The sequence below is a fragment of the Ranitomeya variabilis genome, chromosome 5 (assembly GCF_051348905.1).
Source record: "Ranitomeya variabilis isolate aRanVar5 chromosome 5, aRanVar5.hap1, whole genome shotgun sequence".
NCBI classification, from domain to species: Eukaryota; Metazoa; Chordata; class Amphibia; order Anura; family Dendrobatidae; genus Ranitomeya; species Ranitomeya variabilis.
The window spans coordinates 455,894,645-455,966,733 of record NC_135236.1 but is presented as its reverse complement, the minus strand read 5'-3'; the positions used below and the strand labels follow the sequence as shown (position 1 = coordinate 455,966,733).

At 43.0% G+C, this 72,089-nt stretch overlaps 1 long non-coding RNA gene across 1 annotated transcript; it reads left to right on the top strand.

Moving 5' to 3' along the window:
• Positions 1–25,240: 25,240 nt before the first annotated feature.
• LOC143773733 (uncharacterized) lies at positions 25,241–61,075 on the top strand. The gene is made up of 3 exons (XR_013215338.1): positions 25,241–25,290; positions 25,607–25,656; positions 59,669–61,075. It is a non-coding gene; the product is annotated as an uncharacterized LOC143773733 (long non-coding RNA).
• Positions 61,076–72,089: the final 11,014 nt, after the last annotated feature.

Sequence of the window (72,089 nt, the reverse complement as noted above, 5' to 3'; positions counted from 1 at the left end):
GGGTTAAAAATAAATAATTACAAAGTTCCTCTTAAACTTTGTACAGAGGCAGATCAAGGTTTTCTAGCAGCTAGGGCAAGAATTCAATCCTACCCCTCTGTGTCTCTCCACTCAAGCCATTTGAGTAATCATAATGTGACTGCTCATATGCGATTTGCATACCTACAGTCATGTGCAGTTTAGCTGCTTTTCCTAATTCTCTCAATGTTCAGTGAAATACTACAGCCCCTGCATCACTGAGATATGCAAGAAGAAAAGCTTGTTGTCACATGACCGTAAGTATGAAGATCACATGAGTGCTATGACTGAGCCCTTACACTCACACAGGATATGTACAAACCAGGGGAATTATAAATCTGCACACCTCCGGGTTCTATTTAGAGTAGGCAATCCTTAACCTGATCCTTATTTGTCTCTGCATGACAGCGGAGGTTGGCACCATAAAATTACGCCATTGTGCCCTCACTCAGCGTTTTCTGACTCTGAGTGTCCTTAACTGCACCCTAAACTACACACAGTGTCAGGACTCTGAACATTTTTTACCTTTTGTGCATTACTGCCCTTTTCCAACATGGCGTCTTTGGTCTCATGTGCACTTGTCTTCCTGCTATAAAACTCCACCCCAGCCTTCAGTCTGTGCTAGATTATTCTGCTTTGCATCCAGCTCCTGATTACTCCCTGGCCTTGCACCTGCACCTGCTCCTGTGAACCTGTGTTGGAGATCCTGCCACTCTGCTCTGAGTTCCTGCTGCATACACCAGTGTTCAGTAATCCTCCTTCATCTGCTGCTCGTGTTACTTTCATCTGCATTTGCTGGACATGTAAGCTGTTTCTGCTCTGCAAAACCTGAGACTATTAACCAGGCCTCCCTGGTTGAGCTAAGATATGATTTGAACTGCCTAATAGCATATCTATCTATGTCTGGACTAAGTCAAGGATCCATTCGTGTCAAGTTTCCTCAAGAATAACTGTGCTTCATAGACTTTCGGTTTGTTTGCATCTACCTCTGAAGTTTCTTATTGACTGCTAAGCTGCGTTTATTATTTGCACCAAGTGTTGTGGACTTGAGTTTCTCTCTGCACCTGCTTGAATCACCGTGTGATAATATAAACTTTACCACTTATAAAACTGTGTCCTGTTGTCTTGTTCCACACAAAGAGTCTCCTGAATTATCCCCTATAATTATTACAGGATAATCTAGCCATAAAAAAAGGAGACTGCTGGAACAATGACTGAAGAGAGCATATTAGAGCAGGTGTTTTCCATAATTAGATCACTGCAGAAAGATGTTAAAGGTCTGCAAAAGAAGTTTGGAAGCTTTGAACACAATCAACAAGTGTTTGGACAAACTTTGCAGGACTTAAGCAATCGCATGGCAGCCCAGGAAAACAAACTTGCTGGCATAGAGTCCCAGTATGGACGGGCTTTTCAGGACATAAGCACGCAAATAGCTGCACAAGTGACTTTACCCTCTGGGCAACCGCCACCAGCTAGCCCACCTAAGTTGCCCCCATTCAGATTTAATGGTGATCGCGACAAATTTCGTGGCTTTGTGAATCAATGTATGCTATATTTTGATGTGAATGCTGACCGTTTTCCTACTGATAGATCCAAATTATTGTGTGTAATAATGCTACTGACCTCACTAGCGCTCGCCTGGGCGAATCCGATGATTGAGTCTCGTGACCCACGGTTAAATGACTTGGATGATTTCTTGGCTGCTATGGCATTAATGTTTGATGACCCTAATCGCCGTGCAACCGATGAATCTGCTTTGTTGTCTTTACGCCAGGCTAAACGTTCTGTTATTGAGTATGCCACTGAATTCAGGAGATTGGCGGTAGATACCAATTGGGACAGTTATGCACAATTGCCTATTTTTAAAAGGGGTCTGTCTAGTATTATAAAAGATGAACTAGCTCGCTCAGAGTCACCACAAGAACTAGATACATTTATACAGCATTGTGTGCGCATAGACATTCGCCTTACTGAGCGTATGCAGGAGAAATTTGCTGCATATAAGCGTATTTCTAACTTCTCCCTTCCTTCCAAAGAGCCTGCAGGTAAAACATCTCGGGAAGTGGAGGAGGTGCCCATGCAAATTGATTCCGTTCAGAGACTCGAGATCAATGAGCGCCAGGAGCATTGCCTTCGTGAAAGTCTATGTTTCTACTGCGGCCAGTCTGACTACTTCTTGATTAATTGTCCTAAGTGTCCTAGACGGCCTAACAAGGTGCTAGCAGCAATAGGGGAGTATGACAACTGTGATGATGAATCTGACATCTCTGAATGTAGCCTGCCTTTAAACGCTGTATTCCATTCACTTTCTATGACTTCACCCCCAAGGAGCTGAAGGAAAAGAACTCTCTCTGTTCTCTCCCTATTAAGATCCTGTGTTCAGGAAAGTGGATTTCCAGTTCAGCTATGATTGACTCAGGTGCAGGTGGCAATTTCATGGATATCACATTTGCCAAGGAACATGGTATTAAAATTCAGCAAAGAGCCTCTCCAATTACCATGGAAACAGTGGATGGGTCACCTTTAATCTCTGGGCCTGTGGATCAGGAGACCGTACCCCTTGAAATTTTGTTGGAGCCTAATCATCTGGAGCAACTCTCTTTCCTGCTAATTTCTTCTCCTCATTTTCTTGTGATTTTAGGCATTCCTTGGTTGCGTTCTCAGAACCCAATTATCAAGTGGGAGAAAAAGGAGATTATCTTTCCAACAAGGAGCAGCTCAGTGTTAACAGAAGCTGTCCCTGAGTCCATGGCTATGGAACCACATGTACAGGTATCTTCTTTACCTCCAGCATATAAAGAGTTCTCTGACCTCTGTGACAAGAAGAATGCAGATCAACTTCCTCCACACAGGCATTATGACTGTTCCATTGAGTTGCTTCCTGGGGCAGATATTCCTTTTGATCACGTATACCCTTTGGCGGCACCTGAGCTTCAAGCCTTAAAGGAGTATATTGATGAAAATCTGGCCAAAGGCTTCATACGTCCTTCTTCCTCACCAGCAGGGGCACCCATTTTTTTTGTAAAGAAGAAGGATGGGACCCTGAGACCCTGTGTTGACTATCGGGAACTCAATAAGGTAACCGTATGAAACCGTTACCCTTTGCCTCTGATTCCTGAATTACTGAAAAACGTCCGCCATGCTAAGGTGTTCTCTAAGCTGGATCTCCATGGGGCTTATAATTTGGTGCGTATTCGTCCAGGGGATGAGTGGAAGACAGCATTCAGATGCCGGTATGGACACTTTGAATCTCTTGTGATGCCCTTCGGGCTTTGTAACGCCCCTGCAGCATTTCAACACCTTGTTAATGACATCTTCAGAGATTTGTTGGACCAGTTTGTGGTGATCTATTTGGACGATATACTAATCTTTTCTGACTCTCTACAGGAGCATGAAGAACATGTCAAAACTGTTTTAAGATGTCTGAAAGAGAACCAACTGTATATCAAGCCGGAGAATGCGAGTTCCGTCGTTCTGAGATACAGTTCTTGGGTTATATCATCTCTCCCCAGGGGCTGAACATGGAATCTGGTAAGATTCAGGCTATCCTTAACTGGCCGGTACCCAAGAACGTTAAGGAGGTCCAACGTTTTATTGGTTTTGCAAATTTCTACAGACGCTTCATTCGAAATTTTTCTGATATTGTCCGTCCCATTACTTCCTTGACAAAGAAGGAAAAGCCCTTTAAATGGTCATCAGAGGCTCAAGAAGCTTTTGATCGGCTGAAGATCTTTTTCACATCAGCACCGCTGTTGATACACCCAGATCCAACACTTCCTTTCATTGTGGAGGTGGACGCTTCTGATAATGCTTTGGGGGCTATTCTCTCCCAAAGAACTGGAGAGAAGGGTCTGCTACATCCTTGTGCTTTCTTTTCCCGTAGACTAACCTCAGCAGAGAAGAATTACGACGTGGGAGACAAGGAATTGCTGGCTATTATTGCGGCTTTCAAAGAATGGAGGCATCATCTGCAAGGAGCTGCACAACAGATCATAGTGCTAACTGACCATCGCAATCTAGAGTCCCTTAGATCCGCTAGATGTCTTTCTCCTCATCAGGCTCGTTGGAACTTATTCTTAAATCAATTTAACTTTGTTATCTCGTACCGTCCAGGTTCTCGTAATGGGAAGGCTGATGCTTTATCCTGAATCCATGCTGCGGATTCCGTACCTGGAGCCCCGTCCAAGACCATTCTATCTGATGCCAATTTCATCGGAGTTATCCACGATCAAGACTTGTGGAAGGAGTGCAGGGAGGCCTATGAAGGTGGTGTATTTCTGGACAACCAACCTGTGGATATTAATCTTATCTTTAAGGGTGGCATGTGGTTCAGAGATCGACATATCTACGTCCCGGAGGTCGTCCGTCTGCAGATCCTCAAGTTGGTACATGACTCCAAGTTGGCTGGTCACAGGGGGGTACAGAAGACACAAGAGTTCCTGAGCCGATTCTTCTGGTGGCCAACTTGTCTGAAGGATACCAAGGACTGTTCTCTCTTGCGAGGTATGTGCCCGTTACAAGACTCCTCATGTGGCACCTATGGGTCTTCTACAACCATTACCTGTTCCATCCCGCCCTTGGGGGTCTATATTAATGGACTTTATTGTGGAGCTGCCTACATCAGGGGGCATGAATACAATCATGGTGGTAGTTGATCGCCTGACTAAGGCTGCTCATTTTGTTCCGTGCACCGGCCTCCCCTCTGCTAAAGATACAGTGAAATTGGTTATACAGAATGTCTTTCGGTTGCATGGGGTGCCGGATGAGATCATCTCTGACCGTGGAGTACAGTTCACTTCAAGATTCTGGAAGGGGTTTTGCTCTGCACTCAATATTAATGTCTGTCTCTCTTCTGCTTACCATCCCCAGACAAATGGTCAGACTGAGCGTACCAACCAGACGCTGGAACAATATCTAAGATGCTATGTCAGCCATCTCCAGAATTATTGGTTGGAGTTGTTGCCGTTAGCTGAATTTTCATATAATAATTCTCAGAGCGCCTCCACTAAATTTACACCTTTCTTTGCCAATCTGGGTTATCGTCCGTGTATTTTACCTAGGTCTCCAATTAATTCTCCAGTTCCAGCAGTGGAGGAAATGTGGACTGCGATGAGACAAAATCTGGAGGTTCTGAAGGAATCCCTGACCACGGCTCAAGAACGTTATAAAAGATCGGCTGATAGATTCCGTAAACCTGCACCCATGTTCAAGGTAGGAGATTCCGTTTGGTTAGCAACTAAGAATCTGAAGTTAAATGTTCCTTCACAAAAGCTTGGACAGAAATTCATTGGCCTTTTCAAGATCAACGGTATTGTGAGCTCTGTGGCCTGCCGGCTGAAGCTACCTAGGACAATGAAGGTACACCCAGTTTTTCATGTAGCTTTACTAAATCCTGTATCTCCTAATACCTTCCAGGGACGTGTTGTGCCACCTCCGCAGCCTGTGGTGATTGATGGGCAAGAACAATTTGTGGTGGAGGAAATTATTGATTCCAGGATTCGCAGGAATCGGCTCCAATATCTGATAAGATGGCAGGGATATCCCCCTGAGGAAGACTTTTGGGAACCTGTGGAAAACATCAATGCCCAACAGAAGATTTCTCGTTTTCATCAGAGATTCCCTGAGAAACCAGGTCCAGGATCATCCTGAGGCCGCTTCTAAGGAGGGAGTAATGTCAGGACTCTGAACATTTTTTTACCTTTTGTGCATTACTGCCCTTTTCCAACATGGCGTCTTTGGTCTCATGTGCACTTGTCTTCCTGCTATAAAACTCCACCCCAGCCTTCAGTGTGTGCTAGATTATTCTGCTTTGCATCCAGCTCCTGATTACTCCCTGGCCTTGCACCTGCACCTGCTCCTGTGAACCTGTGTTGGAGATCCTGCCACTCTGCTCTGAGTTCCTGCTGCATACACCAGTGTTCAGTAATCCTCCTTCATCTGCTGCTCTTGTTACTTCCATCTGCATTTGCTGGACATGTAAGCTGTTTCTGCTCTGCAAAACCTGAGACTATTAACCAGGCCTCCCTGGTTGAGCTAAGATATGATTTGAACTGCCTAATAGCATATCTATCTGTGTCTGGACTAAGGGTACCATCTCACATAACGATTTACCAACGATCACGACCAGAGATACGACCTGGCTGTGATCGTTGGTAAGTGGTTGTGTGGTCGCTGGGGAGCTGTCACACAGTCAGTTCTCCAGCGACCAACGATGCCGAAGTCCCCGGGTAACCAGGGTAAACATCGGGTTACTAAGCGCAGGGCCGCGCTTAGTAACCCGATGTTTACCGTGGTTACCAGCGTAAAAGTAAAAAAAAACAAACAGTACATACTTACATTCCGGTGTCTGTCCCCCGGCGTTCTGCTTCTCTGCACTGTGTCTGCGCCAGCCAGAAAGCGAGCACAGCGGTGACGTCACAGCTGTGCTCGCTTTCCGGCTGGCCGGCGCTCACAGTGCAGAGACGCAGAACGCCGGGGGACAGACACCGGAATGTAAGTATGTACTGTTTGGTTTTTTTTACTTTTACGCTGGTAACCACGGTAAACATCGGGTTACTAAGCACGGCTCTGCGCTTAGTAACCCGATGTTTACCCTGGTTACAAGCGAAAGCATCGCTGGATCGCTGTCACACACAACGATCCAGCTATGACAGCGGGAGATCCAGCGACGAAAGAAAGTTCCAAACGATCTGCTATGACGTACGATTCTCAGCAGGGTCCCTGATCGCTGCTGCGTGTCAGACACAGCGATATCGTATGGATATCGCTGGAACGTCACGGATCGTACCGTCGTAGCGACAAAAGTGCCACTGTGAGACGGTACCCTAAGTCAAGGATCCATTCGTGTCAAGTTTCCTGAAGAATAACTGTGCTTCATAGACTTTCGGTTTGTTTGCATCTACCTCTGAAGTTTCCTATTGACTGCTAAGCTGCGTTTATTATTTGCACCAAGTGTTGTGGACTTGAGTTTCTCTCTGCACCTGCTTGAATCACCGTGTGATAATATAAACTTTACCACTTATAAAACTGTGTCCTGTTGTCTTGTTCCACGCAAAGAGTCTCCTGAATTATCCCCTATAATTATTACACACTCTACTCTAAAGCATCAACAACAGAAAGTAGTGCACACAAACAGAGGGTGAGAAGCAGGACTTGTTCACACAGCCACACAGGAAGAAAATAATAAGAACCAAACAACAAACTGAATATGTGGTAAACAAAAGGAAAGCATACTGGGGAGTAAGACACACAAACAAACTGTAGGAAAAACAACACAGATTAGTCAGTAAGATAATCCCAAACTGAGAAGCTGAATTTCAAAACACCATCAAACTTGGCAAATAGCCAGCAAAGTCTGCCAGGTCACAGTGAGTATAAATAGTACCTCCCAAGAGGTGTCAAGACAAATCATATGAGAAAGTGAAATTACCTGCGTAGAAGCAACACAACAAAGTGAAGACAAGAGTATTTTCAGCAGTTGGACTGAGAACAACTCAAGCTGTGGCCCAACAGAAAGAGAAACAAACCACCAGCCAGAGGTAACCATATCACGCCTTGGAGCCAAGCCATGACATCATGTGATTATCACTGGAACAAGTAAGCAGAGTTTAATCCTGACAATCAGTATGGAACGCCGTCAGGACCGTGGGGTACTCAGTACTGGGTCCGTTACTTAAAGGGATGTGTCACGGTGGCAACGACCCAGTCCGTGGCCCTGGGCTCCCATGTTAAAGGTAAGGTCATTAAAGGGGTTTTTGAATTAAAGAAAGTTTGTGACGCCACCTATGGTACTCAGTCAGAGGTGACCAACGCTGCTTAAAGGGGTCCTCTGGGGTGATGTTATGGCAGCCAGATGGTATAACTTCCCACAGGTGAAGTAGTTCCCCAGGGCTCCTGGTTAATAGATGGAAGATGGTGAGTGGTGCAGTAAAGAATGAAGGCCGCAGTTGTGCAGTCTTTTTACCTCGTTTACTGATGGTAGCAGGTTACCCACAGTCCAGGGCACCAGATCACAGGTACAGGCAGGGTCCGGCTGGCTTGGAAGCGACTTCAGAGTCCAGCTTTACCAGGTGGAGTTAAAAGCCTTCCTTCTAGCGCTGTGTTATAGTCCATTACTGCCTATGGCTTTTTAGCAAGGTTCTCTGTTGTGAATTCCGTTCTCGGGCTCCCTCCTGTGGTCGTGAATGGTACTTTGGTGAGTTCTGTTCTTGGACACCCTCTGGTGGCTTTAAGTGGAACTGCTGATCTTTGAGATTGGCTTTCTCAGCTGCCTCGTTTATTGTTGCTGCTGGCTTCCCTATTTAACTCTGCCCAGGTCGTTAATTCATGCCAGCTGTCAATGTTTCAGTACTGGTCCAGATCTCTCTTGGATTTCTCTGATGACCTGTCTACTCCAGCAGAAGCTAAGTCCTTGCTAGTCATTTGCTGTTTATTGGTTTTGAATATATTTTTCAGTACATGCTATGTTTCAGTCCAGCCTGCTATTATGATATTTCCTTGCTAGCTGGAAGCTCTGGGGGCGCAGAGCTGCACCTCCACACCGTGAGTTGGTGTGGAGGTCTTTTTGCACACTCTGCATGGTTTTTGTAGTTTTTTATACTGACCGCATAGTTCTTTTTCCTATCCTCTGTCTTTCTAGAGAAGATTCGGCCTCCTTTGCTAAAATCTGTTTCATTCCTGTGTTTGTCACTTCCCTCTTAACTCACAGTTAATATTTGTGGGGGGCTACCTTACTTTGGGGAATTTCTCTGAGGCAAGGTAGGCTACTATTTCTATCTTTAGGGGTAGTTAGCTCTTAGGCTGTGAAGAGGCGTCTAGGGAGAGTTAGGTACGCTCCACGGCTATTTCTAGTGTGTGTGATAGGATTAGGGATTGCGGTCAGTAGAGTTACCACGTCCTCAGAGCTTGTCCCAGGTTTTTTCATTTTAACCATCAGGTCATTTCGGGTGCTCCTAACCACCAGGTCCATAACAGTACAGCTGGCCCACAAAGTGTTAATGCATCTCAAAGGAGGGAAAAGAGAAGTTCTGAGTCAATTTTTTTTTCTTTGCTGCTTGTTTTGTCTTTCTTTTCCCCTTAACCTCTGGGTGGTTCAGGACTCAGGTATAGATATGGATATTCAGGGTTTGTCCTCTTGTGTGGATCAACTCGCTGTTAGGGTACAGAGTATTCAAGATTATGTAGTTCAGAATCCGATGTTAGAGCCTAGAATTCCAATTCCTGATTTGTTTTCTGGGGATAGATCAAAATTTTTGAATTTCAAAAACAATTGCAGACTGTTTCTTGCTCTGAAACCTCGCTCTTCTGATGACCCCATTCAGCAAGTAAAGATTGTTATTTCTTTGTTGCGTGGTGACCCGCAACACTGGGCATTCTCCCTTGAGCCAGGAAATCCTGCATTGCTTAATGTAGATGCATTTTTTTTAGCGCTTGGATTGCTTTATGATAAACCTAATTCTGTGGATCAGGCAGAAAAGATCTTGCTGACTCTATGTCAGGGTCAGGATGAAGCAGAAGTATATTGCCAGAAGTTCAGAAAGTGGTCTGTGCTTACACAATGGAATGAGTGTGCCCTGGCAGCAATTTTCAGAAAGGGTCTTTCTGAAGCCCTTAAAGATGTTATGGTGGGGTTACCCACGCCTGCTGGTCTGAATGAATCAATGTCTTTGGCCATTCAGATTGATCGGCGTTTGCGCGAGCTCAAAGTTGTGCACAATTTGGCGGTGTCCTCTGAGCAAATGCCTGAGCCTATGCAATGTGATAGGACTTTGACCAGAGCTGAACGGCAAGAACACAGACGTCAGAATGGGCTCTGTTTTTACTGTGGTGACTCTTCTCATGCTATCTCTGATTGTCCTAAGCGCACTAAGAGGTTCGCTAGGTCTGTCACCATTAGTACTGTGCAGCCTAAATTTCTCTTATCTGTTACTCTGATTTGCTCATTGTCGTTCTACTCCGTTATGGCATTTGTGGATTCGGGCGCTGCTCTGAATTTGATGGACTTGGAGTTTGCCAGGCGCTGTGGTTTTTTCTTGGAGCCTTTGCAGATTCCTATTCCCTTAAGGGGAATTGATGCTACGCCATTGGCCAAGAATAAACCTCAGTACTGGACTCAGCTGACCATGTGCATGGCTCCCACACATCAGGAAAATATTCGCTTTTTGGTGTTGCATAATTTGCATGATGTTGTCGTGTTGGGTTTGCCATGGTTACAGGTTCATAATCCAGTACTGGATTGGAAATCAATGTCGGTGTCTAGTTGGGGTTGTCAAGTGTTACATACTGATGTTCCTTTGATGTCAATTTCTTCTTCCACTCCTACTGAAATTCCTGAGTTTTTGTCGGATTACCAGGATGTATTTGATGAGCCCAAGTCCAGTGCCCTACCTCCTCATAGGGACTGTGATTGCGCTATTAATTTGATTCCTGGTAGTAAGTTCCCTAAGGGCCGACTGTTTAATTTATCTGTGCCAGAACATGCCGCTATGCGGAGTTATGTAAAGGAGTCCTTGGAGAAAGGACATATTCGCCCGTCTTCATCACCGTTGGGAGCAGGGTTCTTTTTTGTGGCCAAGAAGGATGGCTCTCTGAGACCCTGTATAGATTACCGCCTTCTCAATAAAATCACGTTCAAATTTCAGTACCCTTTGCCTCTGTTGTCTGATTTGTTTGCTCGGATTAAGGGGGCTAGTTGGTTTACCAAGATTGACCTTCGAGGGGCGTATAATCTTGTGCGTATTAAACAGGGCGATGAATGGAAAACAGCATTTAATACGCCCGAGGGCCATTTTGAGTACCTGGTGATGCCATTCGGGCTTTCTAATGCCCCATCTGTGTTTCAGTCCTTTATGCACGACATCTTCCGGAAGTATCTGGATAGGTTCATGATTGTATATTTGGATGATATTTTGGTCTTTTCGGATGATTGGGAGTCTCATGTAAGGCAGGTCAGGATGGTGTTCCAGGTCCTTCGTGCTAATGCATTGTTTGTGAAGGGGTCTAAATGCCTCTTTGGAGTTCAGAAGGTTTCCTTTTTGGGCTTCATTTTTTTTCCCTTCTACTATCGAGATGGACCCTGTTAAAGTTCAGGCCATTTATGATTGGACTCAACCTACATCTGTGAAGAGTCTTCAGAAGTTCCTGGGCTTTGCTAATTTTTACCGTCGCTTCATCGCTAATTTTTCTAGTGTGGTTAAGCCTTTGACTGATTTGACGAAGAAAGGCGCTGATGTGGTGAACTGGTTCCCTGCGGCCATTGAGGCTTTTCAGGAGCTTAAACGTCATTTTACTTCGGCCCCTGTGTTGCGTCAGCCAGATGTGTTGCTCCCTTTTCAGGTCGAGGTTGATGCTTCTGAGATTGGGGCAGGGGCTGTTTTGTCTCAGAGAAGTTCTGATGGCTCTTTGATGAAGCCGTGTGCTTTCTTTTCTAGAAAGTTTTCGCCTGCTGAGCGTAATTATGATGTCGGCAATCGGGAGTTGTTGGCTATGAAGTGGGCATTCGAGGAGTGGCGACATTGGCTTGAGGGAGCCAAACATCGCGTGGTGGTCTTGACTGATCACAAGAATCTGACTTACTCGAGTCCGCCAAGAGGTTGAATCCTAGACAGGCTCGATAGTCACTGTTTTTCTCACCGTTTCGATTTTGTGGTCTCATACCTTCCGGGATCTAAGAATGTGAAGGCTGATGTCCTTTCTAGGAGTTTTTTGCCTGATTCTCCGGGAGTCTCTGAGCCGGCTGGTATTCTCAAAGAGGGGGTGATTTTGTCTGCCATCTCCCCTGATTTGCGGCGGGTGCTGCAGGAGTTTCAGGCTGATAGACCTGACCGCTGTTGTTGTGAACTGTGTTTCTGGGCTCCCTCTGGTGGTCACTAACGGTATTGTGTTAGGTATGTCTTGTTGCAGGCCTGAGCTCCAGCTGTGTCGTTAAGCAGTGGGTGTTTCCTATTTGAGTCTCCTCTGGACTCAGTCTCTTGCCTGGCATCGTTGTATCCAGACCTATTTGGTCTCCTCCGGATTCCTTTCAGTCTGCCTCATGCAAGAAAAGCTAAGTCTGTTTTGTACAATTTGGATCGTTTGCATTATTCAGTGTTTTTGTCCAGCTTGCTTTACATTTGATTTTTGACTCGCTGGAAGCTCTAGGGGGCTGATATTCTCCCTCCACACCGTCAGTCGATGTGGGGGTTCTTGAATGTTCAGCGTGGATGTTTTGTAGGGTTTTCTGCTAACCGCATAGTCCACTATCTATTTTCTGCTATCTAGACTATTGGGCCTCACTTTGCTGAATCTAGTTCATCTCTACGTTTGTGTTTTCCTCTTGCCTCACCGTTATTATTTGTTGGGGGCTTTCTATTTCTTTGGGGTTCAATTTCTCTGGAGGCAAGCGAGGTCTTATTTTTTCCCTCTAGGGGTAGTCAGTTCTCCGGCTGGCTCGAGACGTTTAGAACCAATGTAGGCACGTTCACCGGCTACTTTTAGTTGTTTGTGTCAGGATCAGGTATGCGGTTAGCCCAGTTTCCACCTCCCTAGAGCAGTATTTATATTTTTGCTATCTTGCCGGAATATCAGAGATCCTCTGCCATTGGGATCATAACAGAATGCCAAGCCTAAAGAAAATGTTTAATGCATCGCAGAAGCGGGATTAAAAAGAAGTTCTGAGTTTTTTTTTTTTGTTTTGTTTTGTTGTTTTTTTTTTTTGCTGCAGTTTGCCTAGCTTCTTCCATCCCCTTTTTCTCTGAGTGGCTGAAACTCTGCTGCAGATATGAATGTCCAGACTCTGACTTCTAGTGTGGATCAGCTTGCTGCTAGGGTGCAAAGTATTCAGGATTTTGTTATCCATAGCCCTATGTCTGAACCAAAAATACCTATTCCTGAGCCGTTTTTTGGAGATAGATCTAAATTCCTGAACTTTAGGAATAATTGTAAATTGTTTCTGTCTCTGAAACCTCGTTCCTCTGGTGATTCCGCTCAGCAAGTTAAGATTGTTATTTCCTTGTTGCGCGGCGACCCTCAGGATTGGGCCTTCTCTCTGGCGCCAGGAGATCCTGCATTGGTGAATGTTGATGCGTTTTTTCTGGCACTTGGTTTGTTTTATGAGGAGCCTAATCTTGAAAATCAGGCTGAAAAAATGTTGCTGGTTATCTCTCAGGGTCAGGACGAAGCTGAGGTATATTGCCAAAAATTTCGGAAATGGTCCGTGCTTACTCAATGGAATGAGTGTGCACTGGCCGCAAATTTCAGAAATGGTCTTTCTGAAGCCATTAAAGATGTGATGGTGGGGTTTCCTATCTCTACAGGTCTAAATGATTCAATGGCTCTAGCCATTCAAATTGATCGACGTTTGCAGGAGCGCAAATCTGATAATCCTTTGGCGGTGCTGTCTGAACGGTCACCTGATTCTATGCAATGTGACAGAATTCTGACCAGAGCCGAGCGACAAAATCATAGACTTCAAAGTGGGTTGTGTTTCTACTGTGGTGATTCAACTCATGTTATCTCAGCATGCTCTAAACGTTTAAAGAAAAAAGTTAATCCTGTCGCCATTGGTACTTTTCAGCCTAAGTTTATTTTGTCTGTGACTTTAATTTGTTCATTATCTTCTTACTCAGTTATGGCTTTTGTGGATTCTGGTGCTGCTTTAAGTCTGATGGATTTGTCGTTTGCCAAGCGCTGCGGTTTTGTCCTGGAGCCTTTGGAAAATCCTATTCCTCTTAGGGGAATTGATTCTACGCCATTGGCAGAAAATAAACCTCAGTATTGGACACAGGTGACCATGTGCATGACTCCTGTACATCAGGAGGTGATTCGTTTTTTGGTACTGCATAAAATGCATGATGTTGTCGTTTTGGGTCTGCCATGGTTACAGGCCCATAATCCAGTTTTAGATTGGAAAGCTATGACTGTGTCTAGTTGGGGGTGTCAGGGGATTCATGGCGAGTCTCCATTGGTGTCTATTGCTTCTTCTACTCCTTCTGAGATCCCTGAGTTTTTGTCAGACTTTCAGGATGTATTTAATGAGGCCAGGTCCAGTGCCCTTCCTCCTCATAGGGACTGTGATTGTGCTATAGATTTGATTCCTGGTAGTAAGTTTCCTAAGGGACGACTCTTTAATTTATCTGTGCCAGAGCATGCCGCGATGCGGAGTTATATAAAGGAGTCTTTGGAGAAGGGACATATTCGCCCATCCTCGTCCCCTCTTGGTGCAGGATTCTTTTTTGTGGGCAAGAAAGACGGGTCTCTGAGACCTTGTATTGATTATCGTCTTCTGAATAAGATCACTGTTAAATTTCAGTATCCTTTGCCATTGTTGTCTGATTTGTTTGCTCGGATTAAGGGATCCAGTTGGTTCACCAAGATAGATCTTCGTGGTGCGTATAACCTTGTGCGCATAAAGCAGGGAGATGAATGGAAAACGGCATTTAATACGCCTGAGGGTCATTTTGAGTACCTGGTGATGCCTTTCGGATTATCTAATGCTCCTTCTGTGTTTCAGTCCTTCATGCATGACATCTTCCGGAAATATCTGGATAAATTTATGATTATTTATCTGGATGATATTTTGGTTTTTTCTGATGATTGGGAGTCCCATGTGAACCAGGTCAGGATGGTGTTTCAGGTTTTGCGGGAGAATGCTCTATTTGTGAAGGGCTCAAAATGTATCTTTGGGGTACAGAAGGTTTCTTTTTTGGGTTTTATTTTTTCCCCTTCTACTATGGAGATGGACCCAGTTAAGGTCCGTGCCATTCATGACTGGACTCAGCCCACGTCTGTTAAGAGCCTGCAGAAGTTCTTGGGCTTTGCTAATTTTTACCGTCGTTTTATCGCTAATTTCTCCAGCGTGGTTAAACCTTTGACGGATATGACCAAGAAGGGTTCTGATGTTGCGAATTGGTCTCCTGCGGCCGTGGAGGCCTTTCGGGAGCTGAAGCATCGGTTTACTTCAGCGCCAGTCTTGTACCAGCCGGATATCTCTCTTCCCTTCCAGGTTGAAGTTGATGCTTCTGAAATTGGTGCAGGGGCTGTTTTGTCGCAAAAAAGTTCTGATGGCTCCGTGATGAAGCCATGCGCCTTCTTTTCAAGGAAATTTTCGCCTGCTGAGCGGAACTACGATGTTGGTAATCGGGAGTTGTTGGCCATGAAGTGGGCATTTGAGGAGTGGCGACATTGGCTCGAGGGAGCTAGACATCGTGTGGTGGTCTTGACTGATCATAAAAATCTGATTTACCTCGAGTCTGCCAAGCGCCTGAATCCTAGACAGGCCCGTTGGTCGTTGTTTTTCTCCCGTTTTGACTTTGTGGTCTCGTACCTGCCTGGTTCGAAGAACGTGAAGGCTGATGCACTTTCTAGGAGTTTTGTGCCTGATTCTCCGGGAGTCTCTGAGCCGGCTGGTATTCTCAGAGAGGGAGTAATTTTGTCTGCCATTTCCCCAGATTTGCGACGAGGGCTGCAAAAATTTCAGGCTGATAGGCCTGATCGTTGTCCACCAGAGAGATTGTTTGTCCCTGATGGATGGACTAACAGAGTTATTTCTGAGGTTCATTCTTCGGTGTTGGCGGGACATCCTGGGATTTTCGGTACCAGAGATTTGGTGGCGAGGTCCTTTTGGTGGCCTTCCTTGTCAAGGGATGTGCGTTCTTTTGTGCAGTCCTGTGGGATTTGTGCTCGGGCTAAGCCTTGCTGTTCTCGTGCCAGCGGGTTGCTTTTGCCCTTGCCTATCCCGAAGAGGCCTTGGACGCACATTTCCATGGATTTCATTTCGGATCTTCCGGTGTCTCGGAAGATGTCTGTCATCTGGGTGGTGTGCGATCGTTTTTCTAAAATGGTCCATTTGGTGCCCTTGCCTAAGTTGCCTTCCTCCTCTGATTTGGTTCCTTTGTTCTTTCAGAATGTGGTTCGTTTGCATGGCATCCCTGAGAATATTGTATCTGACAGAGGATCCCAGTTTGTGTCCAGATTCTGGCGATCCTTTTGTGCTAAGATGGGTATTGATTTGTCTTTTTCGTCGGCTTTTCATCCTCAGACTAATGGCCAGACCGAGCGAACTAATCAGACGTTAGAGACTTATTTGAGATGTTTTGTTTCTGCTGATCAGGACGACTGGGTTACCTTTTTGCCACTGGCCGAGTTTGCCCTTAATAATCGGGCTAGTTCTGCCACCTTGGTTTCACCCTTTTTCTGCAACTCTGGTTTTCATCCTCCTTTCTCCTCGGGTCAGGTTGAACCTTCTGACTGTCCTGGGGTTGATTCTGTGGTGGATAGGTTGCAGCGGATTTGGAACCATGTGGTGGACAATTTGAAATTGTCACAAGACAAGGCCCAGCGGTTTGCCAACCGCCGCCGCCGTGTGGGTCCCCGACTTCGTGTTGGGGATTTGGTTTGGTTGTCTTCTCGGCATGTTCCTTTGAAAGTCTCCTCTCCTAAGTTCAAGCCTCGCTTTATCGGTCCTTATAAGATTTTGGAAATCCTTAACCCAGTGTCTTTTCGCTTGGACCTTCCAGCGTCTTTTGCTATTCATAATGTGTTCCATAGGTCCTTGTTGCGGCGGTACGTGGTGCCTATGGTTCCTGCTGTTGAGCCTCCTGCCCCGGTTTTGGTTGAGGGCGAGTTGGAGTACATGGTGGAGAAGATTCTGGATTCTCGTATCTCTAGACGGAAACTCCAGTATTTAGTTAAGTGGAAAGGCTATGGTCAGGAGGATAATTCCTAGGTTGTCGTCTCTGATGTTCATGCGGCTGATTTGGTTCATGCCTTTCACGCTGCTCATCCTGATCGCCCTGGGGGTCTTGGTGAGGGTTCGGTGACCCCTCCTCAAGGGGGGGGTACTGTTGTGAACTGTGTTTCTGGGCTCCCTCTGGTGGTCACTAACGGTATTGTGTTAGGTATGTCTTGTTGCAGGCCTGAGCTCCAGCTGTGTCGTTAAGCAGCGGGTGTTTCCTATTTGAGTCTCCTCTGGACTCAGTCTCTTGCCTGGCATCGTTGTATCCAGACCTATTTGGTCTCCTCCGGATTCCTTTCAGTCTGCCTCATGCAAGAAAAGCTAAGTCTGTTTTGTACAATTTGGATCGTTTGCATTATTCAGTGTTTTTGTCCAGCTTGCTTTACATTTGATTTTTGACTCGCTGGAAGCTCTAGGGGGCTGATATTCTCCCTCCACACCGTCAGTCGATGTGGGGGTTCTTGAATGTTCAGCGTGGATGTTTTGTAGGGTTTTCTGCTAACCGCATAGTCCACTATCTATTTTCTGCTATCTAGACTATTGGGCCTCACTTTGCTGAATCTAGTTCATCTCTACGTTTGTGTTTTCCTCTTGCCTCACCGTTATTATTTGTTGGGGGCTTTCTATTTCTTTGGGGTTCAATTTCTCTGGAGGCAAGCGAGGTCTTATTTTTTCCCTTTAGGGGTAGTCAGTTCTCCGGCTGGCTCGAGACGTCTAGAACCAATGTAGGCACGTTCACCGGCTACTTTTAGTTGTTTGTGTCAGGATCAGGTATGCGGTTAGCCCAGTTTCCACCTCCCTAGAGCAGTATTTATATTTTTGCTATCTTGCCGGAATATCAGAGATCCTCTGCCATTGGGATCATAACACGCTGTCCTGTGGAGAAACTGTTTGTCCCTGATAGATGGACTAGTAAGGTTATTTCTGAGGTTCATTGTTCAGTATTGGCTGGTCATCCAGGGATTTTTGGTACCAGAGATTTGGTTGCTAGGTCCTTTTGGTGGCCTTCCTTGTCACGGGATGTGCGTTCTTTTGTGCAGTCCTGTGGGACTTGTGCTCGGGCCAAACCTTGCTGTTCTCGTGCCAGTGGGTTGCTTTTGCCTTTGCCTGTCCCGAAGAGGCCCTGGACGCATATTTCCATGGATTTCATTTCTGATCTTCCTGTCTCTCAAAGGATGTCTGTCATCTGGGTGATTTGTGATCAGTTTTCTAAGATGGTCCATTTGGTACCCTTGCCTAAATTGCCTTCCTCCTCTGATTTGGTTCCATTATTTTTTCAGCATGTGGTTCGTTTGCATGGCATTCCGGAGAACATTGTGTCGGACAGAGGTTCCCAGTTTGTTTCTAGGTTTTGGCGGTCCTTTTGTGCTAAGATGGGCATTGATTTGTCTTTTTCTTCATCGTTCCATCCTCAGACAAATGGCCAAACCGAACGAACTAATCAGACCTTGGAGACCTATCTGAGATGCTTTGTCTCTGCTGATCAGGATGATTGGGTGACCTTCTTGCCATTGGCCGAGTTCGCCCTTAATAATCGGGCTAGTTCTGCTACCTTGGTTTCACCTTTTTTTTTTTAATTCTGGTTTTCATCCTCGTCTTTCTTTGGGGCAGGTTGAGCCTTCTGACTGTCCTGGTGTGGATTCTGTAGTGGACAGGTTGCAGCAAATTTGGACTCACGTGGTGGACAATTTGACGTTGTCTCAGGAGAAGGCGCAACGTTTTGCTAACCGCCATCGCTGTGTTGGTCCCCGACTTCGTTTTGGGGATTTGGTTTGGTTGTCTTCTCGTTTTGTTCCTATGAAGGTTTCTTCTCCTAAGTTCAAGCCTCGTTTCATTGGTCCTTATAAGATTTCTGAAATTATCAATCCTGTGTCGTTTCGTTTGGCCCTTCCAGCTTCTTTTGCCATCCATAATGTGTTCCATAGGTCGTTGTTGCGGAGATATGTGGCGCCTATGGTTCCTTCCGTTGATCCTCCTGCTCCGGTGTTGGTTGAGGGGGAGTTGGAGTATGTGGTGGAGATGATTTTAGATTCTCGTATTTCGAGACGGAAGCTTCAGTACCTGGTTAAATGGAAGGGCTATGGTCAGGAGGATAATTCCTGGGTTGTTGCCTTCGATGTCCATGCTGCCGATTTGGTTCGTGCCTTTCATTTGGCTCATCCTGATCGGCCTGGGGGCTCTGGTGAGGGTTCGGTGACCCCTCCTCAAGGGGGGGTACTGTTGTGAATTCCGTTCTCGGGCTCCCTCCTGTGGTCGTGAATGGTACTTTGGTGAGTTCTGTTCTTGGACACCCTCTGGTGGCTTTAAGTGGAACTGCTGATCTTTGAGATTGGCTTTCTCAGCTGCCTCGTTTATTGTTGCTGCTGGCTTCCCTATTTAACTCTGCCCAGGTCGTTAATTCATGCCAGCTGTCAATGTTTCAGTACTGGTTCAGATCTCTCTTGGATTTCTCTGATGACCTGTCTACTCCAGCAGAAGCTAAGTCCTTGCTAGTCATTTGCTGTTTATTGGTTTTGAATATATTTTTCAGTACATGCTATGTTTCAGTCCAGCCAGCTATTATGATATTTCCTTGCTAGCTGGAAGCTCTGGGGGCGCAGAGCTGCACCTCCACACCATGAGTCGGTGGGGAGGTCTTTTTGCACACTCTGCGTGGTTTTTGTAGTTTTTTATACTGACCGCATAGTTCCCTTTCCTATCCTCTGTCTTTCTAGAGAAGATTTGTCCTCCTTTGCTAAAATCTGTTTCATTCCTGTGTTTGTCACTTCCCTCTTAACTCACAGTTAATATTTGTGGGGGGCTACCTTACTTTGGGGAATTTCTCTGAGGCAAGGTAGGCTACTATTTCTATCTTTAGGGGTAGTTAGCTCTTAGGCTGTGAAGAGGCATCTAGGGAGAGTTAGGTATGCTCCACGGCTATTTCTAGTGTCTGTGATAGGATTAGGGATTGCGGTCAGTAGAGTTACCACGTCCTCAGAGCTTGTCCCAGGTTTTTTCATTTTAACCATCAGGTCATTTCGGGTGCTCCTAACCACCAGGTCCATAACAGTTCTCTCAGTTCTCTCTGTCCTTTACCTTTAGTGAAATGGGACACAAACCCGTATGACAGGTGACTCAAGCCTTTTTACAGAGTCTCTATCATGACCTGGGCTCTATGTGTCACTGTGTCTACTGGGCATTAGGGTGAATAGGTTGCATGTAGTCTAGCTGTCTTACCGGTTTCTGCTGTGCCTCCTAGAGTATGACACAACCTTGGTCTCCAGTTACCGGTATCTGTGCTCTATCTGGGAGGTAGCCCACTTGCAAATATCTCCCTTGTTGTCACTCTCCTGTGCTTCACTCTCCGGCACGTTAGCTAAAGGCTGTTCTTCCTTCTGTGTCTCGCTATCCAGGGGCTACAGCACTTTGGGCTATACGGCCCCTCAACCATTCTTCTGCCTCAGACTGCTCCAGTATGCTGTCCAGAACCAACTGTCTAAATCTAACTACCTAGCAACTAACTCCTCCTCCCGACCAGACAGAGCAGCTCCCCTTAATTCGGGTGTAGAGCTCCCCCGGAGCTCTGGCCCGGAGTCATAACGGTGTTGTATGTGCTGACTACCTGTCAAAAAGAATCCTCCATTGCTTCCAAGAGTGACATCACTCTCCCCGTGAGGAAAGAGTACCACTCTGACAACCAAGACCCTGGGGCGTCACAAGTACATTACACATGGTTAGGATTAAGCATTCTACTCTACTTAATGTTATATTTAAAGGTCATTTAATGCTCCCATCATAAATAACACATAGTAACCTTTAACTCGATAGCAACACTTTATTAACAACACCAATATCACACAATGTTACAAGTTACGCATTGTTAGATGTGTACATTTTCAAAATCATTAACAGCCCTGAAATACATTGCTAGAATCCCCATCAGTACAGAAAAACACCACCAGAACCACTGGCAGGATAGAAACACATGACTAGAAACATCACCAGTACTGAAACAAAGCATTACAACTAGTGTTGAGCGATACCGTCCGATACTTGAAAGTATCGGTATCGGAAAGTATCGGCCGATACCGGCAAAGTATCGGATCCAATCCGATACCGATACCCGATACCAATACAAGTCAATGGGACTCAAGTATCGGACGGTATCCCTGATGGTTCCCAGGGTCTGAAGGAGAGGAAACTCTCCTTCAGGCCCTGGGATCCATATAAATGTGTAAAAGAAAGAATTAAAATAAAAAATATCGCTATACTCACCCTCCGACGCAGCCTGGACCTCAGCGAGGGAAGCGGCAGCGTTGTTTGTTTAAAATTCGCGCTTTTACTTGGTTACGTGAAGTCCCGGCTTGTGATTGGTCAGGGCGGCCATGTTGCCGGGACGCGGACCAATCACAGCAAGCCGTGACGAAATTACGTCACGGCTTGCTGTGATTGGTCCGCGTCCCGGCAACATGGCCGCCATTAACCAATCACAAGCCGTGACGTCACGGGAGGCTGGACACGCGCGCTTTTTAAAATGGGCGCGTGTCCAGCCTCCCGTGACGTCCCGGCTTGTGATTGGTTGCGCCGCGGTCAACCAATCACAAGCCGGGAGGCTGGACACGCGCGCATTTTAAAATTTTAAAATGGGCGCGTGTCCAGCCTCCCGGCTTGTGATTGGTTGATCGCGGCGCAACCAATCACAAGCCGGGACGTCACGGGAGGCTGGACACGCGCCCATTTTAAAATGCGCGCGTGTCCAGCCTCCCGTGACGTCACGGCTTGTGATTGGTTGCGTCTCCCATGTGACTGCGACGCAACCAATCACAACGCCGGAACGTAATTTTAAAATCCTGAAGGACCTGAAATTACGTCACGGCTTGCTGTGATTGGTTGCGTGCCGGTCACATGGGCGGCACGCAACCAATCACAAGCCGGGACTCACGTAAAGGAAAGAAAAGCGCGAATTTTAAACAAAGAACGCTGCCGCTTCCCTCGGTAAGGTGCAGGCTGCGTCGGAGAGGTGAGTATAGCAATATTTTTTATTTTAATTCTCTCTTTTACACATTTTTACATTAATGTTGTTTCGATACCGATACCCGATATCACAAAAATATCGGATCTCGGTATCGGAATTCCGATACAGCAAGTATCGGCCGATACCCGATACTTGCAGTATCGGAATGCTCAACACTAATTACAACCCTCATCAGTGTCGAAATACATCACCAGACCCACCATCAGTACAAAAATAAATTATCAGAATCACCAGCAGAACATAAATACATTATCAGAATCACCATCAGCAGATGAATACATCACTAGGACCACATTAGTACATAAATAAATCACAAGAACCACTAACAGTACTTGAATACATTACCTGAACCACCATCAGTACATGAATTCAGCACCCGAACCACCATCAGTACATGGTACATCAATTGTAATGTCAGGTCAACCCTATACACATGTACATCACATGAATCTACAACTCTCAGTATATCCTTAATAATGGCAAGGTGATGCTTGGAGTTGTTCTTATCAGTCATCACCAGACTGCACACTATTCAGAAACAACATTATTGATGAGATGAAGGCAGGATCACACATACACATTTACATGCAGGTACCTTATAGGTACAATCTTCTCTGATTACATTTGTAAAATATTCTACTTTGTCAATGCGAGAACAAATTGCTCATATTAGTTAGTCTAATTATTTTCTTCTTTCTGTCACAGAAGACAAGATTGTTTGAAACATTCTTCTCCAAAAAGCAGATTACAACACTTCCCCTTCTAATACCCTGAATGATGTAGCTGTAATCTTTGCGAAAACCTTAAAGTAAACATTTAATTTCCTGCTGCACCGTCACAGATAAAAGTTCATTGCATTTTTAACTAAATGCATTGCAAGGGTTGTGCTAGCATGTTGTGTATTGTAATGATTTTTATTGTTTGACGTTACCCTTTTCTTGTATGCATATTATGTATCAATATTGTTTTTATATACCTTATCTGTTTGTCCTGTTTCATATATATTTTAGATGTGTTTTTAGACACATCGTTTGCTTTTCTCGTTTTGTATACGAACTACTTGCGTCTCTTGTTTATATTTTCATGCAAGATGTGTGCGTCTATGCTTTGCTGGACTATGAATAGCTAGGGCTACCATCTAGTGGAAGGGGCGGGAGATTAAATTTTATCTTCTATGTACAACATACCGTAAGTGCTTGTCTGTACACTTATTCTCACTCTGGGAAATGTCTGGCGAATCTTTCAGACTAAATACTGTACGTCATTAGTAAACTTAACTGAGTATTATCTCTACAAATTTATAAATGTATACACAGAAAAAATATTATAGAGCGTTTAATACATCTGCAATATATTACTATTGACAAATAACATTATAAATGTTACACTCATACGACATATGCTGTTCAAATAAAATGGATTAATCCCCTAAAAACTCTTCATCTAAATGGTGAAATATTCTATAAATATTCAGCTCGAATTAAAATCAATTCTCAAACTTTAAACCTGAGTTCTACAGTACAATCTCAGAAAAGACAGCTCAGAAAGTTAAAGCCTCATACTGTAGTACTACTGCCACATCATGTCAAATTTCTCTTCCACCTACTTTATACGCTGAAGCCAAGTTCCAGCTTGTCAGCATCTGTAAAATGTGATTATGGGTCCGTCTGGCTCCCCTGGCTTAGAGACAGACACACTGTAGTACAGAAGAGAGAGCCAGACTACACAAGCGCCACCTATCTGTGAAGTCAGGTACTTACAACAAAATGATTTTCCAAAGCCAATATTTGTACAGACCGTCTAATATTATTGACTAACACCGCTGTGAAAAGATCTTCAAAACATTTGCCTAAAGTACACTGGACGCTCAATATGATCTGTCTTTGATTTCATTATTTTTTAACTCTCTTTTATGTCAAAAACATAAATGCATTGGCTTAAGATATTAATTACACAATGTCTAAAATTCACAAGGCGCCATCATCCACAAGAGGATGTCTGTTAATAAACTGTAAAGTACTTATGATGACAATATTTAAACAAATAAAGGAGTCATTACATCACAAAATGGGCAGCAGTTTTCCTACCGAGCAGTAATTAATCCAGAAACACCTATAAAAGTAGAAAAATGGAACAGAATCAAAAATAGATTTGTCAACTTGGCTGCCATGATTGAGATGGAAATGCAAATTTTATTTTAGTTATGTATATAAATCAGGGCTGTACCAAGCAGAAGCATAGCTAGACTTTCCTTAGCGTAGAGCTAAGTTTGCACCCCTTACCTTTCACCCTAACTTTAAACCTTAATAGGGTAAATGTGTGAAACTGTTAAGGGACCAAAATACTAAATTCTTGAGATCATGGAGCTAAATACACTGTGTACAAGGGTAATAAGACCATATTAATGCTCCATCTAAGCATTGATGCCCTTTAGTCACTTAGTAATGGCGCCCCCTCACCACCAGTGTCGGACTGGAGTGCCAAGAGCCAACCAATATCCAACTCCAGGGCCCCACTTTTCAGCTACACGTAAATGTGACATTATCCTCAATTACAAATTGATATAACAATGGACGGGGTAGTTTGTTACATGAATAGGATGCTGTCTTTGTCTGTACATAGAGATTCTAGCATATTGTGCCAAGTACTGCTCATATAAGGGGCCCACCAGAGGATTTTCCTGTTCTCCTGTGGGCCAGTCCAAGCCTACTCGCCACTAAAGCTGTGAACTGGCCCCCGGCACTGACTGACAAAAGGTTCAGCATTAGGGTCGTCTGTCAGTCAGTGCCGGGGCGCAGTTACAGTCACCATTCTCTATACACAGAGCGTGACTGAACCCATGACTGAACCCAAACATTGCTGGGGGGAATAAAGTTAATTTCCTTCTGGCAGTGCGGGTTTAAGTGCATGCGCCGGTCAGGGTCAGAATGCGTTCACATGACAGGTTCTCTTTAATACATGGACATTTGTAGGATTATTCCTATCGGCTTAATATGTTAAATTATGGTACGCAACAACAGATGCTGTAATATGAAGCATTGCTTCTAGGGAAGAGTGTGTCCCTAAGAGGAGCTTCACATGTGTGCTCAATACAAAGGACTGGCACATGATTTTGTCCTTTTTAGGACCTTACGAAAGACTAGGGGGCATTCATTACGAGGGGAGGAAAGGCGACTCTGACAGCTAACTAGGAAAGGGTTCTTTACAGTCAGAGTGGTCAGACTGTGGAATGTCCTACCACAAGAGGTAGTAATGGCAGACACTATATCATCATCATCATCTATAAAATAAATGGCATCGTGGGTTATAAATAATGCATATCTGGTGGAGAAAAGTTATACTATGAGTAAGAACTGCTAAAGTCTAAAATGCGTAGGCTGTCATCACTGACTTTTATCCATCTGTGTAGACATTTATCATTAGGAAATAAGGAAGTTACAATTGTAAAAAAGCGCCAGATTGCGTGATGGAATTTATCCCTTTTGCTTGATGTCCCTGCATTCTTTTTAATGAGGAGGAATGGCTGAGAACTGTAAATCACTGCCAGGTAAGCACATGTCTCACCTCTGCTGTACTATGGTGTTAGCAGCCTGCATTGACCCCATGCTATAATTGTAAGGAGGGGCACGGCTTAATATGTTAATGGTTTCATATAATGGAGTTATTACAACTTCTCATCCCTATGAGATTGCATGCTGTGCTTACATTTAGCATATGAGACACATCTCATTTCCTTTCCTATAAAAATAACTTTGGATCTTTTCTAAGAAGAACTGATAAAATAGCCACAATTGGTAATAAAATACTCAGCATGCACAATCCGGGATCGTTGTATTTTGCGTGACTTCTGTTCTGTGTTTAAGGTCTTTGCTTCTGGTAAGAAGATGGACTAGAGTTGTCAGCATGAGACAAAGTAAGATTTGGGAGCTTTTTCCTATGTTTCCTGTATTTATATATAAGCGGCAGACATAGACCACTAACCTCCCCTGATGATTCCGCAAGGTTGAAACGCGTCGGGAGACGCTGTCCACAGTAAAGGTTTCACCCCTATCTTACCCCCACCAGCGTGTAGAGCGATGGCATTCCGAATGGGGCTTCTCCAACTTGTGGTGAGATCTACCCACACATGTGGGTTTATGTAACATGCTGATTCACGTATATTAGTGGATCATAAGATTTGTATCATATTGCTACAACAGCTGCAACAAAGAATCCATATGGGACGCTCATGAGTAATATATGAGGAAGCATGGTCCTATGAGCATATGGATAAGTGGTTGATTTTTAGAATATAGACTGGAAGCCTTGTGGACACGCTGCTATATGCACCGACAGTGATCAAGTATATTTGTGTACTAGTAACAAATTATTTGGCGTAATGTATTTCTATACGACTTGTAGGCTAAACAATGGAGCACAGGTACCATTTGAACCAGCCATTTGGTAGATCAGACAGATAAACCAGACAGTGAAACCATCTGACTGATAAGGAATTGGGTTTCACATGCTGCAAAGGCACGTATGGGCTTGGTTTACAGTACAAAGTGGTGCTACCTACTGTACCATTTTAGCGTAAAAAGTGGTGTCTATGATATACAATATAAAACAGCATTCAATTTTCCACCACTATTATTTTCTATTGCACACTGTGTGCGTCATACTGCAAGAGTAGCCCCGTAACCTCCAGTCCTTTTTTGAATGTCAGGTCACAAAGACGGTGACCATCCAGCACTGTTGGCTTTTAAATAGTGTGTATTTGTTTTTTTTTTGTTGTTTGCATTTTATCTTCCTATTCTGTGTTGGCACTAGGGCACATTATACACTGGGGTTCTTCCCCCTTCCTTCCCCACCCCCCTCCTCTTGTTTTGGAGTTTTTTGTAATTTTTTATTAGACCTAAATAAAAGTTTAAGTTTTATTATTAGTTTTTATTATATTCAATCGCTAATACATACAGTTATATGAAAAAGTTTGGGCACCACTATTAATCTTAAGTTTAATGTTTTATAAAAATTGTTTTTTTTGCAACAGCTATTTCAGTTTCATATATCTAATAACTGTTGGACACAGTAATGTTTCTGCCTTGAAATGAGGTTTATTGTACTAACTAAAAATGTGCAATCTGCATTCAAACAAAATTTGACAGGTGCATAAGTATGGGCACCCTTATCATTTTCTTGTTTTAAATACTCCTACCTACTTTTTACTGACTTACTAAAGCACTTTTTTTTGTTTTGTAACCTCATTGAGCTTTGAACTTCATAGCCAGGTGTATGCAATCATGAGAAAAGCTACTTAAAGTGTCCACTTGCAAGTTGTTCCCCTGTTTGAATCTCCTCTGAAGAGTGGCATCATGGGCTCCTCAAAACAACTGTCAAATGATCTGAAAACAAAGATTATTCAACATAGCTGTTCAGGGGAAGGATACAAAAAGCTGTCTCAGAGATTTAACCTGTCAATTTCCACTGTGAGGAACATAGTAAGGAAATGGAAGAACACAGGTACAGTTCTTGTTCAGGCCAGAAGTGGCAGGCCAAGAAAAACATCAGAAAGGCAGAGAAGAAGAATGGTGAGATCAGACAAGGACAATCCTCAGACCACCTCCAGAGAGCTGCAGCATCAACTTGCTGCAGATGGTGTCATTGTGCATCGGTCAACTATACAACGCACTTTGCGCAAGGAGAAGCTGTATGGGAGAGTGATGCGAAAGAAGCCGTTTCTGCAAGCACGCCACAAACAGAGTCGGCTGAGGTATGCAAAAGCACATTTGGAGAAGCCAATTTCTTTTTGGAAGAAGGTCCTGTGGACTGATGAAACCAAGATTGAGTTGTTTGGTCATACAAAAAGGCGTTATGCATGGCGGCCAAAAAACACAGCATTCCAAGAAAAACACCTGCTACCCACAGTAAAATTTGGTGGAGGTTCCATCATGCTTTGGGGCTGTGTGGCCAATGCCAGCACCGTGAATCTTGTTAAAGTTGAGGGACGCATGGATTCCTCTCAGTATCAGCAGATTCTTGACAATAATGTTCATGAATCAGTGACAAAGTTGAAGTTACCAGGGGATGGATCTTTCAGCAAGACAATGATGCAAAACACCGCTCCAAATCTACTCAGGCATTCATGCAGAGGAACAACTACACTGTTCTGGAATGGCCATCCCAGTCCCCAGACCTGAATATCATTGAACATCTGTGGGATCATTTGAAGAGGGCTGTCCATGCTCGGCGACCATCAAACTTAACTGAACTGGAATTGTTTTGTAAAGAGGAATGGTCAAAAATACCTTCATCCAGGATCCAGGAACTCATTAAAAGCTACAGGAAGCGACTAGAGGCTGTTATTTTTGCAAAAGGAGGATCTACTAAATATTAATGTCACTTTTCTGGTGAGGTGCCCATATTTATGCACCTGTCAAATTTTGTTTGAATGCAGATTGCACATTTTCTGTTAGTACAATAAAGCTCATTTCAAGGCAGAAACATTACTGTGTCCAACAGTTGTTAGATATATGAAACTGAAATAGCTGTTGCAAAAAAAAACAATTTTTATAAAACATTAAGCTTAAGATTAATAGGGGTGCCCAAACTTTTTCATATAACTGTACTTGACTTCCTATTGGATATCGCTATTTAACTATTAAAAATTCTCTTTTCCTAAGAACAGAGGGTGATTTTTATCTCGTTTAATAACCAAGTGCGGTCTACAACCTGTGACCAACCTGCTAAGGAAGGAGCACAGTGCTTACAAGCTCTTTCAAATAGCGCTTGTAAGCACTGCTCCAGAGTTGTTACCAGATCTGGCCATTTTCAGTGCCAATGTGCACCTCCGATGCTGCAGAGAACAAGCATCCTGTGCTTGCAGATTCAGAGAGTGCATAGTTTGGGCCACTGGCAAAATCCTGCTCTGACCACCCGCCTGCATGTACTCCGCACATATAACTGGAAATTGATCTGTATTTCAGTTGCTTATTTCAAAACAGAAGGAATTACTTTAAATGAATTAGACAGCTCTCAGTTTTACCTGCTAGGGGAAGCTCATGCCAATAGCTAAATAGCAGGGAAAGAAGGGGCATTGTTTTGGCAGTAACATGCCACCATTTTGTTATTTGTACTGTTCAACCTACAAAAGACGAATTCATTTTATTGTGCAAGTTGTTAAGCTTTTGGCTATACTAACTAGTGATATTTTATTTTTTGGTTTCTGTAAGTTATTCATGTTTAGACTTATTTTCCCAGTTTATATTTTTTTCATTTTAGGTGTTAACTAATTAAAACTTTAATAACTGCTTGGGTACCCTATAAATATGATTTACTTAATACATGACAGGTCGGCTTAGTCTGTGCTAGGCCCCAGACTACTTGTATAAAGTAAGTAAATAAGTATAAAGAGTAGCTATCACCGGTACGGCTGTCATTTTTATTCATAAAACAGTGGTCAGTCATTGACAGGTGATTTCACTAAATAATGATATTTCGAAAGTTACCTAGAATGCCACTAATGTCACCCAACTTTATAACAAAATTCAAGTCTGAATTTCCGGATTGTGAGACCCTGGCATGAACAATGGGATCCCATAACACTGTGTGGCCCCCACACTGGCATCGTAGCTATTACTGATAGGTAACTGCTGTGTACGTGATATAGTTACACTGGGTAAGCGCAAATGATAACTTGCAAGATCTTGCGCTTTGCCAGTGAAGGAGGTCTGGCGGGTTGTGGGATCACAAACTGCAAATTTAGACCCAACTTTTGCTTGAACTTTTAATTCATTATTTATTAAAATATCAAATTCACCTGTCTACGGCTGCCTGCTGTTTTCTTATATAAATAGGGCAGCCTCAGACAGGTGATAAGTACTCTATCGAGCCAGAGATTCTCCCATCTGAGAGAATGGACCGATTATGCAAATGACACTCTGATCAAACTTTGATCAGATTGTATGTTCTCCCCGTGCTTGCGTGGGTTTCCTCCGGGTTCTCCGGTTTCCTCCCACATTTCAAAGACATAGTGATAGGAAATTTAGATTGTGAGACCCATCGGGGACAGCGATGATAATGTATGTAAAGCGCTGTGGAATATGTTGGCACTATATAAATAGATTATTATTATTATTATTATTATTATTAGAGTTTGATCAGAGTGTGAGCATAGTGTGATCCGGATGAGGAGAAGATGGAGAAAAAAATGTGTCCATCTTCTCCATTCTGTCAGTCCGTGGAAATTGACGTGTCCTCAGATGTTATCCGAGTGCAGTCCAATGGTTTCCATGGATTGACTGACTTGCATGGCCGAGTGCCATCCCATAATGGATGCTCCATAGACAAATGCAACTTCCTGCTCACAAATAAGTGTGATCAGATGAGTTGGAATTTTTGTTATGCGAGAAGAAGACTGGAGCGACGCTGAACGCTGGGGAAGATGGCGATTGCTAAGTATATTAATGAATTTACACTACCTTAAAAACACATTTATACACGTTTGGGCAATACAAGATGTAATACTAGTGCTTTATCCATACTAATCATGCTGCTCTTTCAGTGATGGCATTATTGACATGACTATAACAGCTATACAGGTGCGCAAGACCCATCAGTCGGAAGGTGAAAATGTTAACCAAAAGTAGCACACCTGTCCTCAGTGAACACTGAACACACACAAGTCGTATTAGTTTTTCATTTTCTACTAAATCCTTTTGATCAGTTAATATGTTTGCATAACTATTACATCTAATTTTATAAAATATTTTGCTAGTTTTAAAAAAATATATATATTATGGGGGTGTCCACTATGTGAAAATACAAAAGTGCCATAGCGATGTCGGCGCTGTCTGCTGACACTCACAGGACATTGTTATGTCACGTCAATGTGGCAACCCGTCAGCCGTTGTAAGCCAAGTATGCGTAGTTGTTATTTTTCCCTGAGAGGGAGCTGCTCTGAGTCAGGCACCCATATGTCAAATCAGGCATTATAATATAAGGCATATCAGAAGTATTTCCTAGCAAATGCTGCAGACCTATGTTTAACTCAACTTATGGCAATAATCGGATGTCCATGTTGGAAAAAAGTATTTAGTCAGCCACCAATTGTGCAAGTTCTCCCACTTAAAAGATGAAAGAGGCCTGTAATTGACATCATAGGTAGACCATGACTATGAGAGTCAAAATGAGAAAACAAATCCAGAAAATCACCTTGTCTGATTTGGCAAGATTTAATTTGCAAATTATGGTGGAAAATAAGTATTTGGTCACCTAAAAACATGCAAGATTTCTGGCTTTCACAGACCTGTAACTTCTTTAAGAGGCTCCTCTGTCCTCCACTCATTACCTGTAGTAATGGCACCTGTTTGAACATGTTATCAGTATAAAAGACACCTGTACACACCCTCAAACAGTCACACTTCAAACTCCACTATGGTGAAGACCAATGAGCTGTCAAAGGACACCAGAAACAAAATTGTAGCCCTGCACCAGGATGGGAAGACTGAATCTGCAATAGGCAAGCAGCTTGGTGTGATGAAATCAACTGTTGAAGCAATAGTAAGAAAAATGGAAGACATACAAGACCACTGATAATCTCCCTCGATCTGGGGCTCCTCGCAAGATCTCACCCATGGGGTCAAAATGATCACAAGAACGGTGAGCAAAAATCCCAGAACCACATGGGGGGACCTAGTGAATGATCTACATAGAGCTGGGAACACCAGGGACACAGATCCTGCAGTGCCAAACGTGTCCCCCTGCTTAACCCAGTACATGTCCGGGCCCTTCTGACGTTTGCTAGAGAGCATTTGGATTATCCAGAATAGTATTGGGAGAATGTCATATGGTCTGATGAAACCAAAGTAGAACTGTTTGGTAGAAACAAAACTCGCCGTGTTTGGAGGAGACAGAATGCTGAGTTGCATCCAAAGAACACCATACCTACTGTGAAGCATTGGGGTGGCAGCATCATGCTTTGGGATTATTTCTATGCAAAGGGACCAGGACAACTGATCGGTGCACATGAAATAATGAGTAGTAGGGCCATGTCTCGTGAGATTTGAGTGCAAACCTCCTTCCATCAGCAAGGGCGTTGAAGATGAAACGTGGATAATAATGCCAAGCACACCACCATGGCACCAAAGGAGTGGCTTCGTAAGAAGCATATGAAGATCCTGGAGTGGCCTAGCTAGTCTCCAGATCGCAACCCCATATATAACAAAATATTGAGATGAACTTTTGTTAATGACCAAATACTTTTTTTCCACCACAATTTGCAAAATAATCTTGCCAAATCAGACAAGGTGATTTTCTGGATTTGTTTTCTCATTTTGACTCTCATAGTTGTTGTCTACCTATGATGTCAATTACAGGCCTCTTCATCTTTTTAAGTGGGAGAACGTACACAATTAGTGGCTGACTAAATACTTTTTTCCCCAAATATGTGCTGCATCCATTTTTTTCATGTATAAAACATGTACCCATTATAGTCCATAGTGTTATCTATGGTCCTTCATATTTCCTTTGCTATTCACATGTGCTTTGTAATTTATTTATTTATTTAATCATTTTTTATCCATCCAAGAAAAAACTGATGAAGCACTGATGGTGAAAATGGAAACACGGACCATACACTGATAATAAAAACGGTTAACGGACCATACACTGATGACACACTGATAGTAAAAACAGAAACACGGACCATACACTGATGACACACTGATGGTAAAAACAGAAACACGGATTGTACACTGATGACAAACTGAAGGTAAAAACGGAAACACGGACCACACACTGATGACACTCTTATCCAAAACACTGATGGCACACTTATGGTAAAAAGGGAAACACAAACCAAACACTGATGACACACTGATGGTACACTGATGTTAAAAACGGATGTACGGATGGAACACTGATGGCAAAAACAGACACACACACACCAAACACTGATGGTAAAAAATGTCTCATTTATGCCTTTCATTTATTATGCAGTGCTTATATGGCGCCATTGGAGCTCACAATCTAAATTCCCTATCATTAAGTCTTCGGGGAAATCAGAGAACACGGAGGAAACCCACGCAAACACGGGGAGAACATACAAACTCCTTGCAGATGTTGTCCTTGATGGGATTTGTACCCAGGACCCCAGCGCTGCAGAGCAACAGTGCTACCCACTGAGCCAGCGTGCTGCCCATTGTATTAATGATGCTCAATGATGGACAATCTATTATATGTATATAATGTACAATATATGAAATCAAAATGCCTCTCTTTTTAAATTATATTATATGGGTTGTCCACTACTTGCTGGCTGTCGTGCCCCTACTGATGATGGATAGCTCATCAACAGTTCAGTAAAACAATGAATCAGTGCATCACGAATATTCGGAAAAGACATTTACTTCATACTGCACAACTTTTCTAGGTTTACCTAGGTCCATAAACATGAATATGTTCAAAGCTGCATCTCACTGCGTTATGGCATCCGAAATTTCACAGAGACTCTCGGCAACGTGGCGACCCCTCCAAATCTGTGAACTCTTTCTGAACAACGGGTCAAGCTACAGCTGTACAACAGCTGCATCCTGACTCTTTCTGCTTTTTTGTTTATTTCTTAGCAAATAGAACGCTTATTAAAAACACTAGTGGGGCAGCATGCCGATAAAGCAGCTTTACTTCAGATGACAAGATAGAATTGACATGCTAACATAGAATTCTGCAGGATCTAATTCCTTTCAAGTAGAAAAGCAAGTTTGCAGGTAATATGAATGCTAAGGTCCTGCAGGAGCATCAGGAATGCTTGGTGTAACTTATAGGAGAATGACACAATTCCTATAACAAACGCTCATTATTCTGTATGACTCGTTACAATGAAATTCTAATTCAGTTTTTCCCTAGAATGACAAAAATACTTCAACAGTAAAAGTGCAGAAAACATTTCCCCATCTGAGCACTTGCAGCCAGTTTTCAGTCCAGTGCTTCAGCTTGATGTTTACTGCAGTTAACTTCAGCAGTATACACAAAAAATCCCTGTATATATATTTAATATGCACTTTCTGAAAAATCCCTTATTGAACTAACCAAACATTTTCTTACTTGCAACATATGAATTGTATTCATCTCAAGAAAGCCATTATAATATTTTTTTTTGTTACTAAAAGCCTGTCATTCTTTTTCAGATGTACAGTGGGCACTTAATGTGTGGTCTGCAAAAAACAGCTCATACACTTACAGTTTTTTTTATTCAGTCTGGGACTGAAACGTGTAGCAGAAACACTGAATACGTGGCATCTTAAGTTGCCTGAAAATTCTACCTCCAAATCTGTTGACTCATAATAGCTATCCATAGTTACATTTTTCAATGAACACTTAAATGCCTTGAAAAACTATTCATACCCTATGAAATTTTCCCCTTTTTCAACGTTATACTCACAAACTTAAATGCATTTATTTGACATTTTCTGTGATCTACCAACACAAAGTGGCAAGTATTTGTGTGGTGTAATGGAAATTATACTTGGTTTTCTAATTATTAAAAAAAATATATAAACATGAACATTGTGACGTGCACTTATATTCAGCCCCTGTAGTCTGATACTCCTAAATATAACCCTTAGTGACCAATTGCCTACAGAAGTCACATAATTAGTAAATTGAGTCCATGTGTGTGTAATTTATTCTCGGTATAACTACAGCTTTTCTGTGAAGGCCTCAGAGGTTTGCTTTAGAACATTAGGAATCAAGCAGCATCATGAAAACCAAGGAACACGCCAGACAGGTCAAGGATAAAGTTGTGAAGAAGAGTTAAGCAGGGTTAGATTATTAAAAAAAATAGCGCAAGTTCTAAAGATCTCAGGGAGCACTGTTCAATACATCATTCAAAAAAGGAAGAAGTATGGCACAACTGCAAACCTACCAAGACATGGCCATCCACAAAAACTGTTATTATAAGCAAGGAGAGCATAAATAGAGAAGGAACCAAGAAGTCCATGGTCACCCTGGAGGAGCTTAAGAGACCAACAGCTCAGGTAGGCGAATCTGTCCACCAGACAACTATTAGGTCTATACTCCACAAATTTGACCTTTATGGAAAATTGGCAATCAGAAAGTCATTTTTGAAAGCAAGTCATATGAAATCCCATTTGTAGTTTGAAAAAGCCATGCAGGGAACACGTCTATCATGTGGAAGATGGTGCTCTGGTCAGATGAGATGAAAGTAAAACTATTTTCTGCTAAATGCAAAATGCTACAGTATGTGTGGCATAAAACTGACAATGCACATCATCTTTAAAACACCATCCCCACTGTCAAAAATGGTGGTGGCAGCATCATGCTGTGACAATGCTTTTCTTCAGCAGGGACAGGGAAGCTGGCCAGAGTTAATGGGAAGATGCAAATAACTAACTACAGGGAAATCTTGGAGGAAAACCTGTTATTGGAGGCTGCAAAGATTTAAGACTAGGTTAATATTTCAGCAGGATAGCAACCCTAAACATGCTGCCAGAGCTACCATAGAATGGTAATTTTATCATATGTCCATAAACAGTGTTGTGCACACCTCAAAAAGTACATGTTAAATCAAACTACCCATATATAAATATGGGAAGAAGAGGCTAAGGCAAAAATGTATAACAAGATGTAATAAAACAAATTTTAATGAAAATTATTAAAAGACAATCTCAATGTACAACAGGAAATATTCTTGATAAATATGCGCTGGGAACAACATCAAAGCAGAATGCACCCAAATCCAAAAAATGTAATATAATGTAACAGTACACTGATAATGATAAACGCACTAAAGTGAATGTGCCCTTACTGCAATGTGTTAGCTAAGGACAGAGTACAAAAAGGAACATGGAAACTATATTCCTATGGCCATATACGGTGAGGTGCCGCGTAAAATATAATATAACTACTCTATCTCCTAAAGAAACCACTATGTGGTCTAACCAGAGCAGCAAACTACTATAGAGATAAAACTTCTATAGGGCACAGGCTAAGCACATGTAAGTGATAATAACCTTTCAACAACATGTTGAATGGAACTAAAGTGCATAGTGCAATAACAGCGGACAGTGCATAATGATATAAGAACTTACATGGATGAGCGTACAAACACCCAGAGTGTTCCACAGCGACCCCGACAGCGCCGTTTCGCCTGACTGGCTTCCTCAAATGGGGGGCGTAAGTGTCTATAAACTAGCTAATCTACCCTTATATGCACCTATGACAGCTGTAGCATGCGTCTGTGTGATGAGTATTCTATGGCGCATGCGCGGATCTCTGGACGTCACCATGTAAAAGTGACTTCTGGAACTCCGCACTTGGAACGCGAGCGTGGAACGCTTCGCCTTCCTCTGTGTACAGAGCCGGAAGTCACTGCGACGTCACTGACCGGCGCATGCGCAAACCACACACAGAGGCTTAACCTGTATATGAGCGCAACAAAGGTAGAAAAAAAATATAAAAACTATTGATCTTTGTTGCGCTCATATACAGGTTCAGCCTCTGTGTGTGGTTTGCGCATGTGCCGGTCAGTGATGTCGCAGTGACTTCCGGCTCTGTACACAGAGGAAGGTGAAGCGTTCCACGCTCGCGTTCCAAGTGCGGAGTTCCGGAAGTCACTTTTACATGGTGATGTCCAGAGATCCGCGCATGCGCCATAGAATACTCATCACACAGACGCATGCTACAGCTGTCATAGGTGCATATAAGGGTAGATTAGCTAGTTTATAGACACTTACGCCCCCCATTTGAGGAAGCCAGTCAGGCGAAACGGCGCTGTCGGGGTCGCTGTGGAACACTCTGGGTGTTTGTACGCTCATGCATGTAAGTTCTCATATCATTATGCACTGTCCGCTGTTATTGCATTATGCACTTTAGTTCCATTCAACATGTTGTTGAAAGGTTATTATCACTTACATGTGCTTAGCCTGTGCCCTATAGAAGTTTTATCTCTATAGTAGTTTGCTGCTCTGGTTAGACCACATAGTGGTTTCTTTTGGAGATAGAGTAGTTAAATTATATTTTACGCGGCACCTCACCGTGTATGGCCATAGGAATATAGTTTCCATGTTCCTTTTTGTACTCTGTCCTTAGCTAACACATTGCAGTAAGGGCACATTCACTTTAGTGCGTTTATCATTATCAGTGTACTGTTACATTATATTACATTTTTTGGATTTGGGTGCATTCTGCTTTGATGTTGTTCCCAGCGCATATTTATCAAGAATATTTCCTGTTGTACATTGAGATTGTCTTTTAATAATTTTCATTAAAATTTGTTTTATTACATCTTGTTACATTTTTGCCTTAGCCTCTTCTTCCCATAATATTTATATATGGGTAGTTTGATTTACCATAGAATGTTGTACATCAAAGCATATTCATGTGTTTGAATTTCACAGTCCAGACCTGAAGTCCATTGAGAATCTGTGGAAAAACTTGAAAATTGCTGTTCATAGACACTCTACATCCAATCTCACTGAGCTAGTGCAAGATTGCAAAAAAGAATGCAAAAATAAATTCATAGGGTATGAATACTTTTTCAAGGCACTGTATATGTGTTCATAAGAAATGAGTACACCCTATTTGAAAAGTAAGATTGTAATCAATATTTCACTAAACGCAAGAACAATTTCCAAAATGTTGACAAGTAAGTGAGGTTAATAATAACTTTTGTTACAAAATCTTCAGTTTAATACCAATTACTTGATGTAAAAATGAATACACTCCATAAAAAAAACTACTACATTTAGTATTTTGTATTACCTCCATGACTTTTAAGGACAACACCAAGTCTTCTAGGCATGAAATGAAGTTGATACCATATTGCAACATCTATCTTTTTCCATTCTTCAAGAACAACCTCTCTTAGAGCCTGGATGACGGATGGAGAGTGATGCTCAGCTTGTTTCTTCAGAATTCACCATAGGTGTTCAATTGGGTTCAGATTAGGAGACACACTTGGCCACTGAATCACTTTCACCTTATTCTTCATGACAAATGCAACAGATGTGTTTTTGGATCATCATCGTGTTGTAATGAAGGCATGGAATGTTTGAAATATCTTCTCTTTCATTATAGTGCCACCATCATGTTTGACTGTAGGTATCATGCCTTTTTCATAATTTAGTTTCTAAATTCATGTTGCATACAATGAAATATGAAGGTGGCAGTTTCCTTATGTGAAGCAGCATGAGTGCTCCTGGGATCAGGGAGCTACATTTCATTTATGGTATCATGAATTCACAGATGTCATATTCTACATTGAAAGAGAAGATGCTGCCATCACTCCAAAGGACAAAAAAAATCACCTTTGGAAATTTGCATGCTCAGATAACTTTAACCAAGGTTTCAGACCTTAATTAGCCTGTTAGTGTTATGGCTTGTTCACTATCATCGTTAAAAAAAAGCCAGATGATGCAAATTTCCCAGCTTTAAAAAAACCCAGCCTTCAACCTTGTGCCAAAAACAGCAGCCATGAGTTTTTCTAAGCAGCTGCCTAGTGCTCTGAAAATGAAAATGATGGATGACCATAAAGCAACAGAAGGCTAAGAGAAGATAGCAAAGCGTTTTGAAATTGTCCTTTCCTCAGTTCAAAATATACAGTACAGACCAAATGTTAGGACACACCTTCTCATTTAAAGATTTTTCTGTATTTTCATGACTATGTATTATATACTTAACAAAAAAGTATGAAACAACTGAAACTATGTGTTATATTCTAGGTTCTTCAAAGCAGCCACCTTTTGCTATGATGACTGCTTTGCACACTCTTGGCATTCTCTTGATGAGCTTTAAGAGGTAGTCACCGGAAATGGTTTTCAACTCACAGGTGTGCCCTGCCAGGTTTAATAAGTGGGATTTCTTGCCTTATAAATGGGGTTGGGACCATCAGTTGTGTTGTGCAGAAGTCTGGTAGATACACAGCTGATAGTCTTACTGAATAGACTGTTAGAATTTGTATTATGGCAAGAAAAAAGCAGCTAAGTAAAGAAAAACGAGTGACCATCATTACTTTAAGAAATGAAGGTCAGTCAGTCTGAAATATTGGGCAAACTTTGAAAGTGTCCCCAAGTACAGTGGCAAAAACCATCAAGCGCTGCAAAGAAACTGGCTCACATGATGACCGCCCCAGGAAAGGAAGACCAAAAATCACCTCTGCTTCTGAGGATAAGTTTATTCGAGTCACCAGTCTCAGAAATCGCAGGTTAACAGCAGCTCAGATTAGAGATCAGGTCAATGCCACACATTCTAGCAGCAGACACATCTCTACAACAACTGTTAAGAGGAGACTTTGTGCAGCAGGCCATCATGGTAAAATAGCTGCTAGGAAACCACTGCTAAGGACAGGCAACAAGCAGAGGAGACTTGTTGGGCTAAAAAAAACACAAGGAATGGACATTAGACCAGTGGAAATCTGTGCTTTGGTCTGATGAGTCCAAATTTGACATCTCTTGTTCCAACCACCGTGTCTTTGTGCGACGCAGAAAAGGTGAACGGATGGACTCTACATGCCTGGTTCCCACCGTGAAGCATGGAGGAGGAGGTGTTATGGTGTGAGGGAGCTTTTCTGGTGACACTGTTGGGGATTTATTCAAAATTGAAGGCATACTGAACAGCATGGCTACCACAGCACCTTGCAGCGGCATGCTATTCCATCTGGTTTGCGTTTAGTTGGACCATCATTTATTTTTCAACAGGACAATGACCCAAAACACATCTCTAGGCTGTGTAAGGGCTATTTGACCAAGAAGGAGAGTGATGGGGTGCTATGCCAGATGACCTGGCCTCCACAGTCACCAGACCTGGACACAATCGAGATGGTTTGGGGTGAGCTGGACCGCAGAGTGAAGGCAAAAGGGCCAACAAGTGCTAAGCATCTCTGGGAACTCCTTCAAGATTGATGGAAGACTATTCCCGGAGACTAACTCTTGAAGCTCATCAAGAGAATGCCAAGAGCGTGTAAAGCAGTCATCAAAGCAAAAGGTGGCTACTTTGAAGAACCAAGAATATAAGACATAATTTCAGTTGTTTCACACTTTTTTGTTAAGTATATAATTCCACATGTGTTAATTCATAGTTTTGATGCCTTTAGTGTGAATGTACAATTTTCATAGTCATGAAAATACAGAAACATCTTTAAATGAGAAGGTGTGTCCAAACTTTTGGTCTGTACTGTAATTAATAAATTACAGTTAAAAAGAACAGTGGAGGTCAAGATAAGTTCAGCAAGACCAAGCAAAAGTTCAGTGACCGCTGCTCATAGGATTGCTAAAGAGGCATACTAGAACCTCCACTTGACTGCAAAAGACCTGGAGAAATATTTAGCAGACTCTGAAGTTGTGGTACATTGTTTTACTGTTCAGAGACAAATATGACAAATATGGCCTTCATGGAAGAATCATCAGAAGAAATTTCTTCTGTGTCCTCACCGTAAAATTCAGGGTCAGAAGTAGGCAAAATAACATCTAAACAAGTAGATGCATTTGGGAAAAAGTTCTGTGGACCGATAAGGTTAAAATAGAACTCTTTGGTCACAATGATCAAAGGCATGTGTGGAGAAAAAAGGTCTTAGAATTTCAGGAAAAGAGCATTATTATTTAGTCTAGAAAAAAGACGACTCAGGGGCGATCTAATAACCATGAATAAATATATACAGTAAGGGAACAATACAAATATCTCTCCGAGGATCTGTTTATACCAAGGAAGGTAAAGGTCACAAGGGGGCATTCTCTGCGTCTGGAGGAGAGAAGGTTTTACCACCAAGATACACTGCCTCGCGAAAGTATTTTCAACCTTTTCCCACATAACATGCTTCAAACATAAAGATACCAAATGTAAATTTTTGGTGAAGAATCAACAACAAATGGAACACAATTGTGAAGTTGAACAAAATGTATTGGTTATTTAAAAAACTTTTTGAAATTCAAAAACTGAAAAGTATTATTCGGCCCCTTTAACTTAATACTTTGTTGTGCCACCTTTTGCTGCGATTACAGATGCAAGTCACTTGGGTATGTCTTTATCAGTTTTGTACATCGAGAGACTGAAATTCATGCCCATTCTTCCTTGGCAAATAGCTCGAGCTCAGTGAGGTTTGATCGAGATTGTTTGTGAACAGCAGTTTTCAGCTCTTTCCAAGGATTCTCGATTGGATTGAGGTCTGGACTTTGACTTTGCCATTCTTACACCTGGATACGTTTATTTGTGAACCATTCCATTGTAGATTTTACTTTATGTTTGGGATCATTGTCTTGTTGGAAGACAAATCTCCGTCCCAGTCTCAGGTCTTTTTCAGCCTCAAACAGGTTTTCTTCAAGAATGGTCCTGCATTTGGCTCCATCCATCTTCCCATCAATGTTAACCATCTTCTCTGTCCCTGCTGAAGAAAAGCAGGCCCAAACCATGATGCTGCCACCACCATGCTTGACAGTGGGGATGGTGTGTTCAAGGTGATAAGCTGTGTTGCCTTTACCCCAAACATATCGTTTGGCATTGTTGCCAAAATTTTCGATTTTGGTTTCATCTGACCAGAGCACCTTCTTCCACATGTTTAGTGTGTCTCCCAGGTGGCTTGTTGCAAACTGTAAACAACACTTTTTATGGATATCTTTGAGAAATGGCTTTCTTCTTGCCACTCTTCCATAAAGGCAAGATTTGTGCAGTGTACGAATGATTGTTGTCCTATGGACAGACTGTCCCACCTCAGCTGTAGATCTCTGCAGTTCATCCAGAGTGATCATGGGCCTCTTGGCTGCATCTCTGATCAGTCTTCTCCTTGTTTGAGATGAAAGTTTAGAGGGACGGCCGGGTCTTGGCAGATTTGCAGTAGTATGATACTCCTTCCATTTCAATATGATCGCTTGAACAGTGCTTCTTGGGATGTTTAAAGTTTTGTAAATCATTTTGTATCCAAATCCACCTTTAAACTTCTCCACAACAGTATCACGGACCTGCCTGTTCTGTTCCTTGGTCTTCATGATGCTCTCTCTGCTTCAAACAGAACCCTGAGACTATCACAGAGCAGGTGTATTTATACGGAGACTTGATTACACACAGGTGGATTTATTTATCATCATTAGGCATATAAAACAACATTGGATGATTGAGAGATCCACAACAAACTTCTGGAGTGAGTTTGCTGCACTGAAAGTAAAGGGGCCGAATAATATTGCACGCCCCACTTTTCAGTTTTTGAATTTCCCCCAAAAATTAAAATAACCAATACATTTTGTTCAACTTCACAATTGTGTTCCACTTGTTGTTAATTCTTCACCAAAAATCTACATTTGGTATCTTTTTGTTTGAAGCATGATAAGTGGGAAAAGGTTGAAAAGTTCCAGGGAGCCGAATACTTTCGCAAGGCACTGTAGATGAGGATTCTTTACTGTTAGGGCTGTGAGAATCTGGGATTCCTTGCCTGTGGAGGTGGTGATGACGAACTCAGTCGAGGGGTTCAAGAGAGGCCTGGATGTCTTCCTGGAGCATAACAATATTGTATCTTACAGTTATAAGGTTCTTTAGAAGGACGTAGATCTGAAGATTTATTCTGATGGAATATAGGATGAACTTGGATGGACAAATAGACATTTTCTCATTTTTTCGGCCTTGCTAACTATGTATGTTACTATGTATGTTACTATGTATATTACTAACACTCCGTTCCTTGGTAGGTTTGCACTTTTTTAACATGAGAATGATCCAAAACACAAGTTTGTTGCATTTCTGAACAACAGTGACAGTGATTCAGAGGCCTAGTATGTCTTCTGATCTGAACCCAATAGAACAACTCTATGAAATTCTGAAGAGTCAAGTTGCGCATCACACCCCTCCCAGTATCCAGGCTCTAGAAAAGGCCATTCTTGTGGAATTTATTTACATTGCTCAAAAAAATAAGGGGAAGACTAAAATACCACATCCTAGATATCACTGAATTAAATATTCCAGTTGCAAATCTTTATTCATTACACAGTGGAATATGTTGAGAACAATAAAACATAGAAATGATCAATGTAAATCAAAATCAATATCCCATGGAGGTCTGAAGTTGGAATGATAATCAAAATCAAAATGGAAAAATCAAATTACAGGTTGATCCACCTTCAGTGGAAATGCCTCAAGAGAAAGAAATGAAATGATGCTCAGTAGTATGTGTGGCCTCCATGTGCCTATATGACTTCCCTAAAACTCCTGGGCATGCTCCTGATGAGGCGGAAAATCTTTTCCTAAGGGATCTCCCCCCAGACCTGGAATAAAGCATCAGTCAACTCCTGGACAGTCTGTGGTGTAATATGATGCTGGTGGATGTTACGAGACATGATGTCTCAGATATGCTCGATTGGATTCAGTTCTGGGGAACGGGCATGCCTGTCCATAGCATCAATGCCTTAATCATGCAGGAACTACTGACATACTTCAGCCACATGAGGCCTAGCAATGTCATGCATCACAAAGAACCCAGGGCCAACTGTACCTGCATATGGTCTCACAAAGGGTCTGAGGATCTCATCCCGGTACCTAACTGAAGTCAGGGTACCTCTAGCTAGCACATGAAGGGCTGTACGGCCCTCCAAAGAAATGCCTCCCCACACCATTACTGACCAATTGGCAAACTGGTTATGCTGAAGGATGTTGCATGCAGAAGAACATTCTCCACAGCATCTACAGACTCTGTCACGTGTCACATGTGCTCAGAGTGAACCTGCTCTCATCCGTGAAAAGCACAGAGCGCCAATGTCAAATCTGGCAATCTTGGTGTTTTCTGTCAAATGCCACTCGCCCTGGATGATGTTGGGCTGTAATGCCGATCATTTCTACCTGTTGTCTGTTCCATTTGCACAACAGCAGGATAATCGATGTTGCTTCATAAGTGAACAGGTAGCTTTCACATAAGTGTGACTAGGAGCAGCGGGTCAAAGGAGGCTGGTGTACAAACGCTGCCTGATGTCATACAAAGGCAGCCTAAGGGGGCACTAGCGGGAGCGCAGGGAGAGGGAGGAATGATGCATGCAGTGCCCACAGGACCTGAACTAGGCTGGTCACCTGATCACTACAAGGACAATGGGGCAAAGCGACCGAACGAGAACTGGGGTCTGCAAGAAATGCAGGACACAGAGTACAAAGACAGGGATGTGGTCAAAGGACAATCCAAGGGTCAAGCCAGACGGGAGTGAGGTACCAAGGGGTAAAACAGGAGATTAGTCAGAGACAAGCCAAAAGGTCTGAAAGCCAGGACAGACAGAGAAGAACCAAGCAGAAAACAGGGGCAGTAGTTAATGGAAAAACCGGGTCATACACAGCAAGGCACACACGCACAGAGGCACAATGATTACAGATGAATAACCTGGGTCAGATATCTCAAACCGAGTAGACAGAAGAATAACTGACTCAGAACCCAGGAACCACCAGCATTAAATAGCCACTCCAGAACCAAAGAGAGGAGGACTAATTTAACCCAGTCATGACAAGGACGGAGCCAGAACCAGCCCATCCAGAGACCATGACAGCTGGATCCGGTGGCTGCAGCTAACTCGTGTTCCTGCTGCTAACGAAAAATGAATATTCTGTGCATTCCATGCCCATGAGCGTGGAGAGCAACTAATATTCATTTCTCTTTAATAATAGTATCTTTGTATAATGTCCCCCCAACACCGGTCCTGGTATGCATGCTCTTCAGTCTCTCTACCCAATCCCAGAGTGATACACTGCTTCCTGTGACCTTCGGAAGGTTGCTGAGCATAGCCCCCAGGGTATATGCCCCATGGCGGGCTCGGTCACCAACTGGTCCGCCATCTCTGTGCTTCAGTGTTGCATCCTGCCTACTATGCCAAATGTAAGCAGGTGACCAGATTCAAAGCACAGATGAGCATTAGACGGAACAGACAAGAAAACATTTTATTGTTCCGCAAGGCTGGTATATGTAGAACTAGGAAAGCAGTTTAGCAAAAAAAAACCAGCACAAACACAAGTAAATTATAAAATGCAAAACAAAGAATAAGTCCTACAGTTGAACAAGAGTAATCAGAGAAGTCCATGCTAGTATCTCTTCGACAGAGGTGGTACATCCATTCCCAGAAGAGCTGCTATGCTAGCTCCTCTTGGCACAATGGCCCTAGCAGGGGTCACTGGGTATTCCTACTTGGACACAAGTCCTCCTGACGAAGTCTATCAAGGAATTCTGAGCCTCCTTCTCACCAGCTGACCCTCACCCCACCTGTTGTCCTTGCCCAGGCCAACCCCTGTACCGCACGTTGTTGTATGAAGTAATGACCAGTCTCACTCGTGTCTCCCTCTTATCACCTCAAGCATTCTTTTCCGGTCAAAGTGTCCTCTTGGATCTTCAGTGCTTGACTGACATCATGTGCCTCCTGGGACTAAGGGAAAGTGGGAAGTGCTCCAGCTCCCGGTAGTCATCTGACCTCTGGATTTTGACCAGTGCAAATTGAGGTTTTTGACCTTTACGGTCGCAGTCTGGACTCTGGCTCTTGACTGGCATAGATCTGGTTCTCAGGTCTTGACAGGCATAATATGCAGGACCATTATATCAGGGAACTTCATTATTCAAGGCACTTGAATGGATCCTGCACATGAACTTGTTCCCCCTGCAACTCTTCCTGTGCCAGTTGGTTCCGCATAGTTCCATCTAGGCAGCAAATTTCAGCATTTCTGCACTAATGCCACATCATGCATGTGCTATCTGGGTTATCATTGCCGCCTCCTACACCTAGTCACCACATACCCCAGATACTGTATATTTCTTTAAAAATATTCAATCTTGAGATGTGTATACTATTAAATGGTCTCTTCCATTTGTAACCTTGTTTGTAGCATCACTACTAGCCCCTATAAAGGTCAAAGGTAAGATCCTGTTTAAATGTACCTCATGAAGCGAACCTCCGCTGTTAGGCAGTATGCAATAGGTACTGTGATACTTGTTGACTGTGGTTGTCTTTCATGGTTTTAAAGGTATTGATTAAAATAGTGTTTTATCTTGAGTATCATTAAGAGTAAGGTCATTTGTTTTGGTTTTTGGATTCTTTTGGACCTTTATTATTAATTTCTTCTCAGTTTTCTAGAGTATAACACAGCCCCACTCATAGTATAATGCAGCCCCCCTAAGAGTATACTGCAGCCCCCTCAGAGTATAAAGCAGCCCCCCTCATAAAGTATAATACAGACCCCTCTGTGTAAACTGCAGCTCCCTTCAGAGTATGATTCAGCCTCTCCATAAAGTATAATGTAGGCCTTTAGAGTATAATACAACCCCCCTCATAGAGTATAATATAGTTCCCTCATAGAGCATAATGCAGCACCTCTCAAAGTATAATACAGACCCCTTAGAATATAATGCAGCCCCCTCAGAGTATAATGCAGCCCTCTCAGAGTATAATGCAGCCCCCTCAGAGTATAATGTACCCCCTCACGGTATAATGCAGCCCCCTCAGAGTATAATGCATCTCCCTTCAAACAGTATAATGCAGCCCCCTCAGAGTATAATGCATTCCCTTCAGAGTATAATGCAGCCCCCTCAGAGTATATTGCAGCCCCCTCAGATTATAATGCAGCCCCCAGAGTATAATGCAGCCCCCTCAAAGTATAATGGAAAGTTGAGTGGAAGGAAAAAGTGTGGTAGAAAATGGTGCACAAGCAACCGGGATAATCATAGCCTTGACAGGATTGTTAAAAAAGGCCATTCAAAAATTTGGGGGAGATTCACAAGGAGTGGACTGCTGCTGGAGTGATTGCCTCAAGAGCCACCACACAGGAGTATCCAGGACATGGGGTACAAGTGTCACATTCCTTGTGTCAAGCCACTAATTACCAAAAGACAACACCAGAAGCGTCTTACCTGGGCCAAGGAGAAAAAGAACTGGACTGTTGTTTAGTGGTCCAAGATGTTGTTTTCAGCTGGAAGTAAATTTTGCATTTCATTTGGAAATCAAGGTCCAAGAGTCTAGAGGAAAAGTGGAGAGGCACAAAATCCAAGCTGCTTGAGGTTTAATGTGAAGTTTCCACAATCAGTGATGGTTTGGGGAGCCATCTCATCTGCTGCTGTAGGTCCACTGTGTTTTATCAAAACCAAAGTCAGCACAACCATCAACCAGGAAATTTTAGAGCACTTTATGCTTCCCTCTGCCCACAAGCTTTTTGGAGATGGAAATTTCTTTCTCCAGCAGGACTTGGCAGCTGTCCACACTGCCAAAAGTACCAATACCTGGTTTAATTAAAAACAACAGTATCACTGTGCTTGATTGGCCAGCAAACTCGCCTGACCTTAACTCCATAAAGAATCTATGAGGTATTGTCAAGAGGAAGATGAGAGACACCAGACCAACAATGCAGACAAACTGAAAGCTGCTATCAAAGCAACCTGGGCTTCCATAACACTTCAGCAGTGTCACAGGCTGATCGCCTCCATGCCACGCTGCATTGATGCAGTAATTGATGCAAAAGGAACCCTGATCAAGTATTGAGTGCATTTCAGTAGGCCAACATTTTGCATTTTAAAATAATTTTTCATGCTGGTGTTATAAAGTATTCTAATTTGCTAAGATAATGATTTTTGGGTTTGCATTGGCTGTAAGCCATAATCATCAACATTAACAGAAATAAACACTTGAAATAGATCACTCTGTTTGTAATGACTCTATATAATATCTGTGTTTCACTTTTTGTATTGGAGAACTGAAATAAATAAACTTTTTGATGATATTCTACATTTTTGGGAAGCACCTGTATGTTTACCCTGTGCATAGACTGAAAGCTTCCAATTAATTTTGGGGGATGGATTATACAGAGCTCATGAATATAGAGGACAGCATTTCAGCAATTTGGAATAGTACTCTAGGGGTAATTTACTGCAAGTAAAATAGTGATTTTGTCAAAACTACTTCAAACAGCCCTGTAAGTAACACATTGTTGGATTCAGGGTCTCTGTCTCTTCATTATGCTGCTCTCAGATTAGGTAGCAAAAATCTGTCTTCGTGTTTTTAACGGAGACAATGAAAATGAGGCCTACTCTAAATTATTTGATGGGTTGAATTTCATGAGAAAGAAAAGCTGGAAAGAGTTGGGATGCTGGAAATATATGACACAATGCTCAAGAATTTTCCTGCAGACTGTGATGTGTCATATCCTAGGAAATATTCCAACAATAGTGTTAAAGTATTTTAATACTGGCAATATAAATGTAAGCCCAGAAACCACTGCATTGAAGAAACATGCCAAATTTCAACAAGCTCAGGAGGTAAATTGTTTAGTTTTAGTTTTTCTATATTTTATTGTTTAAAAATTAATTTTCCTTATTAAAACCTTTCATTAGCCTTCCTTAAAGGGAACCTGTCACCCCCCCCAGGCGTTAGTAACTAAAAGAGCCATATTGCGCAGCACTAATGCTGCATTCTGACAAGGTGGCTCTTTTAGTTCTTGTTCGTTGCACTGCAGAAATATTTGCTTTCTAAATTTGTCCCTCATACCTTCAAATCAGATGCACCACATCTGTCACTCTGCGAGCCGGGCGCTGCTTCCTCGGCGTTATTCAATTCTCCAGGCACCTGTGCTGTCATATTCTTCCTTGGGCATGCTTACTGCGCCTGTGTGCACGTGTGGCCCGAAATCCCGCCCCACAGTCTCTTATGATTTTTTCACACTGCGGGGCTGGGATTCTTAGGCCGCGCGTGCGCGCAGGGGCAGTAAGCAAGACATCAAGTGATGTCAGTGGTCGGGCAGCGCAAACTGCGCATGCCCAAGGCAGAATATGACAGCGCAGGCGCCCGGATAATTGAATAACGGTGAGGCGGTGCCTGGCTCGCAGAGTAACGGATGTGGTGCGTCTGGATTAGGGGGGAAAGACCTGCCCCCCGGACGATTTGAAGGTATGAGGGACAAATTTAAAAAGCGATTAATTCTGCAGTGCAACGAACAAGAACTAAAAGAGCCACCTTGTCAAAATGCAGCATTAGTGCTGCACAAGATGGCTATTTTAGTTACTGACGCCTGGGGGGTGACAGGTTCCCTTAAATCCTTAGTTTGGCAGGACAGTTCAATTCATTTAAAGAATCACTCTTAATTTTCCTAACTTCAAAATATCATGTGTAGGGATGGGCGGACCCGTGGATTTTCAGGTCCGTCAGGTTGGTTTGGGTACCTAGAACCCAAAACCTGAACCCCATTTTAGCCAATGGCAGCCCGAACAGTTGGCAGTCCTCTGTGTGAAGTGGGATACAGCGGCTCTGACCAGCAGTAACTTTACTGCAGTCACCGCTGTTGACAGCCACTTGTATCGCGGATGGCTGCAGGTTCCCATGCTGTCATACTGAGAATAGCGTGTACCTGCTTTCGCTTAGCTGATTACTAAGAATTGGGGAACCCCACGCCGATTTTTTCATTCATATATTTGTTTATTTCTAATAAATAAATGAATGAATGAAAAATACTAATTAATAAATAAATAGATTAAAAAATAATGTAGGTCCCTCCCTTATTTTAATAAAGATTCAAGAGAAAGCAGACAGTTGTGAGCAGGGGCCAATATCCATGGGCCTTCCCAGCCTATTAATATCTGTCCCCAGCTGTTTGCTTTGCCATTGCTTATTATTAAAAAATGGTGTCCCTAAAAAATGATGTGCTGTGCTTCCAGTTTTTCATAACCAGCTAAGACAAACAGATTACTGGGGCCTGATATTAATAGGCTGGGAAGGGCCATGAATATTGTCCCCTTTCCAGTACAATAAGAAAAGCCCTCAGCGACCTCAGAAATGGTGTATCTATTAGATGTGCCAATTCTGGCACTTAACCTCAGCTCTTCTCTATTGCCCTGGCACTGGGACCCAGCTCAACTCACACCAATAAAAGTCTCTACAGAAAAGAGTGAATGAAAGAGAGAGGAGCCACTGATATTAAGATATTACACTCTATAGGCAAGAGAGAGTAGTCCATTGACCATAAAAGCTTACACTCCATAGAAGAGAGAAACTTAAACAGCCACCCTGGAGATGGAAACAACTCTGCAGTACAAATTGTTCTTCGCTGGGAACCAGTGATCTATGATGGCCCATGTACTTGTAAGGAGGAAGACCGGGCCGTGGGTACCTGTGAGATGCCAGGTCCAGAACGGTCAGTGCTGCATCCAGTGTTGCCAGGGGGGAAAGAATGGAGAACCGAACAGGACTGATGACCTGGTGAGAGGGGGCATGGAAAGCAGAGGCAGGAGAGAGCAGGAAGTGCGGGAAGAGTCAGAAGTTTCCCGCCGGCAGAGAGTAGAAACAGGTGTGCCCCGCGCTCTGCAGACATATAGGGAGCACGGAGCTGATACCCATCCGGGGTTACATGAGGGCTCCTCGGGAACAGGGAGCCCACAGAGCATCAGGCACACCACCAGACAGTTTGAAGTGCTCACAGTAAGGAACGGGTGCAAGATCGTGAGCTGCATTCCACTTTGTGGACCGGCATGCGGCGGAGCACGCGCCAGGTAGAGACTTCCTTGTTGTTACCCTCTTCGGTTCCATGGATTAATGGACTAGGGGCTCAATGGGTAAAACCAGAGACTGCCTGTTGCTGCCAGAAGCTTGTTCATGTGTTGGCGGGAAATGCCTGAAGACGCGTTCGTGCCGACTGCTGCTAGGACTGCAACCCTCATCGCACTGCATGCGGCTGAGGAACATTGGAGTCACGATAAGTTTAATAATAATAAGAGTGTTGTGCTACACTGCAATTCCATTTGTTAATTACCTGTCATCTCACTGCAAGGAGTTTTCTCAATTGATATCAGTAAATTGCATGATTGTTAACCCTTGCTCTGCATTCCCTGCTTTCCTCCATCTCGGTACTGCCTACTTGCGGTGGATACCGCGTAGCTGCACCAGTCCTCTGCGCGCCTTTTTCCTTTCCTTCAATGGCTGGACTGCCACATCATTTAGTGTTTTCCTCAACACTCTCCAGTTGATGCAAACTAACTGTATTGGGGCCCACTATATGGTTCACATTACCTCAGCTATATATCTAGCACACTGATGAAGGTCCACGCGGACCGAAACGTTTGTGACTACTGTATGTACACTAAATATTCCCCTTTGCATCACATTTCTGGAGTGTGCCAAATATAAATTATTTCATGGAGAACAAGTGCTATGACGGCCTCGGGATGACTAGGTGCAGCTCCTACAAGCAGACACAGAACTTGCCCAGCTGAGACTGTGGGTGGCCCTGAAGCAACTCCCCAGCCGGCGAGAGGGAGACACTCTGTCCCCAGGGACTCTGCAGATTCTGAGACAGTGGGAGAGGCTTCAGTTGGAAGATGGATTGCTATGTAGAAGAGTACAGCTGGTGCAGGAATTGGGAGTCACTTGGCAAGTGGTGCTCCCAGAAAGGTTGATTCATGTGGTAGCTACGGAGGCTTATGAGGGGGGCTCACTTTGGTCCAGAGAAGACGTTTAAGTGGTTATAGAAAGCTGGTGCATCATCTCGACTGAAGGCTGCAGCATAGGAGGCCAGTCAACGTTGTCAGAGCTGTGAACTAGCCCAACCTCCAGAGCAGAGAATTCCGACACAGACCATTGTGACTTCTGCACCCTTAGAGCTGTTGATGATTGACTGCCTAGCTCTAAGCCCGTCACTTCTTGGGTATGAACATTGTCTAGTGATGACTGATCACTTCACTAAGTTCGCTGTAGTGACTCCTATCCGGGATCAGACTGCTGAGTCAGCTACGCAGGCCATCTGCCAAGACATCATCCGGGTGTATGATTGCCTGAACAAGATTAATTCTGTCCAAGGCGCTTGCTTCCAAGGTCGAGTGATGGAAGAGTTATACCGTTTGTACCAGATTGAGAAGTCAAGGACTACGCCCTATCATCCTCAGGGAAATGGAGCCTGCGAATGTTTCAATCGAACATTGATTCAGGTGCTTCAACATTGGTGGAAGATCGGAAAATAAGGTGGCCTGAGTTTGTGGCTAAATTGGTCTGGGTGTACAACAATCGAGTGCACAGTACAACCGGATACACTCCGTATACTTTGCTGTTTGGGCAAAAGGGACGAGAGATCACTGAGCTGGCGTTAGATCCAGAAGAAGACTATCCACGGATGGGGGTGTCTTTCTGGGTTCGAGAACGTCAACATCGACTACAGACTCATACAGATGAGGTACCGGGAACTCCAGCACCATGAAAGGCCACCCATACGAGGGACAGCTTGGCCCTGGGGAAAACTGGACTATTGATGGTCCAGAGACAGGGACATGGATGTGGATGTGGGTGTGGGGTTGTCAGCGCCGACAAGGCATTGAGTCTGGGAGACAGAAGAATGTTGATGCATCTATGTTCCTTGCGAAAATTCCAGGTTTGGAATGTAACGTGTCTGGAAGCAAGAAAAGCAAGAGCAGATACTGTCGTGGATGGCAGATAAGGGCTCAATGAAATTTTCTAGCAGCAACCAATCTTCCATGACCACATAGTCTACTCTAGATACACAGTACGCTGGGAAATCCAATCCTCAACCTGTTCCTACTTCCTTCCCCCTTCAGCAGTCACAGAAAAAATTTGACCCCAAGCTTGGCCTCTCCGATGATCTGTTTGGTACATATGATCCTTTGGTAGCCTCTGGCCTCTAAACGCGCAACGTTGAAGAGGAACGTGAGGAGACATCGTCTGTTCATGGCCAAATATTTGAAAACCCACAGCCAGAAGAAAGCCACTTTCAGTCACGTGATATGCCGGCTCAAGATGTGGAGGCTGATGATGATGAGACACAGTTGCCATCTGGCCAGCTGACAATATCAACACGGAAGGAGGATGACACGGACGAGGTGGTCGATGATGAGTCCACTGATCCGACCTGGACCATTGGTATGCATAGCCAGCATAGCAGCACAGAGGAAGAAGGTGGATACATAGAACCAACAAAGGGACCAAGGGCTACTGGTTCGAGCAAAGTGAGAAGTGTGTCAACTGTTGCAAAGAGCAATCCCTCTGTGCCCCAAGTCAAGGCAAGGGGGCTTTCATCCTCTGCCTGAAATTTTTTTTTGGATAGTCCTTCTGAACCAAACATTGTCATCTGTAGCATCTCCCATATGAAGCTGAGCAGTGGCCAGGGCAAAGGCAACCAAAACAGAACCATTATGCAGAAACACATGGCAGCCAAGCACCCTAGTTGATGGGTGGATAAACAGGGTACCAAATCATTGTCTGCAGGTCAAGCCACTGCCATGGCACCTGTGATCCGTCCTTCTCAATCTGCTGGCCAGGAAGCAGTTGCTCATACCTCCTGCTCTCAAGCTGCTGTTGCAGAGACACTGGACACACAATCTCATTCACTTGTTTGTCCCAGCTAAGTGTCCAGTTGTCCATGCCCCAGATCTATGAAAGGAAGCGTAAATATCAACCCATGCACCCAAAAGCACAAATACTAAAAGTGCCATTGCCAAGTTGCTAGCCATGGAGATGTTGCCATTTAGGCTTGTTGGGGCACAGTCTTTCCATGATCTGTTGGCTGTGGCTGCCCCACAGGCACTATTTTTCCCGGTGTGCTGTTCCCACGTTACACCAGCACGTGTTAAACAATCTAAAGCATGCTCTCACCAATCCCATAACCGGGAAGGTCCACTAACAACAGACATGTGGACAAGTAGTTGTGGACAGGGACGATACATTTCTGTCATGGCACACTGGCTGAACCTGGTAGAGGGTGGGACAAAGTCACAAACTGTAACATCACATATCCTACTCACGCAACGAATAGCGGGTCCAACATCAATTATGGTTTCCGCCTCATCATATATGTCCTGTCTCCCCTCTTCCTCCTCCTCCGCCTCCTCATCTTATGCTGAATTACCATCCACATCACTCACAAGTTGGGAGCTGTGCTCCAGCACATCGGCAAAGTGGCAACACGATCTGCTGAAGCTGATCTGATAAGGTCAAACACCACACTCTGCAGTAGAGTTGTGGCAAGGAATAAAACAGCAGACTGAACAGCGGCTCTCCCCACTGCAACTCGAACCCGGTCTGGTTGTCTGTGATAATGGGCGTAACCTGGTGGTGGCTTTAAAGCTCGGGAAGCTGGTACATGTGCCATGCATGGCTCACGTGCTGAACCTAGTGGTTCAGACATTTATCAAAAGATACCCTAACTTGCCGTACCTACTTGAGAAGTCGCGCTGTATGTGCACCCATTTCCGCCATTCCTCTACCGCTGTTGCCCATCTTGCATCGCTTCAAAAGCAATTTAATTTGCCAAATCACTGACCTGTCCACACCGAGGAACTGAACATATCATATGTTAGCAAGGATTAGTGAGCAGCAGAGGGCACTTGCTGAACACCAGCTTAAACATGCCCGTCAGACTCAACCAAGACACATAACAACTGTCGAGTGGGTGTGGATCACTGACATTTGGGTGGTGCTTGATAACTTTGAGTAGTGATCAGTGAGCGGTGATCAGGCTATTATCAGTGTTACCATCCTGATGCTATGTACGTTGAAAGAATCACTGCATAATCTAAACATGGAATCTTTGAGTGCACATCAGCAGGATAAGGAGCAAGATTTCACACTGGGTGATCCTACCCAGCCCAGCCAATATCATGAGGCAAGATTGGGTGATGAAGATGAGGAGGAAGACAAGGAGAGAGATGACTTTTTCTGTGGTACCGAGGGGACCCCTGATGCTACAGAGGGGATTTCCAACCCCAGCTTCATGTCTGTCCAGCATGGGTGGGCTGGAGAGGAGGAGAGTCAGTGTGAGGAGAGGATGGGTATTGTTCCTCCTTCTGGGGCCACAGAACATTTGCCTCTTTGCAGCTTGGCACACATGGCACAGTTCATGTCTAACTGTCTGTCCCAAGACCCTCGCTTGATCCACATTTTCAACAGCAACCTATACTGGTTGGCCACCTTTCTTGACCCACGGTACAAGGACAAATTTCCTTCGCTACAGTTGCAGTCACCAAGGGTTTTCACAATTGGATCCTTCAAGAGGGCCGTTGTCGATCTGACAACATCACACTCAGACACCGCTGATAGCAGAGGGACCAGCTCTTTGCAACAGCATGCAATAATGGGGAGAGACACACCTAGTTGGTCCAAAAGAGGTGGGGGAAAATGTCCACAAACTGGGCCATCTACAATAAACCAGTTAATCAGCAAGGGCTAGCTGGACCGGTAACAATGTCAAGGAGGCAGAAGTTTAACATCAGCAAGGAGTATCTAAGTGACCATACCTGCATCCTTCCTTACGCTTCTGTTCCATTTAATTACTGGGTATCCAAGCTGCAAAGTTGGCCAGACCTCTCCTTATATGCCTTGGAGGTGCTGGCCTGCCGTCCTGCTAGTGTGATGTCAGAGCGTGCTTTCAGTGCAGCTGGGGCAATCATCACAGATACACACACATGGCTGACTACAGAAAATGTAGACAAGATAACTGATAAAATTGAACAAGGACTTGATTTTGCCAGTTTTTAAGCCCTCCGGATGACAGCATCTCAACCTGAAGTCACCCAAAATGTTCTTTTATACTACTGGTGCTATCATGTCCATCCCTTCCCATACAAACACCTTTCCTTCTTCTTACATGTGTATCCTACTCCTGCTTTTGACACATGTACCTCATGGTCAGCAAGCTAGAAACAATGTTCCATTCATTAATATTTTCCATCGGAGGCACTTGTGATGAGACCTCCTTAATGCGTCAACCATGATATAGCCCCCTGGGCTAATTTTTGGAAACACTACTGTATGTCTATGCCTGCACATTGGGAACTGGAACTACCGTGCTAGTAGTCCTAGCTTCATAATTGTCTGGCCCTTGAGGCCTCCTTCCTGCATCAACCATGATACAGCCCCTTGGGCTGTTTTTTGGAGACACTATGTCTATGCCTGCACATTGGGCACTGGAACTACCGTGCTAGTCGTCCTAGCTTCATAATTGTCTGGCCCTTGAGGCTTCCTTCCTGCATCAACCATGATGCAGCCAACAGGGCTAATTTTTTTGGAGACACTATGCCTGCACATTGTGCAGTGGCAGTGGAACAACAAGGAGAGTAGTCCAACCTTTATAATTGTGAAGCCCTTGTGATGATGATGGGTGGCTTCTTCCTGCATTAACCAACACACAGCTTTTTACGGCCTGCTTTTAAACAATCATGCACCCATTTCAGCCTTTTCCTCAGGGCCCCAGACCGCTTTCTAGGTTCCAGCAGAAAATGACTCGCATTTCTTATTGACTTGCATTGGACTCCCTACTCGTTATAAATACCCGAGTATTAGGACTTACTCGTTACGAGTATAGCGAGTCCGAATATTTGACTACTGCTCATCCCTAATTCTAAAACTTTTCAATAAAAATGCAATTTAAAGGGAATCTGTCAGAAGGATCAACCCTCTTAAGTTGTCTATATGGGCATTTACAGCAGGTCCATAAACTGCCAGCTACAGGAAATTTTGTGTTGTTAGTCAGTGTGTGTGACATTGTACCTGGATCTGCCGCTTCGATTGTTGGTCCCAAAGCAATCTTTCTTCTGTTAACCATTTCATTCAATAAGTCAGACCAGTTTTTATAAACAATGCCATTTATATACTTGGTCAAACTGGTGAACAGGGAATAGCAGGTTATACACTCCTCTTCTCCATCTTCCACACAATACATGGGCTGCATTCTCAGAGTTACAGCTTGAATTTTGTATCCAGCAACAGATATTGCAAGGGGCATGGGGAGATGTTGGATTTGCCTACACTTTGTTAGGGGTAGGGTCATATGGGTCCACGTGTATTGGTATGATCCGAATACCCGGATTCTTTAGCTATGTCAGTCCCAAAGGCCACTCGTTGAGACAATGCTCCCTGTTTAGTACTCATCGCAGGGTGCTACCATTTCCTAAGGTCCCCCTTTTCTGCTGGATCGTACTTTTACCGGATGTATAAGCTTTTCTTTTCTGCAGGGGTCCCCAGTTGCCTGTGATGTCATGCCGCCTCTGTAACTATAGCCTTCCCATTTATACCCACTAAACAACAAATTACCTCTGCTCCCCTGATGAATCCACTCCATTTGGGAGGAAACGCAAAGGGAGGATTACCATTTATACATACATGGTGGGCATTCATTAGCAGAAAACCCTACCCTCTATACACACATTCATTGCTCCGGATATATGGGATACTGCTACTAATGGAAATCTACGGATGGGTGAGACCAAACCATTCTTTTAAGAAGCAGTGATAAGCACGAGCACTTTATTTTCATGTGTGTCATGTATTTCTATGTTTATTTCTGGGGTTAATAAGACTTATATATGAAGAAATAAAGGTTAATTTTGAAAGTAATTATAGGGAGACTCTCCAAGCTGTAATCCTAATAGCCCTGAGGGTAATAATAGTGAAAATTATAGCTGAACTTATAATTGGTAACCGCAACAATGACTTTACAGCAAGTAATGCATTTATTTATCCGGTAAAATCACGGGCCATACACTTGGATCAATTTCAAGAGTTGGTGGAACAGGAATCAATTGTACTTAAGGCCAGGTTCACATTGCGTTGGTGCAGTCCATTCAACGCATGCGTTAAACGGACTGCATCAACGCTAGTGCCTTTTAAAGGTCGTGTTATGCGATCACGCTAGCACAGATGCTTCACCTACGCTATCGGTGACAGACCCGGAAATGCTGCAGCCCGCGTCCGAGGGTCTGTAACAGAATGACGACACATCGCTAATGCATGCCGATTATTACATGCATTAGCGATGCGTTACATAGTGGCAGTCAATGGGTTGCGCTAACGCATCCATTACATAGCGTTAGTGCCGCTATGTAACGGATGCCGTCAGCGCATTGCCATCGACGCAATGTGAACCCGGCGTAAGAAATACATTGAACAACGGAAAAATAACTTATACGATAATTTAGCCAAAGGAGAAAGAAAAGCTTTATTGGACGTTAAAAGCAACAAAGATCTTCTGGTTCGCCAAGCAGATAAGGGGGGCACAATTGGTCTACTTAATGCATACTTATATAGAAAATTAATATTGGAAGACTTGGAAAATACTGACACAAGTGGGATACTGATCCCACTTGGGACTACAATCAATTGCTATACAATTTAATACAAGAAGGACTATGTACAGGAGCCATTAACAAGAAATTATCAGATTACTTGTATGTTGAACACTCTATAGTTCCTATATCTCATGCACTCCCTAAGGTCCATAAGGACATTTTTCCACCTCCATTCAGACCGATTGTTGCAGGTATAGGTGCTTTGGGAGAGAGAATTGGCTCATAGGTGGATCACCACTTACAACCACTAGTGATTGATACGCCAAGTTTCATTAAAGACACCAAATTTGAAGCCGTTGTATTTGATACATTTAATTGGGATAGTGAATATAGTTGGTTGTCTTGGGATGTGATAGGACTTTACCCTTCAACTTCCCATGATAAAGCTATTTCTAGTTTATCTTATCATTTGGACACATTTAGTCCGTATGACATTGCAACAAAGGATTTTTTATTATGTGACACTGATTTTTAGTTGAAACACAACTATTTTAATTTTGACAATTGTTAATTTTTACAAAAAAAGTTGTGTGCATGGGAGCCAAATTTTCCCATATGCTGGCAAATTTAGTAATGGCTAGATGGGAAGAACTATACCTTTACAGTGATGATAACCAATACAGTAAAAACATAATATGGTTCGGTAGATTTATCGACGACCTCCTGTTTGTGTGGAAAGGTACTCAGTCGGAAGCGATAGATTTTGTGAATTACATTAACTCCAATAATTTCAATCTTAAATGTACACATTTTTTTGACAGACATAGCATACATTTTTTAGATCTGAAATTAACAATCAACAAGAACAATTAAAAGTGCAAACTGAAACTTATAGGAAACCTACTGTAAGTAATAACATATTGGCAGCTAATTCTTGTCATCAGACACATATTAAATATAATATACCATCTGGAGAACTGATAAGGATTAAACGTAACTGCTCAGAACCTAAGTTTTTTCATGATGAAAGCAAGAAAATTTGTAAAAGACTATCTGATAAGGGATACCCAAATTGGACATTAAATAAAGCTACAGCTAGAATTAATGGCATTAATCGTAAAACTCTCCTATATAGAGACAATCATAGGAATAAAGACTCCTCAATGTATATCACATTTTCTACTGATTTCAGTCCACAATTTAAAGACATGGTGAGCATAATAAAAAAATGTATCCTGATATTAAATAAAGATGTTAAACTCAAACATATAATTAATAACAACATACGGTATGTAGCAAAAAAGCTCCTACTTTAAGTTCCATACTATCACCAAGTATATTTAATAGTAATAAATCTAAAATTAATACTGGAGGCAAAAACTTGGTTGGACTTCAAGGGATAGATTAGATGTGGTGCCCAACGTTGCATAGCTTGCCAATATGTTTAAAAACAAATAAATATCAAACATGATGCAATCTTAGGGAATATTATATTACAGATTTCATCAATTGCAATGATACATATGTGGTATACTTATTGAGTGTACACTTTGTAGGATACAGTATGTAGGATGCACAACATGTCCGTTAAAAACAAGAATTAGGCGTCGCTTGTCTGATGCCACTAACTCTGCAGCCTTGTCCTCTTCTGCGGTATGCAGACATTTCTTGAATGTCCATAAGGGTGACGCGTCTGGATTTGTGTTCTGTGGCATAGAAAAAGTCTACAGACCACACAGAGGTGGATATCACAGAAGAAAACTCTTGAATAGAGAGTGTTTCTGGATCTTCACACTTGAAACAAGAACACTGCATAGTCTGATCCACAGACAGTATTTGATCCTACAATACTAACATATAGGTCATAATCTCTTTATTTTACTTATGATATGTTTTTAATTCATTTATATTTTGCACTAGTATGGTGATATTTAGTTATCATATTTTTCAGATTATAAGACGATCCGGATTTGGAGAGAGGTCAGCAAGGCCTATGATGAAAGGAACACCATTCCTACTGTAAAGCACGGAGGTAGATTGCTGATGTTTTTTGGGGGGTGTGAGCTACAAAAGCACAGGAAACTTGGTCAAAGTTGACGGCAAGATGAATGCAGCATGTTATCAACAAATACTGGAGGCAAATTTGCACTTATCAGCCCGGAAGCTGCGCATGGGATGTACTTGGATGTTCCAACATGACAACGATCTAAAACACAAGGCCAAGTCCACCTGTCATTGACTACAGCAAAACAAAGTGAAGGTACTGGAGTGGCCATCGCAGTCTCCTGACCTCAATATCATTGAGACAATCTGGGGAGATCTCAAGCACGCAGTTCTTCCTAGACAGCCCAAGAATTTACAGGAACTGGAGGCTTTTTGCCAAGAAGAGTGGGCAGCTTTACCATCTGAGAAAATAAAGAACCTCATCCACAACTACCACAAAAGACTTCAAGCTGTCATTGATGTTAGAGGGGGCCATACACAGTATTAAAAAATGGGGCACGTGAACTTTTGATGAGGGTCATTTGGATGTTTTGGGTTGTGATTATGATTTAAAAAGAGAAAACACAGTAGTTTGATGATAAATGGCTTCACCCAACTACTAACCATGAGTGGAGAAAAAGTTTTGGTGTTATCATTCATATTCTTTGAAAAAGGCCAAGAAAGCAAAAATTTTGCCAGGGTATGTAAACTTTTGAGCACAACTGCATTATTGTCAGCGCAGTCCACCCTCACATGAGTAAAGTGTAAGCTCTTATGGCCATCAAAGTTCTGACGTGTTAATGGTCAACTGTTATGGTCAGTGGAATTCTCCCTCTCCTCTCTCCCACATGCATTCTCAGAGCCATTATAAGCTTTGCTGTATTGAAATTGGCACAAATTGTTTCTCCGAAAAATATATTTTTGGGGATAATTTGGTGAATTTTGTCGAATTTGAATGTCGAATTTGAAAACATCTGTTCATCTTTAGTTATTGTCATTTCCCCTAAGTGGGTCAGGAAACGGTTTTAAACAAGACAACACTAGGATGATGTTGCGTGTGCCTATGTGAGCAGACTGCATGGCCTAAAGGACCTACCAGACACAGACTGCAGCGTCTCCAGGCTTGTCTACCATCAAGCACATCAAGCATGTTCATCTTCCTTGTTTTCTACATGTTAGAACCACTGGCCCACACGTTACTGTATGTCCATGACTTTTTTTCTTGGTATACTGGTTAGACTCTACCCACTTGTATTTTAGTAACTGTAGATAATATTCTTTTACTTCATTCTCCCTATTTCTTCATCAATCATATTGATCCTATTTCTATTCACATTACAGCTTGTACATGGTTGAAGCATACTAATAAAAGCAATTACAGAATGATAAATCATTGTAAAACACTGGAATAACAGTGAGTAAGTGCAGCGTTTTATGATATGCCTATCTGTGTTTATTAAGCATTGAGGGTATATAATGGTTCTCATGTACATTATATTCAGGACATGGGTTACTTTTATGACTCTGTGGTACTCTTAGAAATTATACAATATTCCCCAGTGAGGTTACAGAAACAATATCCATTTTACTTAGAAATGTGGAAACCACAAATTACAATGGCATAAGTAGTTTAGTCACTGAATTCTGAATTTGGAAAGTGAGACAATGGAAATGGAACTGGACATCCTAAGCACCGTCTAGACATTCCTCCGGATACAGATATTGGAAAAATAAAATGTGGTAAGGTAAACCAGGAAGACAAGGAAACTACTTTAGAAATAAGTAGAGAAATTGGTCTTATGTCTGTGGTAATAAATCAAACATAATGTTGCTAAAATTAAAAACTACTGATGGAAATTACGAATAATGCTGCATAAAGATAAGATTTCTAATACCAACAGTGCATCTACTGCTTCAAATACTTTTTGAATACGTTTGTGCAATTTTCCAAGTACAATATTATAAGTTTTTATGCTAAGGGGTTGTCTAAAATTACAATGTTCAAGATTTAGGCTGTGCACCTATGATGAGTTTTTGGTGAGCTTTTGGTATTGTGTATCCTCAATGCCCCATAAAACGCAGCATCTTAAAGTTCTAGCTGTAATCTCATGACCACTGTCCTTTAATTACTCATCGTAAACTGACCTGCAGTGTTTTTTAGATCCATAACATGTCAATGTCTCGTGTGAATACGCTGAGTCTTATGTGCAGATTTTTCCCATTAGATGAGGAAAATCCACAGGTAAAAAACACACATGCATTTTAAGTACATTTCGGTAGCAGAAACGCATCAAAAACACATGTAATTCTAAATAAAGTAAAGCATATAATCTGCACATGACTTTATCAATAAAGCCAAATGCCAGGGAGCAGGGCTGGCTTCAGGTTTTCATGGGCCCTGGGCAAAACAGTATCAGTTGTCCCCTTTAACGTATACCATTATTCGTGATGCACGGATACAGCAGAGAAATATAGATATAGTACAATGTCAAAGATCTCACTTCCTACATTACATGAGTGATATCTATTGTAAATTCTACAATAGCTCAGAAACCAGACAGTATAGTCCTCCATATAGTATTATGGGCACAACATAGCTCTCCATACAGAATTATGGGCACCGCATAGGGCTTCATACAGAATAATGAGACCCATGTATTGCTCAATACACTATTATGGGCCCCACATTTTGCTCCATTCAGTAAAATGAGCCTCATATATTGCTCCTTGCAGTATTATGGGCACCATATACTGCTCCATACAGAATAATGAGCTCAATATTACACCATACAGAATAATGAGCCCCATACATTGCTCCATACAGAATAATGAGCCCCATATAATGCTCCATTCAGTATAACGACCCACATATAATGCTCCATACAGTATAATGGGCCCAATATATTGCTCCATACTCTATAAAATGCAGCATACAATGCTCCATAAAGAATAATGAGCCCCATATATTGCTACATACTGTATAAAGGGCCCAATATAATGCTACATAAAGAATAATGAGCCCCATATATTGCTTCATTTATAATGGGCCCCATATAATGCTCCATACAATATAGGATGGGCCCCATAGAGTATAATGATCACCATATATTGATCCATACAGTATGAGCCCCATATATAGCTCCGTTCTTTATAATAGGCCCCATATAATGCTCCATAAAAAATTATGAGCCACATACACTGCTCAAAAAAATAAAGGGAACACTTAAACAACAGAATATAATTCCAAATGAATCAAACTTCTGTGAAGTCAAACTGTCCACTTAGGAAGCAACACTGCTTGACAATCAATTTCACATGATGTTGTGCAAATGGAATAGATAACAGATGGAAATTGTTGGCAATTATCAAGACACACTCAATAAAGGAGGGGTTCTGCAGGTAGGGACCACAGACCACATCTCAGTACCAATGCTTTCTGGCTGATGTTTTGGTCACTTTTGAATGTTGGTTGTGCTTTCACACTCGTGGTATCATGAGACGGACTCTAAAACCTGCACAAGTGGCTCAGGTAGTGCAGCTCATCCAGGATGGCACATCAATGCGAGCTGTGGTAAGAAGGTTTGCTGCGTCTGTCAGCGTAGTGTCCAGAGGCTGGAGGCGCTACCCGAAGACAGGCCAGTACACCAGGAGACATGGAGGGGGCCGTAGGAGGGCAACAACGGTTAGAATAAAACTCCATGAGGATGGTCTGAGTGCCCAACGTCCACAGATGGGGGTTATACTCACATCCCAACACAGTGCAGAATGCTTGGCATTTGCCACAGAATACCAGGATTGGCAAATTCGCCACTCGCACCCTGTTCTGTTCACAGATGAAAGCAGGTTCACACTGAGAACATGTGACAGACGTCACAGAGTCTAGAGATGCCGTGGAGAGCGATCTGCTACCTGCAACATCCTTCAGCATGACCGGTTTGGAAGTGGGTCAGTAATCGTGTGAGGTCGCATTTCTTTGGAGGGCCGCACAGCCGTCCATATGCTTGCCAGAGATAGCCTGACTGCCATTAGGTACCGAGATGAGATCCTCAGACCAATTATAAGACCACTAGATTGTGGCCCGATTCTAACGCATCGGGTATTCTAGAATATGCATGTCCCTGTAGTATATGGACAATGATGATTCCAGAATTCGCGGCAGACTGTGCCCATCGCTGATTGGTCGAGGCAACCTTTATGACATCACCGTCGCCATGGCAACCATTATGACATCTACGTCGATACTGTGCCCGTCGCTGATTGGTTGAGGCCTGGCAGCCTCGACCAATCAGAGACGTGGGATTTCTACGTCGATACTGTGCTCGTCGCTGACTGGTCAAGGCCGCCTGGGCGTGGGATTTCCAGGACAGACAAAAAAACCCTTAGACAATTATATATACAGATATGCTGATGCGGTTGGCCCTGGGTTCCTCCTAATGCAGGACAATGCCAGACCTCATGTGGCTGGAGTGTGTCAGCAGTTCCTGCAAGATGAAGGCATTAAAGCTATGGACTGGCCCGCCCGCTCCCCAGACATGAATTCGATTGAACACATCTGGGACATCATGTCTTGCACCATCCACCAATGTCACATTGCACCACAGAATTTCCAGGAGTTGGCGGATGCTTTAGTCCAGGTCTGGAAGGAGATCTCTCAGGAGACCATCCGCCACTTCATCAGGAGCATGCCCAAGCATTGTAGGGAGATCATACAGGCACGTGGAGGCCACACACACTACTGAGCTTCATTTCCTTGTCTTGAGTCATTTCCACTGAAGTTGGATCAGCCTGTAACTTAATTTTCCACTTTGATTTTGAACATCATTCCAACTCCAGACCTCCGTATGATATTATTTGTGATTTACGTTGATCATTTTTAGGTTTTATTGTTCTCAACACATTCCACTATGTAATGAATAAAGATTTACAACTGGAATATTTCATTCAGTGATATCTAGGATGTGGGATTTTAGTGTTCCCTTTGTTTTTTTGAGCTGTGTATATTGCTTCATACATAATGGGTCCCATATAATGTTCCATACAGTATATGATGGGACTCATATAATCCTCCATGTATAATTGGCTCCATATGATGCTCCATATATAATGGGCCTCATATAATGCTCGATAAATTATGAGGTATAATGGGCCCCATATATTATGCTCCAGGGTATAATATCACCCATATATAATGTTCCAGTGTATAATGGCCCCCATGTAATGCTCCAAACATTTAAAAAAATGAAATACTCATCTTTTGTCGCTGGCCGCTGATCTGCTCCGAACTCTCCTCGCTCCACCGCGTTGTTGTCTTCTGGCTCTCTGCACTGTGACTGTTTAGGCCGAGGGTGGACAGATGTGATGTCATCATGACCTCTGACCTGAATGTCACAATCAGGAGACACGGAAGACACCACAACGGTGGAGTGGGGAGAGGTAAGTATCGCAAATGCCGGGGGGGCCGATTTGCAGGCACTGGCACTGGCTCTGCGCCCCCATAACATGCCGGTGTTCTTGACAGGGACTGGGCCCTCTGCCTGCTCAGGGCCCCAGCATTTGCCTGGGTACACCGGGTGCTGACGCCATCCCTGACAGGAAATATCAAAAGCAAAGAAGCAGGGGTTTTTTTTACATCTAAATGAAACTATGAGCAAAAGAATGGTAAAATCTGACAACCGCTTTAACCCTGAAATTTAACATCTTGTGTCAAAGTACCAACAGGCTTTTAATGAAACATGTAGAAAACATTTGATGATTGAGCTAGAATAATTCAAACTGGCAAAAATTAGACAATCCATGGAATTCATATGTATCTATCTCTAAAGACCGTATGACAGTAATCTCAGCAAGTCTTAACTAGTTTACATTGTAGTTGCCCACAGACATTCCTTATAAAGAATATATTTAATGGTTCAGCTTTAAAAAAATATGTATTTAAAAAAGCCCGGAGCTTCCGGGAAAGTGGCCGCCAGGGGCGGCGCATGCTCAGATTCAGATCTTGGCAACAAGATCTCGTCCTGATGTCATGGGAGACGAGATCTCGGTGCTGAGATCTCATCTCCCAAGATCTTGTTGCCATGATCTCAATCTGAGTATGCACCGCCCCCGTGGCCATTTTCCCGAAGGCCACCGCTATTGATGAGCGAGTATGCTTGTTACTTGGGTTTCTCCGAGCATGCTCGGGTCATCTCCAAGTATTTGGATGTGCACAGAGATTTAGTTTATGTCGATGCAGCTGCATGATTTGCAGCTGCTAGACAGCCTGAATACATGTGGTGGTTGCCTATTTGTTAAGCAACCCCACATGTATTCAACTTGTCTAGCAGCCGCAAATCATGCAGATGCTTCGACATAAACTAAATCTCTGTGCACGCTGAAATACTCGGAGACCACCTGAGTGTGCTCGGAGAAACCCAAGTAACGAGCATACTCGCTCATCACTAGCCATGGCACCGCCGAGCCTGCCGCACCAGCCTGGGAAGGGAGTGTGATCATCGCCCTGCAGCCTTGGACTGCTATATTTGAATATATATATTCAAAGGATTACTCAAGCTGTCTGTATCATACAAACTGTAAGCGGCCATGATGGGACCTGACAATACATTTTGCAGTTATTACAAGATGTTGAGATGGGGAGTACAAGTTTCACTATTGCACAATATGCAAAGTTTTAAAAAAATTACCCAAGGGGTCTATATCATACAAGCTGAAAGACACCGTGAAGGGGACATCACAATACATGTTGCCTTTATTACAAGAGGAAGAGATAGGGAGCAAAATTTTCACCATTGCAAAATGTGCAAATGTTTCAAAAAGTGAAAAACCCCAAGTGGGGTATATATAGATGACCACTAAGTACTTTCTGCAGAAGCAGGAGGAGGTGATCTCCTGAACATAATGGATTTGGATGGTAAGGGATGGACGTTAAGATAACTTCCAAAAAAACATTTGTGCTGCATTTACGTTATGCTGCTGTCATCCATAGGGCTTGCAAATTTGGAGGAAATCCAGCACTTGACCAATTTTAGAGGAGTGAGCCTATCTGCATTTTCCATTGACAGCCATGTGTGCTTATTCGTTATGATTGCACCAGTTGAACTAAAAACCCGCTTTACAACACGTTCGGGGCAGGGCATGGCAGCACCTCCAGAGCATACAAAGAGAGGTCGGGCCAAGTGTGCAGCTTGGACAACCAATAGTTAAAGAGCACAGAAGACGCAGGAAGGATGCTGGTATGGTCACTTCAGTAGTCCTTCACTATCTTGGTCAACTTCTCCCTCCTCATCATAGTTACACTCACAGATATCCCTTGCTGATGTGACGGTTTCATGAAAATGGCCCAGCTGGTGGACATTTCCCCTCTTGAGTTGCACTTGGTGTGCGTGGCCCTCCCCTGTAATCCTTGCGGGTAAAAAGAGCCGGTACCTCTGCCAGCAGCATTGTCTTAGGGTAATCTTTTGAGCAAGTCTTCCAAAAAGGCCCTCTGGCATGCATGAACTGAAAATGGTATGTCTGTCTCCGACATGAAAGAAGGAAATTTCTCTAAGTACCTTGGGTCAAGAAAGGTGCACAGCCAGTAATTCATGGTGGACAAAATGTGTTTCACGCAAGGGTCTTAGGACTAATGAAAATTATTGCTACTGGTAAATTGTGACATTTGCTTATCTCTGCCCGGATTGCGCCAGTCTCACAAATGCTAGATAAATATACGCTAGTTATTTAACCAATAGAAATGTTTGGATTTTTTAGATTGCCTTTATGAGACACACCAACAGCAGACTCAGGGAAATTACTGGTAAATATAAATTTTTCCATAGCTCAGCAGTCGCACAACTGCTAGATAAATATTAGCTATTTAAGCAATAGGGAAATAATATTATTTAGCAATTAGCTTTTAAAAAGGATGTTACTATATGTTGGCACTGATGAATATTACTTAGCTGTAAAAAAAATGATATGCTGCTACACAGGAATATTATGTAGCTCCAAAAAATTGGTTTAGTATATGCTGCTACTAACTAATATTATTTGTCTCTAAAAAGAGCTGATTTGTATATAAGGCTAGGTTCACATTGCGTTAGGTCAATCCATTTAGCGCATACGCTAGCGGATTGCGCTAACGCAATGTCCCAAAAGGGATCGCGTCTGGCGATCCCGCTAGCGCAGATGCCCGATCTGCGCTAGCGGGGAACGGACCTCGGACGCTGCAAGCAGCGTTCGAGGTCCGTTCGAAAATAACGGGACATCGCTAGCGCATGCCAAAAATGGCATGCGTCAGCGATGCGTTAGCGACCCGTTAGCACATTGCGGTCAATGGGTGCGCTAACAGACCTGTTACATAGCATTAATTGTGACAATTGTGCCATGTAACGGAGTCCGCTAGCGGACACCCATTAACGCAATGTGAACCTAGCCTTATGGTAGTGGATGAAACCCTGCCTATCTGCCTAATTCCACAGTCTGTTCCTAAATTATTTAACACAATGCAAAATAGCAGAGATCTCCAGCCTGTACTTGCAATGATTATTGATAACACCCAGGTGCCTGCCTTTCACTCTCCCTAATATTAACCCCTTAATCACAGAGCCAATTTGGTACTTAATGACCGAGCCAATTTTTACAACTTTGACTATTGTCAATTTATGTGATTATAACTCTGGAACGCTTTAACGGATCCCACTGATATTGTATTTCATGTTAGTGGTAACATTTCTTCGATATGACTTGCGTTTATTTATGAAAAAAATGTGAACATGGCAAAAATTTTGAAAATTTTGTAATTTTCAAAATTTGAATTTTTATGCCCTTATATCAGAGAGATATGTCACACAAAGTAGTTAATAAATAACATTTCCCACATGTCTACTTTACATCAGCACAGTTAGGAAGTTATTAGGGTTAAAATTTGATCAGCGATTTCTCATTCTTCAAACAAAAGTTACAAAACCATTTTTCTTAGGGACCACCTCACATTTGAAATGAGTTTGGGGGGTCAATATAACAGAAAGTACCCAAAGGTGACACCAATCTAAAAACTGCACCCCTTAAGGTGCGCAAAACCATATTCAAGAAGTTTATTAACCCTTCAGCTGCTTCATGAGAACTAAAGCAATGTGGAAGGAATTATTTTTTTACTTTTTTCACAAAAAATTTACTTAGGAACCATTTTTTTTATTTTCACAAGGGTATCAGGAGAAAATGGACCACAAAATTTGTTGTGCTATTTCTCCTGAGTACGAGTTTGACTTTTTGAACTCAAAATCTGCTGGAATCAATGGTGGCGCCATGTCACGTTTGGAGACCCCTTGATGTACCAAAACAGTGGAAACCCCCCAATTCAAACTCCAACCCTAAACCCAACACACCCCCAACCCTAATCCCAACCCTAACCATAATTCCAACCCTGGCCCAACTCTAACCCTAACTTTAGCCCAACCCTAGCCCTAGCTTTAACCCAACTCACTTTAGCCTAACCCTAAATTTAGCCCAACTCACTTTAGCTAAACTCTCTTTAGCCCAACTCTAACCCTAATGGAAATACATTTTTTTTTTTTTTTATTATTTTCAGCTAACTAAGGGGGTGATAAAGGGGGTTTGATTTATTATTTTTTTTATTTTGATCACTGTCTATCACAGTGATCAAAATGAACCAATAGGAAAAATTTCCTATTGTTGCCGGGTGCCGGTCAGCAGATCTCGCATGCACCTGCCATTTTCTCCAGGAAGAAGATGGCGGCGGTCCAGGGGACTTCACAGGGGGTTGCAGGGACAATGGATGCACAAGGGGGGATAGGGGGACCCTATTTCTCTCTCCTTAGATGTGCGATCATCATCAGAAGAGAGAGAAATGAAATGGAAAATCTGACTTTTTTTTCGTGGTCACCGTTATACCATTAATAATGGCGATTGCAACACCGGGGTCGGTAAAAACTGACCTGAATCATGTTCTCTGGGGACTCAGCTACCCCCAGTAGCTGAGACCCCAGAGAAATTCAGACTCTAGGGCCACTCTACCCTTATTCATCATATTCCTCAGCACCATTTAAAAAGTGGCGCTGTGGTTTAAGTACCCTTAACTGCCGCCATTAAAAGATGTATCGGCAGTCATTAAAGAGTTAAATCTCTCCCTACGCTATCTCCACCTAACAAACAACTAATCTTTACCCTCATGAGCTCTTAGAGGAGCTTTTTCAAATTAAAAAATCTCCCTATACGCTCCTTTCACTGTCCCTACACTGTTTCCAGTTGCAATGTGTGCAAATTGACCTGCCAATCACAGTAATGCCATAACAAAGATGGCACCAGCATTACTGCGATTGGCATGCCAGCCCAACATGTTCATTGCAAATAAAGCGCCAAACATGCTGGGTGGGTCACTCGAATATTCCGAGGTGAATAGCTAAATACTCACCGAGTAACGAATAGTGTATAGCTATAACGTATAACGTACTATTCATGCTAGCAATGAATAGTGCCAAAGCTAGTGCTCATCACTAGGGTTGAGCGAAACGGGTCGTTCATTTTCAAAAGTCGCCGACTTTTGGCAAAGTCGGCGTCTCATGAAACCGAGCCGATCCCAGCGTTGCATCGGCCATGCGGTACGCGACTTTCGCGCCAAAGTCGCGTTTCAATGACGCAAAAAGCGCCATTTCTCAGCCAATGAAGGTGAACGCAGAGTGTGGGCAGCGTGATGACATAGGTCCTGGTCCCCACCATCTTAGAGAAGGGCATTGCAGTGATTGGCTTGCTGTCTGCGGCGTCACAGGGGCTATAAAGGGGCGTTCCCGCCGACCGCCATCTCACTGCTGCTGATCTGAGCTTAGGGAGAGGTTGCTGCCGCTTCATTAGAAGCAGGGAGAGCGTTAGGCAGGGTCCATTAACCACCAAACCGCTTGTGCTGTAGCAATTTCCACTGTCCAACACCACCTTTGGTGTGCAGGGACAGTGGAAGCTACATTTTTTTTTTTTCCTCTCAGCGCTGTAGCTCATTGGGCTGCCCTAGAAGGCTCCCTGATAGCTGTATTGCTGTGTGTACGCCACTGTGCAAACCAACTGCTTTTTTCAAAGCACATATCCTCTTGTTCCTTCCTTTCTGCACAGCTATCTTTTTTGTTTGTCCACACTTTTTATTTAATTTGTGCATCAGTCCACTCCTTATTGCTGCCTGCCATACCTGGCTGAGATTACTGCAGGGAGATAGTAATTGTAGGACAGTCCCTGTTTTTTTTTTTGTTTTTTTTTTGTGGGAGATTAAGATTGGCATTTCTGCTAGAGTGCCATCCCTGTGTGTGCCATCTCTCACTCAGTGGGCCATAGAAAGCCTATTTATTTTTTTGCTTGATTTGGGTTCTAAAATCTACCTGAAAAAAAATCACTACATCAATCAGTGGGAGATTAATATTGCCCTTTCTGCTTGTGTGCCACTCCTGACTCCTGTGTGTGCCATCTCTCACTCAGTGGGCCATAGAAAGCCTATTAATTTTTTTGCTTGATTTGGGTTCTAAAATCTACCTGAAAAAAAAACACTACATCAATCAGTGGGAGAAAAATATTGGCCTCAGGGCTTGTGTGCCACTCCTGACTCCTGTGTGTGCCATCTCTCACTCAGTGGGCCATAGAAAGCCTTTGTTTTTTTTATTATTTGGTTTCTAAAGTCTCCCTGAAAAAGAAAAAAAAAAAAAAACAGTGGGAGATTAATATTGCCCTTTCTGCTTGTGTGCCACTCCTGACTCCTGTGTGTGCCATCTCTCACTCAGTGGGCCATAGAAAGCCTTTGTTTTTTTTATTATTTGGTTTCTAAAGTCTCCCTGAAAAAGAAAAAAAAATAAAACAGTGGGAGATTAATATTGCCCTTTCTGCTTGTGTGCCACTCCTGACTCCTGTGTGTGCCATCTCTCACTCAGTGGGCCATAGAAAGCCTTTGTTTTTTTAATTATTTGGTTTCTAAAGTCTCCCTGAAAAAGAAAAAAAAAAGTTAAAACAGTGGGAGATTAATATTGCCCTTTCTGCTTGTGTGCCACTCCTGACTCCTGTGTGTGCCATCTCTCACTCAGTGGGCCATAGAAAGCCTATTTATTTTTTATTATTTGGTTTCTAAAGTCTCCCTGAAAAAGAAAAAAAAAATAAAACAGTAGGAGATTAATATTGCCCTTTCTGCTTGTGTGCCACTCCTGACTCCTGTGTGTGCCATCTCTCACTCAGTGGGCCATAGAAAGCCTTTGTTTTTTTTATTATTTGGTTTCTAAAGTCTCCCTGAAAAAGAAAAAAAAAATTAAAACAGTGGGAGATTAATATTGCCCTTTCTGCTTGTGTGCCACTCCTGACTCCTGTGTGTGCCATCTCTCACTCAGTGGGCCATAGAAAGCCTTTTGGTTTTTTTTATTATTTGGTTT